At 37.3% G+C, this 72,089-nt stretch overlaps 1 protein-coding gene and 1 non-coding gene across 3 annotated transcripts; both read left to right on the top strand.

Annotated features, from left to right (window-relative positions):
• The first annotated feature begins 16,757 nt into the window (after positions 1 to 16,757).
• Positions 16,758 to 16,864, top strand: LOC141709600 (small nucleolar RNA R71). Its single transcript, XR_012570166.1, has one exon. It is a non-coding gene; the product is annotated as a small nucleolar RNA R71 (small nucleolar RNA).
• A 16,605-nt stretch (positions 16,865 to 33,469) lies between these two features.
• Positions 33,470 to 60,688, top strand: LOC141708616 (signal peptide peptidase-like 3). Of its 2 annotated transcripts, none has more exons than XM_074512325.1 (14): positions 33,470 to 33,749; positions 36,147 to 36,305; positions 37,574 to 37,688; positions 37,831 to 37,953; positions 39,753 to 39,910; positions 40,515 to 40,682; positions 41,897 to 41,931; positions 42,028 to 42,184; positions 53,320 to 53,373; positions 53,456 to 53,548; positions 54,049 to 54,191; positions 55,987 to 56,057; positions 60,088 to 60,171; positions 60,295 to 60,688. In XM_074512325.1, the coding sequence occupies exons 1-14, from the start codon at positions 33,642 to 33,644 to the stop codon at positions 60,462 to 60,464; spliced, it is 1,638 nt and encodes a 545-aa protein (XP_074368426.1). In that variant the 5' UTR covers positions 33,470 to 33,641; the 3' UTR covers positions 60,465 to 60,688. The 2 variants fall into 2 exon arrangements, with proteins under 2 accessions (XP_074368426.1, XP_074368427.1); XM_074512326.1 differs by having other exon boundaries at positions 33,471 to 33,749; positions 37,577 to 37,688.
• The last annotated feature ends 11,401 nt before the right edge of the window (positions 60,689 to 72,089 follow it).

Raw genomic sequence — 72,089 nt, 5'->3', positions numbered from 1 at the left:
AGGGACTCAAGGTGAAAATGTTTTCAAAAACCGGGAGTCGAGGATCCCGAGTAGATTTTATATATATGGATATGGATATTTATTTATATATATATTTATATATATATATGGTTATAGTTTTCCAAACTATTAATCGAATAAGGTTTATTCGATAACTTTAAACTTTATTTATTATTGAATATTATTTTGAATATTATTCGAAGGCGTATGACTCCTTTTATTTATTTATCTGAATATTATTTGAATATTCATTCGAGGGTTATGACTCAGTTTATTTTATTATTTCAATATGATTTGAATATTCATATGAGGATCTATGACTCCGATTATTTGCTGAAATATATTCTTTATTTTATTAAAGAATAAGGTGTTAATAATCAAACTTATTTTCGATTATTCAAATAAAGATAATACTTTCATATAAGTATATCTTTGGTTATTTAATACTCGTTTCAAGTATAAATTTTAATACTTCTACTTCAATTATTTTTATAAAGACTATTCTTTATGGGAATATTATTTAAATAATAATATTCGGTCATTTTCTAAATATTCTGGGGACTGATTTACTTCATTAAATCAGCTTTACTCCAAACACTCTTTAAAGTGCTTTCGAGTCTTCAAAATGATTTTTAAAAGTCAGAGTGGATCCCAAAACTCTTTTTTTATATTTAAGATCTTCCTTTTAAGGGGATTTAAATACTCGCTCAAAACCTGGGGAATCCGGCTCTGTGGTGTATTTTATATTCGCAACGAGGTTGCAGTTTTGGTAAATGAATTGATTACTTGCCCAACGTTCGGGAAGTAAGCCCATCTAATTGAGTCGGCATAAGCGACAGGCCGGGGTACGGTCTATTATTGTGTAAGTGGCTGGGTGGCAGTCCATCAACGCGTGAGGGGCCGGGTAACGGTCTAGCGCGAGGTCCTAATGCGGCCAGGGTGATGACCGGTGAGGAATTCATCCATCTACAGTAGAAAAGGTTACTTATTGGTATCTTTGCCTGATCAGCAAGATATCGGGTTTATGCCAAAATTCTTTTCCTTTCCAAAATTCATTGGATGTTTCGAACTCTGTTCATACTTCACATAACAGAGGTTCCAGGAAATGTTTTCGGGATATATATATATGTGGATATATATATATATATATCGGGACTAAATAAAGTATCTCATAACTTTTTCATTCAATAATATTTCAAAGATTGAATCTATTCAAGTCTTAACTTGTGGTCTCATCTATGGGATGTTTTTCTTAAAACTTATAATACTTTGAACGGTGGCAGTTCAAGTAACTTTATATGATATAAGTGTGGTGAAGTATTGGTAACTTCATTCCTTGTTTTTACTTATATCTAGCAAGTAATTATCTTGCATATGATAGAGATGCTATTAAGTATCCATTTAGATACTTATATTATTGTTATCACTATACATATTATCTTGCGAGCTGTAAGGCTCACTCTTGCTTTATTTCTTCATCACACAACAACAGTTAGGAGAGATGGCCAGACTCCAGCAGACCCAGCGCAAGCGCGTGGGAAGCGTCCCGCGTCTTCCCGCTGATGTTGTAGCTGCTATAGCTGCAGAGGTAGATCCATTGTAGTTTAGACCATCTACTTTTGAGAATCAAATTATGTATAATTATAACTTGTGACAGATAATGGCAATTAACTGTAAATTATCAAGTAATCATTTTGGGTTGTAATAATTTTAAATTGTGGATTCAAAGACTTGTACTTATTTCAATTTCATCTCTGAGACTATGACGGGTTGTGGTGTGTGTTAGTGTGGGGTCACAGTTTGAGGTTATTTATTATTAATTAAGTGAAGTGATATTGTGGAAAGAAAGACCGTGACAACCCGGATCCCCGACCCCGGATCTGGGGGTGTTACATTATTCTTGGGCATAAAGTCTCTATCAAGGGTCTTGAGGTGGACAAAGCCAAGGTGGGAGTCATTGAAAATCTTCCACCACCTATTTCTGTGAAAGGAATCAGTAGTTTTCTTGGTCATGCGGGTTTCTATCGGTGTTTCATCAAGGACTTCTCGAAGATATCTAAACCGTTGTGTTCAAATTTGATGATGAATCCTTGATGGCATTCGAGACTCTCAAGAAGAGTTTGATAACTGCACCAGTTATTACGGCACCTGATTGGATAGAACCTTTTGAGATGATGTGTGATGCGAGTGATTATGTAGTGGGAGCATTTCTTGGGCAGCGCAAGAATAATCTTTTTCATGTGGTCTACTATGCTAGTAAGACTCTAAATGGAGCTCAAATGAACTACACCACTACTGAGAAGGAGCTCTTGGCTATAGTCTTTCGTTTCAAAAAAATTCGATCTTATCTGCTTGGGACAAAGGTGACAGTATTCACTGATCATGATGCCATTCGCTATTTGGTCTCAAAGAAGGATTCAAAGCCTAGACTTATTCGTTGGGTGCTCTTGCTACAGGAATTTGAGTTAGAGATCAAGGATCGAAAAGGTACTGAGAATCAAGTAGCTGACCATCTCTTTATATTGGAGAATCCCGGTTCGACTTCACATGATAAGACATTGATCAACGAATCTTTTCTGGATGAGCAGTTGTTCGCAGTTCAGGAGGAAGAGCCATGGTTCATAGATATTGTGAACTATCTTGTCAGCAATATAATGCCTCCTAATATGAATGCAGCTCAAAAGAAGAAGTTTCTTCATGAGGTGAAGTGGTACATGTGGGATGAACCATATTTGTTTAGGCAGGGAGCTGACCAGATCATCAGGAGATGTATCCCATTCTGTGAGATGGAGGGGATATTACGAGACTGCCATTCCACAGTTTATGGTGGACATTATGGTGGTGAAAAGACGGCAGCTCATATTTTGCAAGCAGGTTTTTTCTGGCCTACATTGTTTAAGGATGCACATCAGTTCATTTTAAGGTGTGATCGTTGCCAAAGAGTGGGGAATCTTACTAGAAAGGATGAGATACCTTTAAATGTAATTCTGGAAGTTGAGGTCTTCGATGTTTGGGGAATCGATTTCATGGGAACATTTATCCCGTCCTGCAATAATCAGTACATCTTGCTGGCAGTCGATTATGTCTTGAAATGGGTAGAAGTCAAGGCTCTACCGACGAATGATGCAAAGGTAGTGTTGAATTTTCTCCATAAGCAGATATTCACAAGGTTTGGAACGCCACGAGTAATCATAAGTGATGGGGGTCACATTTCTGTTATCGTAAGTTCACTTTTATGATGCAGCACTATAATGTTAATCATCGTGTTGCTACTGCCTATCATCCGCAAACTAATGGTCAAGCTGTAGTGTCTAATAGAGAGATCAAGCGCATTCTAGAGAAAGTTGTTTATCCGTCAAGGAAAGATTGGTCTTTAAAGCTGGATGAAGCTATTTGGGCTTATAGAACAGCATACAAGACTCCACTTGGGATGTCCCCATTTCAACTTGTCTATGGGAAGGGATGTCATTTACCTGCGGAGCTTGAGCATAAGGCTTATTGGGCGTTGAAGAAGTTGAACCTTGATCTAGATGCAGCTGGGAAGAAGTGAATGCTTCAGTTAAATAAAATTGATGAATTTTGACTTCAAGCGTACGAGAACAACAAAATGTACAAGGAAAAAGTAAAATGGTGGCACGACAGGAAGCTATCTCCTAAGTCATTCGTGCCGGGGCAACAAGTTCTTTTATTCAACTCTCGTCTCCGACTTTTTTCTGGAAAGTTGAAATCAAGGTGGTCTGGACCTTTTATCGTCAAAACTGTGTTTCCACATGGAGTGGTGGAGATTTTTGAGAATGAGTCAGGCCAAGCATTCAAGGTTAAGGGTCAGAGATTGAAGCATTACTATGGGGACACGGCAAACCGGGAAGTGGTTCGTTCCGTTTTATTGTCAACTTGATCGAACTCCTCTACGTCAAGCTAATGACGTAAAAGAAGCGCTTCTTGGGAGGCAATCCAAGATTTTAACCTTTAGGAACCTTTAGAAGTTAGTACCATATCCAAAAAACCCAAAAAAAATCAGAAAATTGGGCAGAAAAAAAAGTTTTTTCCAGAAACCCCTGGGGCGCCCACATGGAAATCCTGGGAGGCCGCTCGGAGTCTGGGGCGCCCGCCTAGAAATCCTGAGCGGCCGCTCAGGACCCTACTGTCAGAATTTTTTTTGCCTTATTAAAAAAACAAGAAAAATCAGAAAAACCAAAAAAACATAAAGACACACGATTCCTCTCCCACAAACCCATATTTTCTCTCCCACAAACCCCACTCCTACACTAATTCTAACCCTAAATCTTACCCTATATATACACACAACTCCTCCATATACACTCCCATATACTTTCAACTTTAAAACTCTCTCCTACACTCAAAACACAACTCTTAAACACTTTTTCTCAGTTTCAATGGCACCCAAGAGATCCCGAACTATTGATAGCAGCAGCACCTTTCCAACTGCTGATTCTTCGAGGGGAACTGCTGCGAGACCCCGTTTGATGGATAGGGCTGCTGAGGAGGAGTATACTAGGCTTCTGACTAAGCCGATTTTGAAGGAGAGGGGATTTTTACCATCGGGGAGGGATGGTGAGTTGTTACCGATGATTGCGGAGAAAGGGTGGATTTCTTTTTGTGAATCGCCGGAGGCGGTTCCAATGAGTGTGGTTCGCGAGTTTTATGCGAACGCCAAGGCTGAAAAGAATGAGTTTACTGTTGTTCGTGGGCTTACTGTGGATTATCATCCTGAGGCGATTCGCCGTGTTATTGGGCAGCGACAACGGAAGCCCACGGAGGAGAAATGGAATGAGAAGACCCCTAAGGATTTTGATTTGGATTTGATTGTGGCTAACCTCTGTCAGCCGGGCATGGTGTGGAAGTTCAAGACGGGATCTAACGAGTATCGTTCTTTTCCGGCGGTTGCGATGAATAGGTATGCCCGTGCATGGACTGCCTTTATTTGTGCTAATATTTTTCCTACTTCGCATGCACATGAGGTTACAATCGAGAGAGAAAGGTTGTTATAGGGGATCTTGAATGAGGAGTATTATCTGGACCTTGGTGAGTTCATCTACCAAGGGATTTTGAAGTTTTTGAGGGGGGAAACATAGCAACATCCCTTATGCATCTACTGTCACGAAGCTGTGCAGAGCAGTGGGAGTTCATTGGCCTTCTCACGAGCAGTTGCAGATGTCGGCCACTCCTATTGACTTAGCGACTCTGAATGCGATGCAGGAGTGGATGGGTGGAGAGCTCGAGGAGCATGGTTTGGGATATCGTCTTCCAAGAGGACGTCCAGCAGCTGGTGCTACCATGGCTAGGCTCAGTCAGGTTCGTGATGAGGCAGGCTCTTCTAGAGCCCAGGAAGGTGCTGGGATGGCTGATGCCCAGTATAGGAGGTTGTCGAGGAGGATGGATGCGATGTATGAGTCGCAGAGTAGGTTCGCTCAGGAGCTCACACTTGCACTTGGGACTGCTTTCAGAGGCCTTGGAGCTGACATCCAGTGGCCCGTTTTTGGTGAGGACTTTGCTTATCCGCCTCCTGACACTCCACCCTCTGAGGGTGATGATGATGATTTCTCCGAGTAGGTATACCCTGTGTTCCTTTCTACTACCTTCACTGGGGACAGTGAAGATTTTAAGTTTGGGGGTGGTAGTTAAGGAATATTTTTGTGTGTGTGTCATGTAGTTGCATATTCATGATAGTTTAGTTCATATAGTTGCATATACCATGATCCCTTTTGCGTTGTTTTACCGATTGATTTGTGATATTGATGCAAGTGTAGTGATAGCTTTAAAGTGATGATTGAGTCTTGTAGGTTGACATGCATGCTAGAAACACTTGTGATTTCACTAAGTCTTAGAGTATGCTTAAGGACTAGATGGTTGTCATGGTTTGATGGTTTTTGAGGTTAATCTATTGATTATGCTTAGAATTTATGATAGGCCCTTAATGATAAAAGGCATGAAAAGAAAAAAAAATGGAGTAAAAATTAGAATTCATTGCTAATTGTGGCTAGGTGTCAAATGGCTAGTAGCCGGCTCGTATTTTTATGCGAGTAGTCTAGGGTTGAGCAAGATGGAGTGAAACACACTTGCTCAGGAATTTGAAAAAAATAGAAAAAAAAAGAAAAAAAGAAAAAAGGGAAAGAAAATAAAAATAAAGAGTTAATGCATAATTGATCACGAGTGGGCTCTTTGGTATTCGAGTTATTAAGTTCTTAGGGGACTTTGTGCCTAGTGACCTAAGGCTTTTATAGTCTAGGATCCGCTAACCTAACGCTCGCTAAATGGATGCCATTACATAAGTCTTTTCTGGACCTAACTCATTGCACGGTCAAATAAGCATTTGTTGTTGTGTTGAATAAAAGCATGATTCTGTAATAAGCTCCAGTGATCTTGAAGTGTTATAAGGCATTTTGTGCCTAGAATTTATTCTTCGCATAATCATGTGATTGCCTTGAGGATAATCGAGTTATGATAATTAATCTAGTTTTGAAGCATATCTGTTAAGCATCCGCACACACCACGTTTCTAGTTGTATGTTAGTTTGCATGATTTGTTTGATCTTTATTCGCCTAATTGCATTTGTTGAGATGTCATGAGTTGGTTGGTTTAGTCATTGTGAGGGGGATCACTGCATTTCATGTAGATTGCATTCATGCATGTTTTTGTTTTGTTTTTGAGTCTGTGACGCTTGAGGACAAGCATCAATTTAAGTTTGGGGGTGTGATAAGTGGCATTTTATACCACTTAGAACGTCTTATAATGGCTTGAATTGATGTCTTGAAATTAGGTATTTTGTGTATTTGATGCGTTTTTCTAGTGTTTTTACATTTCACGGTATAACTTGCGTATGTAGGAAGAATTCATCAGAAATAAGCCTAGGGAAGTGTGTGGCATTGGTTGTAGAAAGTTGGGGGCAGAACGCAGCAAAATCAGGAGCAGAATTCAGAATTTTCCAGAAGGTGCTTGGGCGCCCGCACAGGATGCCGGGGCTGCCGCCTGGGAGCTTGGGCGCCCGCTCAGGAATCTGGGACGGCCGCTCAGGGACGAAAATTTAAATACTGAATTTTATAATCCTTATTATGATGGACTTCTGAGACGGCTGGTTCTTATGGGCTTCTATATAAGTAGTTCTCAGAGACGTTTCACATAAGTGTGGTATCAAGCAAGGAGCAAGGATAGAAGGAAGAAGACCGTTTTAGCACATCGCAACGAAGAAGAGGAAGCATACGTTTTCTTGTGATTCTTTTATTCGTTGTATCAGTGGATGCTAGTTTTCTTTACTTTGAACCTTATTACTCTTGTGACGTACTCTGGTTTTAATAAGTATTTTTATTAGTTTATATTGTGTGTATTATCATGTTTTCATATGAACCCATGGTGACGATGAGTTCTATCATGGGCTAATCGTGATCATGGGGTCATAATGGATTTACTATGGATTTCTTTAGTTAGTTGTTTAATACCTTAGTGTGTGATGATTGTATGATATCTAGCATAGGTTGTGCTTATTCGTCTTATGTGTGTCGCAAACATATAAGATAGTCTGTTAATCTCCCGTGAAGCGACGGTGGATCTTGAGGTTTAGAACTTGCCATGCTAGCATAGGTTCATGTATGTGTATGCATGATGAGTGGGTAACTCTAACCGTTTTACATGCCATGTGTAATCGTGAAGAACAAATTGTGCTTAAATCATTATGTTGTCAAATTCTGTAGACATATAGGTGTTAGGGCGAAATCACGCACTAATATTCACGCAAGTATACGCGTTCGCAAGTAATATAGAATACTTTCTAGTTCGTTCCCTCAGAGACTCAGACTAATTTATTGTCTAATTAAACTTACTCACCAATGTATGATTACTTCTCAATGTTAAGATAATAACACTTAAAATTGTTGATTAAATATTAACTATAATTAACTACTTAATTAACCACTTAACTAACACTTCAATTTATCAATAATAAAACACTCATGAGATCACAACTTCATTATTACTTCCTTCTATAGCCATTGTTATTACCTTTAGCATGTGACAGTGATGATATTAATCGAATAACACGAAACTGATAAAAGCCAACTTTCATTGTACTAATACCATTCTACCAAACATCCACAATTAAGATAGAAGTTGAATAGTCATCAATTATGTTGAGTTCCTATATGTCTACAGAAATTGACAACACAACGATTTAAGCACAAGTATCCCTTTTTGATTACATAGGGCAAATAAAACTGTTAGAGTTACCCACTAATCATGCACAACGTACATGAACCTATGCTAGCATGGCAAGTTCTAAATCTCAAGATCCACCGTCGCTTCACAAGAGATTAACACCCTATCTTATATGTTCGCGACGCACATAAGACGAATACGCACAACCAATACTAGATATCATGCAATCATCACATACTAAAGTATTAAACAATTAACTAAAGAATTCCATAATAAATCCGTTGCAACCCCATGATCACGATTAGCCCATAATAGAACTTATCGCCATCATGGGTTCATATGAAATCATGATAAACAAATACAAGAAAATAATAACTAAACTGATTATATTAAAACAGAGTACGTCACAAGAGTAAATAAGTCAAAGCAAGAAAACTAGCATCCAACGTTACAACGAAACAAGAATCACAAGAATATATGCTTCCTCTTCGTTGCTGTGTGCTAAATCGGTCTTCTTCCTTATCTCCTTCGCTTCTTGCAAAACACAATCTAAAACATAATCTCCTCTTAATACTCTGTGAAAAACGTCTCAAATCTACCTATATAATAGTCCCATAAAACTCAGATTACATAGAAGTTGGAAGCCAAACAGAAGTAGAAGTCTAAAATAATATATCTTTTTCCCCGACCCTGCGCGGCCGCTCAGCATTTCTGCGCGGGCGCGCAAGGCTGCTGCGCGGCCGCTCAGCATTGCTGCGCGAGCGCGCAGGACCCTACTGGGAAAATTCCAGGTTTGCTCCGTTTCTTCGCCGTAATCTGCCCGTTCTTTTCCTCTCTCAATGGTGAATACATGCCAAGGCTTATTCTTGATGATTCCTCCTCCGAAATGCAACTAATACCCTGAAATGCATAAACACTAGAAAAACGCATCAAATACACAAAATACTTGATTTCAAGACACCAATTTAAGCCATTTTAAGACATTCTAAGTGGTATAAAATGCCACTTATCACACCCCCAAACTTAAATCGATGCTTGTCCTCAAGCGTCACAGACTCAAAATAAATAAAAAATATGCATGAATGCAATCTATATGAAAATGCAACGATCCCCCTTACTACAATTAACCAACCAAATTGTCACGTCTCAACGAATGCAGTTAGACACTAAAGATCAATAAACTCATGCAAACAGACATACAGCCAGAAATGTGGTGTGTGCAAATGCTTAACAGATATGCTTTGGAACTAGACCAATTACTATGACTAGACTATCCTCAAGGCAATCCTACGATTATACAAAGAATAAAAATTCTAGGCACAAAGTGATATACAACACTACAAGAACTCTGGAGCTTACTACGGAATCGTGCTTTTTATTTACAACCCAAATGCTTATTTGACCGTGCAATGAGTGAGGTCCACAAAAGACTTATACAATGGTATCCATGTAACGAGTGTTAGGTTAGCGGATCCCAGACTCTAAAAGCCTTAGGTCACTAGGCACAAAGTCCCCTAAGAACTTAATAACTCGAATACCAAAGAGCCCACTCTTGATCAATTATGCAAAAAAAAAAAAAATTCTTTTTTTCTGAGCAAGTGCGTTTCGCTCCATCTTGCTCAACCCTAGACTACTCGCATAACATGCGAGCCGGCTACTAGCCATTTGACGCCTAGCCACAACTAGCAACAAATTCCATTTTTACTCCATTTTTTTTTCTTTTTCATGCCTTTACCACTAAGAACCTATTATCAAATTCTAAGCATAATAAATAGATTATCCTCGAAAATAATCAGATCATAACAACAATCTAGTCCTTAAGCATTCTCTAAGACTTAGTGAAAATACAAGTGCTTCTAGCATGCATATCAACCTACACGACTTAATATCACTTTAATGCTATCACTACACTCGCATCAATATCACAATTCAGTCGATAAATCATTGCAAAAGGGATCATGGTATATGCATGAGCTATATGATATGACAAACAAATAAAGCTAAAAAAAAACTATATGGCAAAAATTATGCAACTATATGAACTAACTATCATGAATATGCAGCTATATGACACACAGAAAATATTCCTTAACTACCACCCCCAAACTTAAAATCTTCACTGTCCCCAGTGAAGGTAGTAGAAAGGAACACAGGGTATACCTACTCGGAGTCATCGTCATCATCATCATCACCCTCAGTGGGTGGAGTATCAGGCGGCGGGTATGCAGAGTCCTCACCAAAAACTGGCCACTGGATATCAGCTCCAAGGCCTCGAAAAGCAGTCCCTAATGCAAGGGTGAGCTCCTGAGCAAACCTGCTCTGCGTCTCATACATGGCATCCATCCGCCGTGAAAGCCTCCTATACTGGGCATCACCCATCCCAGCACCCTCCTGAGCTCTCGAAGAACTAGCCTCACCACGCCCTGGCCTGGCCATAGTAGCACCTCGTGCTGGACGCCCTCCTGGAAGATGATAACCCAGCCCATGCTCCTCAGGCTCACCACCGGTCCACTCCTGCATCCCATTCAGAGTGCCAGAATCTATCGGAGCTGCTGGCAACTGCAACTGCTCATGAGCCGGCCAGTTCACTCCTACTGCTCGGCATAGCTTTGTAACCGTGGATGCATAAGGGATGTTCATATGCTTTGCTCCCCTCAAAAACTTCAGAATTCCTTGGTAGATAAACTCACCAAGGTCCACATAGTAATCTTCATTCAGAATTCCCCACAACAACTGTGCTCTCTCAACTGTGACCTCGTGTGCATGTGAAGAAGGCAAAATATTAGCACATATAAATGCATTCCATGCACGGGCATACCTGTTCATGGCGATCGCCGGAAAGTGACGATACTCATTATTGGCTGGACTGCGGTTCCAAACTGTGCCCGGTCGACAGAGAGTCGCACAAATCAAATCCAAGTCAAAATCCTCAGCAGTCTTTTCATTCCAGTTCTCCTCCTCGGGCTTCCTCTCTCGCTGTCCAATCACACGGCGAATCGCCGCAGGATGATAATCAATTGTCAGCCCACGAACTACAGAAAACCCATTCTTTTCAGCCTTCGCGTTCGCGTAGAACTCGCGAACAACACTCATCGGTACTGCTTCGGGTGACTCACAAAAAGCTATCCACCCCTTCTCTGCAATCATGGGCAACAACTCACCATCCCTCCCTGATGGTAAAAACCCCCTCTCCTTCAGAATCGGCTTCCCCAACAGCCTAGTGTACTCCTCCTCCGCAGCTCTGTCAGTTAACCGAGGCCTTGCAGCAGTACCCCTTGATGAATCAGCAGTAGGAACTGTGTTGCTGCTGTCAATAGTGCGTGCTCTCTTGGGTGCCATTGATTTGTGAATAAAAGTGTGTAAGAACTGATTTTTGATGTTTATGAGAGGGTTTAAGTGTAGGAAGTTGTGGGAGATATGTAGGATAGGTGTATGTATATATAGGGTGTGAAGTAGGTTAAATTAGATTAGGAGTGGGGTTGAGGGATAAAATCATGGGGTAATGGGAAAAGAATTCGTGGGTTTATGGGCTGTGATGGTTTTTTTTTTTTGTGTTTTTGTTTTTTTTTCCTTTTTTTTTTTTCTGAACTGCAAAAAATTTTCTGGAACTCGACCCCTGCGCGGCCGCTCAGCATTTCTGCGCGGGCGCGCAGAAAGCTGCGCGGCCGCTCAGCATAGCTGCGCGGGTGCGCAGAGGGTCTCTGGAAAAAATTTTTTTCAGCCCCTGTTTTCTGATTTTTTTTGTGTTTTTGGATAGGTTATTAACTTCTAAGGGTTCCTGTAACAACAATTCATGGGTTGCCTCCCACGCAGCGCTTCTTTTTCGTCATTAGCTTGACGTTCCGTACCTTTCTCACGTAGTCAACAAAATGGCACTAACCACCTCTCGGTTTGCCATGTCCCCATAGTAGTGTTTCAACCGCTGACCGTTAACCTTGAATGCTTGGTCCGAATCATTCTCAAAAATTTTCACCGCTCCATGTGGAAACACAGTTTTGACAATAAAAGGTCCAGACCACCTTGATTTCAACTTCCCAGGAAAAAGTCGGAGCCGAGAGTTGAATAACAGAACTTGTTGCCCTGGCACAAATAACTTAGGATGTAGCTTCCTATCGTGCCACCTCTTCACCTTTTCCTTATACATTTTGTTATTCTCGTACGCTTGAAGTCGAAATTCATCAAGTTCATTAAGCTGAAGCATTCTTTTCTTACCAGCTGCATCTAAATCCAGGTTCAATTTCTTCAATGCCCAGTAGGCCTTATGCTCAAGCTCCGCCGGTAGATGGCATCCCTTACCGTACACCAACTGAAACGGTGACATCCCAAGTGGAGTTTTGTATGCTGTTCTGTAAGCCCAAACAGCTTCATCGAGCTTTAAAGACCAATCCTTCCTTGACGGACAAACAACCTTCTCTAGAATGCGCTTTATCTCTCTGTTAGACACTTCTGCTTGACCATTTGTTTGCGGATGATAGGCAGTAGCTACTCGATGATTCACATTATAACGCTGCATCATAGAAGTGAACTTACGGTTGCAAAAATGCGATCCTTCATCACTTATGATTACCCGAGGTGTTCCAAACCTTGTGAAAATTTGCTTATGAAGAAAATTTAGCACTGCCTTTGCATCATTTGTCGGTAAAGCTTTAACTTCGACCCATTTTGAGACATAATCGACTGCCAGCAAGATGTACTGATTATTGCAAGACGAGATAAAAGGCCCCATGAAATCGATTCCCCATACATCAAAGACCTCGACTTCAAGCATCACATTTAATGGCATCTCATCCTTCCTTGACAAATTTCCCACTCTTTGGCAACGATCACACCTTAAAACAAACTGATGAGCATCCTTGAACAAGGTAGGCCAGAAAAAACCTGCTTGCAGAATACGAGTTGCCGTCTTCTCACCTCCATAGTGTCCACCATAAACCGTGGAATGGCAGTCTCGTAATATCCCCTCCGTCTCACAGAACGGGATACATCTCCTGATGATCTGGTCAGCTCCCTGTCTAAACAAATATGGTTCATCCCACATATACCACTTCACCTCATGCAGAAACTTCTTCTTTTGAGCGGATGTCAAAGTAGGAGGCATTATATTGCTGACAAGATAGTTTACAATATCTGCAAACCATGGTTCTTCCTCCTGAATTGCAAACAACTGCTCATCCGGAAAAGATTCATTGATTAACGTCCTATCTTGTGAAGTAGAATCGGGATTCTCCAACCTAGAGAGATGGTCAGCTACTTGATTCTCAGTACCTTTTCTATCTTTGATCTCTAACTCAAATTCTTGAAGTAAAAGCACCCAACGAATGAGTCTCGGCTTCGAATCCTTCTTAGAAACCAGATAGCGAATAGCTGCATGATCAGTGAATACTGTCACTTTCGTACCAAGCAGATAAGATCGAAATTTCTCAAAGCCAAAGACTATAGCCAAAAGCTCCTTCTCAGTAGTGGTGTAGTTCAATTGGGCCCCATTTAAAGTCTTACTCGCATAGTAGACCACATGGAAGAGATTTTTCTTGCGCTGTCCCAGAACTGCACCTACCGCATAATCACTCGCATCACACATCATCTCAAACGGTTCTGTCCAATCTGGTGCTGTAATAACTGGTGCCGTGATCAAACTCTCCTTGAGAGTCTCGAATGCTGCCAAACATTCATCATCAAATTTAAAAGGCACATCTTTCTCAAGTAAATTGCACAACGGCTTCGATATCTTTGAAAAGTCCTTGATGAATCGCCGATAAAAACCCGCATGACCGAGAAAACTACGGATTCCTTTCACCGAATTAGGTGGGGGAAGATTTTCAATGACTCCCACCTTGGCCTTGTCCACCTCCAGACCCTTGCTAGAGACCTTATGCCCAAGGATAATGCCTTCACGCACCATAAAATGACATTTCTCCCAATTAAGCACCAAATTAGTTTCCACGCATCTTTTGAGTACGGCGCGCAGATTATTCAAACATTCATCATATGAGTGTCCAAAGACGGAGAAGTCATCCATGAACACTTCGACGTTATTTCCAATCATGTCAGAGAATATAGCCATCATACATCTCTGAAAGGTGGCCGGGGCGCCACATAACCCAAACGAAACTCTACGAAAAGCAAATGTGCCAAATGGACAAGTGAAGGTAGTCTTTTCCTGATCCTCTGGTGCAATACAAATCTGATTATACCCGGAATAACCATCCAGAAGACAATAATACTCATGTCCTGCCAATCTGTCAAGTATTTGATCAATAAATGGGAGAGGGAAGTGATCCTTCCTTGTGGCTTTGTTCAATTTTCTATAATCCATGCATACTCTCCATCCTGTAACTGTTCGAGTAGGTTTGAGCTCATTCTTTTCATTTGCGACCACAGTGATACCTCCTTTCTTAGGTACACATTGCACGGGGCTCACCCACGAGCTGTCAGAAATAGGATAAATGATGCCTGCATCTAGCCATTTCAGAATTTCTTTCTTCACCACCTCCTTCATGATCGGGTTCAGTCTTTGCTGCTGTTCCACAGTTGGCTTACTTCCTTCCTCTAGCAGAATTTTATGCATACAATATGAAGGACTTATCCCCTTGATGTCTGCTATGGTCCATCCTATAGCCGATTTGAATTCTCTCAAAATCCTTAAGAGCTTGTCTTCCTCACTACCTGAAAGGTCAGCTGAAATAATAACAGGTAACGTAGATGAATCACCTAAAAAAGCATACCTCAAGTGTTCAGGTAATGGTTTAAGCTCCAAGGTAGGTGCTTCCTCTATTGATGGTTTGAGCTTCCCTTCAGCATTCTTAAGGTCAGAAGTACCAAGAGATTCAAATGGTATGTCGAGCTTTCGCTTCCATGGAGAAGCGTTCAGATATTGTAATTGCTCGTTGCTATCTTCATCATCACTGTCAAATTCCCCCACTAAGGCCTTTTCCAATGCATCAGACATTAGCATGTGATTGAGTTCCGAAGTAACCGCAGAATCAATCACATCCACTTTTAAGCACTCCTCATCTTCTCTAGGGAATTTCATTGCCTTGAATACGTTGAAGGTCACATCCTGATCTTGGACCCGCATAGTAAGTTCCCCTTTTTGCACATCTATCAAGGTACGGCCAGTAGCCAAGAAAGGCCTCCCCAAGATTATGGGAATCTTCTTATATTCCTCAAAATCCAGAATAACAAAATCTGCAGGAAAGAAGAGCTTATCCACCTTGACGAGCACATCCTCAACTATGCCCCTTGGGTAAGTAATGGAACGGTCTGCCAATTATAGCGACATGTATGTGGGTTTTGGATCAGGCAGATCCAGCTTTTTAAAGATCGACAAGGGCATCAGATTAATGCTTGCTCCCAAATCACAAAGGCACTTGTCAAAAGTTAGATTGCCAATGGTGCAAGGAATGGTGAAGCTTCCTGGATCTTTCAGTTTTGGTGGTAACTTTTGTTGCAGAACCGCGCTGCATTCTTCCGTGAGAGCAACGGTTTCAAGGTCATCCAGTTTCACCTTCCTTGAAAGAATAGTCTTCATAAACTTCGCATAACTAGGCATTTGTTCCAGAGCCTCAGTAAAAGGTATATTGATGTGAAGTTTCTTAAACACCTCCAAAAACTTCCCGAACTGTCTATCCAGCTTTTGTTGCTGCAATCTCTTAGGAAAAGGTGGTGGAGGATAGAGTTGTTTCTCCCCTGTATTAGCCTCAGGCAGAGTGTGTTCAATAGTAGTCTTCCTTGGTTCCGCCGCTTTCTCCTTTTGCTTAGATTCTTCATCTCTAACTTCAGCTTCGACTTCTTTTGCCTTTTCAGCATCAGCTACTTTTCCAGACCTTAAGGTAATAGCCTTGACTTGCTCTTTAGCTTCCTTCCTGCCTGGTACTTCCGTGTCACTGGGAAGAGTGCCAGGTTGATGATTGAGCACTGTATTGGCTAATTGACCAATTTAATTTTCCAAGGTCTTGATAGAAACCGCCTGAGTCTTGCACAACAGCTTAAGTTCCTCAAAATCAGCACTAGTAGGTGCAGCTGCACTTCCCTGTTGAGGATATGATTGCCTTGTAGCATACTGCTGTGGTTGCTGAAATCCAGGTGGGTTAAACTGTTTACTTACTCCTTGCTGAAATGGTGGCTGAATAGCATTCTGATTATTCCCCCAGCTGAAATTTGGATGATTTCTGTTGTTAGGATGATAGGTCGCTGGCACAGGCTGCTGTTGTCGCTGATAATTATTCACATATTGAACAAATTCGTTGACAAGAGAACACTGATCCGTAGCATGAGAACCTGCACAAAGCTCACAAACCATAGCTATTTGATTAACTCCATACGTAGCTAGAGAATCAAACTTCATTGATAGCGCTTGGAGCTGGGCTGCAATAGCGGTGGCTGCATCAACTTCCAGAATACCTGCTACCTTGCCTGACGTCATCCTCTGAGTTGGGTTTTGATGCTCATTTGCAGCCATCGTCTCGATAAGATTATACGCCTCAGTATAGCTTTTAGCCCATAAGGCGCCTCCAGCTGCTGCATCGAGCATGGGCCGAGATTGGGCCCCCAAACCATTATAGAAACCAGTGATCACCATCCAATCCGGCATTCCATGATGTGGACATTTTCTCAACATTTCCTTGTAGCGTTCCCAAGCCTCGCACATAGATTCTGTAGGTTGCTGCGCAAACTGAGTAAGAGCACTCCTCATAGCAACAGTCTTTGCCATTGGATAAAACTTCACCAGAAACTTTTGCGCAAGATCTTGCCACGTAGTGATGGACCCAGCTGGTTCAGAATGTAACCAGTCTTTAGCCTTATCCCTCAGTGAGAATGGGAAGAGCCTCAACTTGATAGCCTCATCAGTCACGCCATTATACTTAAAAGTGCTGCAGATCTCGACAAAATTCCTTATGTGCATGTTGGGGTCTTCAGTTGCCGCTCCTCCAAAAGAAACAGAATTCTGCACCATCTGAATAGTGCCCGGCTTGATTTCAAAGGTGTTAGCTTGAATAGCCGGATGAAGGATGCTTGACTGAATGTCATCAATTTTAGGCCGAGAAAAATCCATAAGAGCTGGATCAGCTTGAACAATACGATCTCCCATGTTTACTGGTTCTTTCTGCTCAGTTCCTGAATCCGAATCCTCAAAATCTAACTTCTCCGGTGTATCAAGAACTTCGTCTTTCTCCTCAGCTGTATCTAAGGTCCTCTTGCGAGCACGAGAACGAGTTTGCATAAACGCTTGCTAAAGTACCTGAAACACAACCGAAAAGAGTAATTAACTACTACGTCCTAATCACTGAGTCCTAATGACCAATGATGGTAAGTACATAAACTAAACAAATACGCCGAGTCCCCGGCAGCGGCGCCAAAAACTTGTTAGGGCGAAATCACGCACTAATATTCACGCAAGTATACGCGTTCACAAGTAATATAGAATACTTTCTAGTTCGTTCCCTCAGAGACTCAGACTACTTTATTGTCTAATTAAACTTACTCACCAATGTATGATTACTTCTCAATGTTAAGATAATAACACTTAAAATTGTTGATTAAATATTAACTATAATTAACTACTTAATTAACCACTTAACTAACACTTCAATTTATCAATAATAAAACACTCATGAGATCATAACTTCATTATTACTTCCTTCTATAGCCATTGTTATTACCTTTAGCATGTGACAGTGATGATATTAATCGAATAACACGAAACTGATAAAAGCCAACTTTCATTGTACTAATACCATTCTACCAAACATCCACAATTAAGATAGAAGTTGAATAGTCATCAATTATGTTGAGTTCCTATATGTCTACAGAAATTGACAACACAACGATTTAAGCACAAGTTATCCCTTTTTGATTACATAGGGCAAATAAAACTGTTAGAGTTACCCACTAATCATGCACAACGTACATGAACCTATGCTAGCATGGCAAGTTCTAAATCTCAAGATCCACCGTCGCTTCACAAGAGATTAACACCTTATCTTATATGTTCGCGATGCACATAAGACGAATACGCACAACCAATACTAGATATCATGCAATCATCACATACTAAAGTATTAAACAATTAACTAAAGAATTCCATAATAAATCCGTTGCAACCCCATGATCACGATTAGCCCATAATAGAACTTATCGCCATCATGGGTTCATATGAAATCATGATAAACAAACACAAGAAAATAATAACTAAACTGATTATATTAAAACAGAGTACGTCACAAGAGTAAATAAGTCAAAGCAAGAAAACTAGCATCCAACGTTACAACGAAACAAGAATCACAAGAATATATGCTTCCTCTTCGTTGCTGTGTGCTAAATCGGTCTTCTTCCTTATCTCCTTCGCTTCTTACAAAACACAATCTAAAACATAATCTCCTCTTAATACTCTGTGAAAAACGTCTCAAATCTACCTATATAATAGTCCCATAAAACTCAGATTACATAGAAGTTGGAAGCCAAACAGAAGTAGAAGTCTAAAATAATATATCTTTTTCCCCGACCCTGCGCGGCCGCTCAGCATTTCTGCGCAGGCGCGCAAGGCTGCTGCGCGGCCGCTCAGCATTGCTGCGCGGGCGTGCAGGACCCTACTGGAAAAATTCCAGGTTTGCTCCGTTTCTTCGCCGTAATCTGCCCGTTCTTTTCCTCTCTCAATGGTGAACACATGCCAAGGCTTATTCTTGATGATTCCTCCTCCGAAATGCAACTAATACCCTGAAATGCATAAACACTAGAAAAATGCATCAAATACACAAAATACTTGATTTCAAGACACCAATTTAAGCCATTTTAAGACGTTCTAAGTGGTATAAAATGCCACTTATCAATAGGGTCTCAACATAGTTGATGCCTATTCAACTTCTATCTTGATTGTGGATGTTTGGTAGAATGGTATTAGTATAACGAAAGTTGGATTTTATTAGTTTCGTGTTGTTCGATTAATATCATCATCGTTACATGCTAAGGGTAATAACGATAATTATTGAATGAAGTAGTAATGAAGTTATGATCTCATGTGTGTTTAATATTGTTAATTCAAGTGTTAATTAAGTGTTTAATTCTCGTAGTTAATAATTAGTTAATCAAATTTAAGTGTTATTGTCTTGACATTGAGAAGTAATCATACATTGGTGAGTAAGTGTTAATTGAACATAATTAGTCTGAGTCTCTGTGGGAATGAACTAGAATTTATTCTATATTACTTGCGAACGCGTATATTTGCGTGAATTATTAGCACGTGTTTTCGCCCTAACACATGCCGAAAGTTGGAATAATGCAATTCTTGAAGTTAGAAGTCTCCCTATTAGTTCATTGGTTAGATTCGTATTTATGAAGACCTTGGAGTATTTTGATGAAAGGCGGGTTGAGATTGCAACCCAATCATCTAAAGGCTAAGTGTTCATAAAATATGCACACATAATGTTGAGTCGGTCGAATAAACGTGCTATCGGACATAATAAAACGGTATTTAACCGAAATTCTATGTTGTTTTAAGTAGTTACTAGGAGGGTTGGTGTTAGATATATTTGAGATGTAATGTCTAATCTGATTTGTGTTTAGTTTTCAGAACTTAACAAAAGGACTTATCAGGACTTACTGGAAATCAGAACTTACTGAAGTCAGAACTTAATATCATAACTTAAGCCGTCAGAAGAAATATCAGGACTTAAGTGTGGGAAGACTTCAGATAAGGAATGCGGATGATTTACAGGAGAAGATTTGGACTAAAACAAAAGAAGATATGCATGAAGAGTTAGAGGACTAGAAGACTTATAGATGATATCTGATTAATATATTTTAGGAGACGGAATTATATTCCATATCAATTAGAATATATATTGTAACTGTGTACTATATAAACACAGCTTAGGGTTTACACTATAGGTGTTATCATTATCGAGAAACATTATTCATTGTAACCTAGCAGCTCTTAGTGATATTGTTCATCACTGAGAGCGAACAGTAGTTCTATTGTAACATAGTTTATTTGAATATACTTGATCTTTGTTACATACTTGTGCTGAAATAGATTTGATTGTATAAACACTATATTCAACCCCCTTCTATAGTGTTGTGTGACCTAACAAGTGGTATAAGAGCTTTTCTGTTAACACACATACAGTAAAGATCCAAACAAACAATCATGTCTGAAGAAACACAAACCCCAACTAAGCCCACCAAAACTCAAAAAACTCAAAACACTCAAACCCACAGTCGATATGAGACTATTAGGGTTCCCATACTGAGACCTGCTGAGTATCCCATATGGAAAGTGAAGATGGCTATGTTTCTGAAAGCTACAGATCCAGAATTAATGAAGGACCATATAAGCCTACCAAGCTCTCTGTTACAGTTGCTGATCAACCAGCAAAGACCATACCAAAGGAGAGAGGTGAATACACACCTGAAGATATCTTATATATTGCCAAGGATGCAAGGGTAAGGCATTTGCTGCATAATTCCATTGATAATGTCATGTCAAACAGGTTAATTGGATGTAAGACTGTAAAGGAGATATGGGATGCTTTAGAGACAAGATGCCAGGGAACTGATGGAATCAAAAAGAACAGGAGGACTATACTCACTCAAGAGTATGAGCACTTTGACTCAAAAGCTGATGAGTCATTAACTGATTTATATGACAGGTTTGTCAAACTCTTGAATGATCTGTCACTGGTGGACAAGGAATATGATCTTGAAGATTTAAATCTAAAATTCCTTTTAGCTCTTCCTGAAAATTGGGATTTGAAGTCTACTACCATAAGAGACAACTATGACCTTACTGAAACTACTCTTGATGAAATTTATGGTATGCTCAAGACTTATGAACTTGAGATGGATCAAAGGAGCAAGAGGCATGGAAGAAAGTCAAGGACATTTGCTCTTAAAGCTGAGGAGGAGACTCTTAAAGTTGTTGTCTCAAAGATGGGCAAAGGAAAGGCTCTCATCATAAAGTCTGATTTAGAGTCATCATATTCTGATGATGATGATTCAGAAACTGAAAGTTTATCTGAAGTTGATGTTGATGCAGAGATGATGCAACTGTGTGCTCTTATGGTGAAAGGTATGACAAAGATAGCCTACAAGAAATTCAGAAAGAGCAAGAAGTTTTCCAGGAAAGGTGGAAGTTCTGATAAGAAAGGGTTTAGAAAGTCTGAAGGCAAAGGAGGAAAGTCTGACAGAGGAGATAACTCAAATGTAAAATGCTACAATTATGGTGAAAGAGGCCACATTTCTCCTGACTGCATGAAAGGAAAAAGTGATAAAGGCAAGGCACTTGTCACAAAGAAGAAAAGCTGGATAGACACTTCAGATTCTGAAGATGAGGTGAACTATGCCTTGATGGCAAATGCTGATAGCAGTACTGAAAATACTGAATTAAAGGTACCTCTAACAACCTTTGTTTTTCATACTGTTGATATTATTGAGTTGAGATTATACCTTAAAACCATGTTCATTAGTTTTAGAGATCAGACTTTAACATGTGAAAGATTAACATCTGAAAGTTTTGCTCTTAAAAACAGAAATGACTATTTAGAAAATGAGTTAGTTTTTCTTCATCAAACTAAGAAAGAAAGAGATGAGGCTTTGTATGTTAGAGATGAAGTACTAAAATTGAATGAATCTCTAAAAATTGATTTAGAAAAGGAAAGAGAGATCATCAGAACTTGGACTAACTCTGGCAGAACAACTCAGAATTTACTAAGTAGTGGAAACTGGAAAGAGGGCTTAGGTTATGGAGATGATAAAAGTTAGAAAGGAACTGTGCAAATTGAGCCAATTATTGTTAAACAGACTGCTAAGCCAAAGGTAAATCCTGTTAAATTTGTAGCAAAAATTGTTATGTCTGATTTTAAAAAAATGAAATATTCTAAGACAGAAGTAAAAGAAAAGTCAACTTCTGACAAATTAAAACAGGATAAACCAGCTGAAGTAAACATAGGCTTAATGACAAAGAAGCAGCTTAAGCATAAGCTGAAAGAGATTAGAAATATGAACAAGGTAAATGAAGCTAGGAAAAATAGGAATGGAAAAGAAGGTGTGAATAAAAGCAATAATTATATGCCTGTTCCTAATGCTACTAGAAAGAAATGTTATAACTGTGGAAACTCTAACCATCTTGCTTCTTTTTGCAGGAAAAATAAAGATATAAATTCTTTACCTCCTAAATCAGGAGTTAAGAGTCAGTATATTAGGTTTAAACCACAAAATCCTTGTTTTTATTGTGGTAGTTTATGGCATTCTATTTATACTTGTAAGGAATATCATAGTTTGTACTATGATTATTATCAAATAAAACATTTTTTGAAAAAGTTAGTGTAATTCCTTCTAGTGTAAATTCTGATGCAAAGTCTGATATAAAGTCTGATAAACAGCATGTTAGCATAAACTCTGAAATTAAATCCGCTGCAAATGCTAACAAACTTAAAAAGGCCAAAGGATCCAAGCAAGTCTGGGTCATTAAAACTAACCAATAGTGGTCTTTATGATTGCAGGGCAACAGGAAAAATATCCTAGTTCTGGATAATGGATGTTCAGGACATATGAATGGAAATAAAGTCCTGCTATCAGACTTTGTGGAGAAAGTTGGCCCAGGAGTTTCTTATGGAGATGGCAACATGGGAAAAACTATGGGATATGGCAATATCAATCTTGGGAATGTTATCATTGAATCAGTAGCTCTTGTCACAGGACTTAAATATAATATGCTAAGTGTGAGTCAAATTTGTGACAGAGGTTATCATATGGATTTCTTTGAAGAACACTGTGAAGTTGTAAGTAATTATACAGGCAAAGTAGTTCTGAAAGGTTACAGGCATGATAACATCTATGAAGCCAGACTTTCAACAAACTCTGATGGTTCTGCAATCTGTCTATTGAGTAGAGCATCAATTGAAGAAAGCTGAATTGGCACAAGAGACTCTCTCATTTAAATTTCAACAACATTAATGAGCTAGTAAAGAAAGATCTTGTGAGAGGACTGCCAAAATCAGTATTTGCTCCTGATGGCCTTTGTGATTCATGTCAAAAGGCAAAACAAAGAAAATCTTCATTCAAGAGCAAAACCGAGTCCTCAATTCTTGAGCCTTATCACTTACTGCATGTTGATCTATTTTGTCCAGTCAATGTCATGTCTATTGCAAAGAAGAAATATGCTATGGTTATAGTGGATGAGTTCACAAGATACACTTGAGTGTATTTCTTGCATAAGAAGAATGAAACTGGATCTACTCTAACTGATCATGTCAGACACTTGGATAAGTTGGTCAAATATTCTGTTAAAATTATAAGAAGTGATAATGGCACTGAGTTCAAGAATTCAATCATGGAAGAGTTCTGCAAAGAGCATGGAATAAAGCAGGAATTTTCTGCACCTGGAACTCCACAGCAAAATGGAGTTGTAGAAAGTAAGAACAGGACTCTCATTGAAGCTGCATGAACTATGATTGATGAAGCAAAGCTGCCAACCTACTTTTGGGCTAAAGCTGTGCAGACAGCTTGTTTCACACAGAATGCTACACTCATAAACAAACATGGAAAAACACCATATGAGATGGTGAAGAAAAAGAAGCTAAATCTGAAATACTTTCATGTATTTGAATGTAAGTGTTTTGTTCTTAAGACTCATCCTGAACAACTGTCAAAATTTGATCTAAAAGCTGATGAAAGAATTTTTGTTGGATATCCACTTTCCACAAAAGCCTTCAGAGTCTACAATTTAAGAACAAGGGTTGTCATGGAATCTATCAGTGTATCTTTTGATGATAAAAAGATTACTGGACTTGAAGATTTCAATGATCATGATCAGCTGAGATTTGAAAATGAATATTTAAATTCTGAAACTGTAAATTCTAATGGCTTAAATCCTGATCCTGTAAGTTCTGACGGGTTAAATTCTGATGTCATTGAAACTGTGGTAACTACTCCAAGGGAAAATGCACTTTTTCAGGGGGAGCAAGCTGAAGATCCTACCACAACTCAAAACTCTCAAGAAGCATTAGAACCTGTCATTGGCTCTTCAAGTTCTAATTCATCAAGTTCTGATGAGCTAAATTCTGATAATTCTGGAAACTCTGATTCTTCAAATCCTGAAGGATCCAACTCAAATTCTGAAGTCTCGGAGAGCATAACTACAGGGGGAGCATCAGAAAATGCTGATGGAGATAGAATGGATCATTGGGGAGGATCCAGTTCTAGAGAACAACTTCCATCTGCAAGGAAGTGGACTAAAGCACATACACCTGACTTAATAATTGGAGATCCTGAAGCACGTGTCAGAACTAGAACTGCAACATCAAATGAATGTCTCTATCATTCCTTTCTATCTCAGACTGAACCAAAGAAAGTGGAAGAAGCTCTTCAAGATGCTGATTGGGTGCAAGCAATGCAGGAAGAGTTAAATGAATTTAAAAGAAATAATGTCTGGACCCTAGTACCAAGACCAAAGAACAGATCAATTGTTGTCACAAAATGGGTGTTCAGAAATAAAACTGACAGTGATGATATAATTACAAGAAACAAAGCAAGGTTGGTTGCTAAAGGTTACTCTCAACAGGTGGGTATTGATTATGATGAAACATTTGCACTAGTTGCTAGATTGGAAGCCATAAGAATCTTTTTGGCTTATGCTACTTACAAGAAGTTTAAAGTCTTTCAAATGGATGTGAAAAGTGCTTTTCTCAGTGGAGAATTGGAAGAAGAAGTATATGTTGAACAACCTCCAGGATTTGTAGATCCAAAATTTCCAAATCATGTCTACAAACTTGATAAAGCACTTTATGGCCTTAAGCAAGCTCCAAGAGCATGGTATGAGACTCTAGCTCAATTCTTTATGGAAAGTGGATTTCATAGAGGCACAATTGATAAAACACTGTTCTACCTCAACCATGGAAAGGACTTACTTTTGGTACAGATATATGTTGATGATATCATCTTTGGTTCTACAAATGCCAAACTCTGTGAAAGGTTTTCAAAGCTAATACAGTCAAGATATCAAATGAGTATGATGGGAGAACTTAGCTATTTTCTGGGACTTCAAGTCAAGCAAAATGAAGAAGGTGCTTTCATAAATCAATCTAAATACACCATAAATTTACTCAAGAAATTTGGAATGCAAGACTGTTCAACTGTATCCACTCCCATGGCCACTGCAACCAAGTTAGATAAAGATACTGGAGCATCAGTAGATATTACTAACTATAGAGGTATGATTGGCTCTTTACTCTATTTAACTGCAAGTAGACCTGATATCATGTATGTTACCTGTCTTTGTGCAAGATTTCAGGCTGATCTAAGAGAACCTCATCTAATAGCTGTGAAAAGAATTTTCAAGTACCTCAAGGGTACAGCTGATCTAGGATTGTGGTATCCTAGAGAATTAGATTTTAAGCTAATAGGTTACTTAGATGCAGATTTTGCAGGATGCAAAATAGACAGGAAAAACACTAGTGGAAGCTGCCAATTTCTTAGAGATAGATTGGTTTCTTAGTTTAGCAAGAAATAGAAATCAATTTCCACATCAACTGCAGAAGCAGAATATATTGTTACAGGAAGCTGTTGTGCACAGATTCTTTAGATGAAGAATCAGTTACTGGACTATGGGTTAGAATTTTCTAAAATACCCATTTACTGTGATAATCAAAGTGCTATTGCTATGACAGGTAATCCAGTTCAACACTCAATGACAAAGCACATCAGCATTAGGTACCATTTCATAAGGGAACATGTGATGGACGGTACAGTGGAATTGCATTTTGTTCCAACAGATCAACAACTAGCAGATATCTTCACCAAACCACTATGTGAAGCTACTTTTACAAGAATGGTAAATGAACTTGGAATGGTTTCAGGTTCTTTCTCAAAATCTGCTTAGTTTTTGTTCTCATGCATCAGACTTTATGATCAGTGTTTACAGATTGTCTTATTTCCATGTAATCTGTGCTTAAACTATAATATATTAAATACTGATTGTTATCTGATATGATTCTATATACTCTGATAGTGTTTTGAATGTTCTGTGACTATTCAATCCAATGAGGATTACTGTGCTAGATGCTGACCTAGTAGTCTTTAACATACTAGAAATCCCATGTTATAATTAGTTATTTATGTGGAAATCAATTATACAAGCAAATTCTGATTTTGAGCTTAGTTAAATTTACTTTGTGTATCTTATTACTAAGTCACAAACTAGACTTTTGCTTCTTATCTATCAAATTCTGATGTCAGTAAATCTTAAGGATGAACTACATGCTAGATAAGCCTCACTTATCTGAAGAAAAGAAGAGAAGAAAATCAAAATAAGGTACTCCTTTGAGATCTAGAGTAAATATGTGAAAGGGAAGACCCAAGTGCATTGCTGGTATTAAATAATATGCATTAGAAAAGCAAATAAATTTTTCTTGGTTACTTTTCACATTCTCTGATTACTGGAGAAATACTCTGATAATAGCATAAATTCTGATAGCAGTTGTGACTCACTTACACTGAGAAGCCACTGTAAAAAGAATGTCAAAAGATGCATAAAATGAGAACAAATAGTTGAGGTGGACTCTTGCATAAATTTGTTCTATAGTAGACTTCAAAATTAAAGACAGATTTTAAACACTTTTCTTAGTTATGCCTTATTTCTAAAATATACTGAAGTTTATCAGACTTTAATCTTTATCTGATCATTTGCAAATGCACACACTCTCACTCCATATGAATGATGAAAATTACTGTGGTGATTAAGTTGTTTTTGACAAACAGTTAAGTATTATTTTCATAAATTCTGAGGACAAGTTCTGATGAAAGTTCTGATGATTAAACTCTGAAGAAACCAGTCAGTATTTGTATGAAGAATCACAGAATCAGACATTCACTTTTTGAGTACAGAAGCCATATTCTGATAACCGTTAAATTCTGATAATAGTCAAGTTCGGATGCAAATCCCGATGGAAGCTCTGATGCTTACGTGGCATTATTTAATTACTTGGCTTAGTTTTAATATTTACAGGAACGGTCATATTTTATCAGAATATATTTAAGTGAGATAAAAATAGTCATAATCATTTGGTTAGTGGGAAACATGTTTGCCTTGAAAACTGCATGTGCACAATAATTAATGCTTATTTCTCGTGCCCATTAACCACTGCTTTAACTATTCACTGACTGACAGGTGTAAAGTGTCTGTTTTACTTCCAAAAAGAACTGTTGAGTGGAAAGAGTATATATATGGGAGTTAAAAGATTTTACAATCTTTTACTTACTTTCTAATTCATTTCTTATCTCTATTATTCTATCTCTCTTTCTAATATTCTCTGACGCTCTATTTTTCACAGGCATTTTATCAAACACTTTGTAAACACACATTTTCTCACTTATTTCTCTACAAAAATGGCACCAAAAGATATCATTTTCAATGGAGCCAAGTTTGTTCCCAACAACTACATGGCTATTCTTAGCAAGGATGAAGCTCCATCAGATCTTCACTTTGTTCAGGACTTTCTTGCTAACAGTGAGATTGGGTATGCTTTGACCCAACCAGAAGCACTCTCAGGAACTCAAGTGCTGGAGTTTTGGAGGAGTGGTGTATATGATGATGGTGGTGCAAATGGGTCCCCAAGCATCATATTTACAACAGGGGAGGATGAACATGTGGTGACTTTGGCTACTATTTGACAAGCTTTACATCTTCCAGAAAATTGTGTTTACAGTTCACTAGTTGGAGAACCAGCTCTTCAATAGATGATGGCCAACCTGGGTTATGAAAAGTCTTTGGCAAAGCTGGGACAATTGAAGAGACCTCAGATCAGAAGGGAATAAAGTTTCTTCTTTGACTGTATTACAAAAGCTTTCGCCAACAAGTGCTCCAACTTTGATGCAATCCCAATCCTGAGTCAGCAAATCGAGTATGCTCTCATTAATCAAACTCATTTTGATTATGCTAGTGCTATACTAGGATTTATTGGGGATAGGATGCAAGAGGACAGAAACACTGTATATTTTGCTAGATTTTGCCAACTTATTTACAGTTTCTGTAGTTTTGATAAGGCCCAACTAGCTAGTAAGTTGATTGAACCCTTTAAACTTGCTAAAAGGGCTTTCACTAACTTATTATCTACTGATAATAAGAAGGCTGTACTAAGACTCCTCCAAATTCCACTGTCAGTCAAACAAGTCTTAGTAAATTCTGATCCAGCCACCTATGCTGCTATATATCCTGATGTACAACCATCTCAGCCTCCATCAACACCTACAACCAATCAACCACCTACCACTTCTCAACCTCATTCATCAGCACAACCACAACCCACCATCAGAACATATTTCCAGCCAGCTCAATCATCTCAACCTCAACCATCAGTACCTACCATCAAAACTTCATCCTCTAGGCCTAAAAGAGCAAAATCTGTTCCTAAATCTCCATCAAGGAGAAGAAGGATGATTCTTAGGGATGAATCTGATGATGAAGATGAGCACGTCCAGGTTCAAGCATCAGAACCTGTGACAGTAGCAGCTCAAAGGAAACTTCTCAGAAAGAAAATGAAGCTGAAAATTCTGATATTTTGAAGAGAAAAAGAACTTCAAGTTCTGATGCTACTCAAGCAACTCCTACACCATCCAGGAGATCAAAGAAATATAGAGCAGGAAGGCATTTGGCACAACCTCACTCTGAGGATACTGAAGAAGTTGAGGAAGGGGATCAGGAATCTCTGATCTCACAAGAACCAGTTATCATTGAAGCCCTTCCAGAACCTAAAGACACTGTTCCAGATACAGTGCTTACACCTCCTGTATCTCCAATCAAAGCTACAGATAATGTTGAAGAACAAGACACAAGTTCTGATATAGATATTCACAATCTGAATATACCTTATGTTCTCTATTTGGAAGCTCCTACTGCAGCTCAACCAACTATTACTACTTCTCCTATCTTACAGGATGAGATACCAACAACTCTAATTCTGGAGATAAATTCTGATGCTCAGAATTTAGATGAAGTTACTGCAGAATCACCTTCAGTGACACATACTTTAGTACTGTCTGAAGATGATGAGTTTTCTGCAAGTTCTGGAGAGTCAGCTCCAGTTAATACTCCAACTCCCATTCTTGGAAAGGAGGCACTGATTGAAAAATTTGTTGAACAAGATGCTCCTATTCCTTGGGAAGACACTCACAGAGGAGTTGAGTGGACCGAGAAGTGGAATGAAACTGATTTCATTCCAAGCTCCAAAGTTCTGTCAGATCATATTGGAAAGGATGATGAGCTGATGACAATTCTGATTTCAAGCACCAACTCAAAGTCACAGCTCTAAGTACTAAAAATCTTCAAGGTCCGTACTCCACAACTTATGCCAAGGTTGATAAACTTTTGAAATCAGCTGAAAAGCTGGATATGACTTTCAAATTAGACAAATCAAGAATTATCAGACCTATACATGAGAAAGTTGAAGCAATTGAGAAGGTTCAAGAAAAGCAGCAGGCCCAGATTACTGAGGTCCTGAAGAATCAAGCCTCTCAAAAAACTCAACTAAATAAAATTCAATCTTCAGTAGAACTTCTTCTCTATCTCCTACTACCAGATGATGCCAAAAAGGGGGAGAAGGTAGTTAAGTCCAAATGCTCTAATACTCAAGTATTGAAGAAAAAGGATGATAAAGGTGATGACCAGGGAAACCCAAGTAAGGGTCAAGGTCAAGGGCAAAATAGCAAAGTTTCTTCAAGGAAACTAATTACTGATGTTAGCAAATCTTCTACTTCTACTCAAAAGAAGACAAATTCTGATGCTGTAAATGATCAAGCTCTGATAGCAAGTTCTGATAATCAAAATCTGATATCAAGTTCTGATGTTTTGATTCAAGGAGGAAGTAAAGACTCTCAGAAGTTTTTGCAAACTCTGAAGCTCAAGGGAAAGCAGACTACTGTCTACTACAAAGACCCTAAAATTCAGACACTTGATGAAGAGATTGCTAGAAGACTATTTCTCAAGCATAATCCTGGAATGGATTTAGAGAATTTCAAGGAGGAAGAAGCTAGATTTGCAGCTGAGAAGACAAATCTAAAGTCTAAAGCTTCTGATCCTAAGAAACCTCCAAGGCCTAAGGTAAAAGGCATTGTGATCAAGGAAAAGTCAAATTCTGAGGCTTCAAAGCCCAAGACAAGATCACATGTTGAGATTGATCCCAAAGATAAAGGGAAAGGAAAAGTTGATGAACCAACAAAGCCACATGAGATAAAGACTCCTCAAATCCTGATGAAACCAGTGTGCGAAATGGTTCAAGATTATGATGACACAACTGCAGAAGATGAAGATGTTCAAACTCTGAAAAGAAGGAAGATAGCTGAAGAATCCAAGACAACCACTGACATAGCTCAAATTGTTCAGAGTGAAGAATAACATGGTACTAAAGAAACATCAAATTCTGATCAAGTCATCAAGAAATCAACCTCTGACAGTGCTCAAGTTGATTTAGACAAGATGAAAGTTGCTGATAAAAAGAAATTCCTATGGAAGAATGTCAAACCATCAGATCCAAAGAAAAGCCAATTGTTGGATGACTGTTGGATTGAAAGCCAGAGAAGCAAGAAACAGAGCTGGACTAGGTTCTGATGAAGCCAAGATCAAGACATGAGTTGAAGTGCTTCCAAGAGATCTATTCTTATTGACTGACAAACCTCTTGAAGAAGTTACACAGAAACACCTTGATAAGATTATATCTGTTCAAGTGGTACTGGATGCTCATGATAAGCATAATGTCAAAGAAAATCCGATTCTATTTTTTGAAGATGGAAGAACATATCAAATGTCAGAATCAGATGTGCTGAACAAATCTCTGAAAGAACTTTAATTCTTTCATTATCTTTTAGAGATAAAGTCTGAGATTACCAGGAGATGGTCAAATTTCATTATAAAGACCATAAGAGATAAAGCAAGAATTTCTGGTTCAAGGGTTACATAATTCATTCCAAACATAGTTGAAGATGATGGAAGTGAAATTCCAATGAAGAAGGATTCTGCTAAACTTGAAGTGATTCTGAAAGAGAAATATCTGTGCTACAATGAAGATTCTTCTCATCCAAGGGTGATCAGACTTGTTGATGGTTTGGAAAGAAACCATATCTCAGCACTTAGGACTGCAATCTACCATATTGGAAGTCAGAATGAAGAATTGAAGCAAGTCAAAGCTACACTATCTCAAGTCCTGATGAATAAAGAAGAAAAGCTGATATCAAACTTTGTCAAGAATCACTTTGGATTTAGATTGACTCAGTGAGATTGGTAAAAGCTAAAAGGATTGTAAGTTGTAGTTAATTATCTATTTAAACTCTCATTGCATTTGTACTTGAATATTTTTGACATCATCAAATCTATTAACTTGTATATTTTGCATAATTTACAAGTTGGGAGAGATTGTTAGATATATTTGAGATGTCGTGTCTAATCTGATTTGTGTTTAGTTTTCAGAACTTAACAAAAGGACTTATCAGGACTTACTGGAAATCAGAACTTACTGAAGTCAGAACTTAATATCAGAACTTAAGGCGTCAGAAGATATATCAGGACTTAAGTGCGGGAAAACTTCAGATAAGGAATGCAACTGATTTACAGGAGAAGATCTGGACTAAAACAAAAGAAGATATGCATGAAGAGTTAGAAGACTAGAAGACTTGTAAAAGATATCTGATTGATATATTTTAGGAGACAGAATTATATTCCATATCAATTAGAATATATCTTGTAACTGTGTACTATATAAACATAACTTAGGGTTTACACTATAGGTGTTATCATTATCGAGAAACATTATTCATTGTAACCTAGCAGCTCTTAGTGATATTGTTCATCACTGAGAGCGAACAAAAGTTCTATTGTAACAAAATTTATTTGAATATACTTGATCTTTGTTACATACTTGTGTTGAAATCGATTTGCTTGTATAAACACTATATTCAACCCCCTTCTATAGTGTTGTGTGACCTAACAGTTGGCCAAAAAGGAGGAAATATGCATACCGTCCAGTTACAAGAGGGTATGTGTTCTTGTGGAAAATGGCAAAACTATCGCATCCCATGTTCTCATTTGGTTGCGTGTTGCGCCTATTTGAATATGAGTCACGAAAGGTTTTTAGGTGTTTTTTATAGGTTGGAGAATGTTTCCAATGTCTATGACTGTGTATTTGAACCAGTACCAACCAAAAGGGATCCTCGTTGGCCTTCGGATATTGAATTTCCAAAGTTGATACATGACAAAGAAGTTGAGAAGAAGAAAGACCACACAGTTTAAGAATGCAATGAATTTTCAAGCATTGCACCGAAAGAATTGAAGCAATTTGACTATTGTTGTTATTTATTTTGAGATAATTAATTAGATATTTGAGACTTTGTTTAAAATTCTTGTTAACTTCAGAGACTTGTATTGATTGTTTTTTTTATAATTTCTGTTTTGTTACTAATTTGATACTTAATTAGTAGGGTATTTTTGTTTAAAATCGTATTTTGAAGATTTTTTGGAAAAAAAGTAAATTCCAGTAACTTCTGCTGGAGAAATGAGTGTTTCAGCATCCTGATAAAAACCAAACCTGGAACAACGTTTTCCCCTAAATACACGAACTCGTGTTGCGTTTTAACGTCAAAACATGATTTCGTGTTCCGTTTATCCCTTCAATACAATTTTTGAAATTGCGTTTTTATATATTGAAATTTAATAAATAAACTCAAAACTTCAGATTCCGTTTTTATACGTTTTTTTCATTTTATGAAATTCAATATATAAATGCAAAACATGAACTCGTGTTGCGTTTTAAAATCAAAAAAATATTTTGAATACTGTTTTATACCTTCAATACATTTTATAAAAAAACGTTTTTATATTTTAAATTTCAGTGAATAAACTCAAAATTTCAGATTCCGTTTTAATCCACTTAATACACATTTAGAAACTGCGTTTTCGTCCCCTTGATTTATTTTTTAAAACTACGTTTTAAGTATGCAAAAAACATTTATACCCCGATAAACAAGACCTCAGTCAGCGTTTCGATCACCCAAAACGAAAGACGCAAGAGCGTTTTTACTTTTAAAATTTGTAGTGTAAGGTTAAATGTAACACACATTTGTGTTTTTGATTTAAGTACCAAAACTGTAACAGTCTCCGTTTTGGATTGACTCAATCTACCTTTGATCATCGAAGGATAAAGGGCGTTTTTTACTTTTAAAATTTGTAGTGTAAAATTAAACTCGCGCATTTACATTTTTAATTTAAGTACTAAAACTGCTCCAACTTCGTTTTAGAATAACATTGAGATATGTGTCCCAAAATGACATTGAGGGCTGTTTCCCCAAAACAGATGCCCTTGAAATTAGGACCCAAGGAGCCCTACAGCGAGAGAATCAGGTGTTAGAAAAGTGTACACAGTACCCGCACATACAAAAGGCGGTGGTGGTAATATCCAAACAAAACAGATACGGAGATATTGAGGGATCTAAGCGGAATGGCGGCATCTCACTGGGCATACACCATTCTCTTCTTCTTCTCTTCTCTCTCTCTTGCTGCTTCGAATTCTTCTTCTCCTTTTATTTGCCGCACCACTCCACAACAGGTTTCATTTAGTTTTGAGTTGTTCATTTATACTTATTATATTATAGATTGTAATTTCAAATTGTGATACAGGATTCAACCAAGTATGTGCTTAATTTTTAAACTATATGACTTGTTTAGGTTTATTTTGATTGTCGTTTTTTTAATTAAGTTCCAACTATTCTTCTTGTCAAAAGACTAAATTAGTATATTGATTATTGAGATCATTGGACCTGCCACTGCATTGTAGGAGTAGAAAGAGACGACCTTTGATGCATCTCTTATACTTCTTACATTTCGAAAACTGAACTAGTACGGAGTTTGCTTTTTACTCATCCAACACTAAGATCCATGGCCTCATTTCTTAATTCTTGTTTTGTAATACTTTTCCTTTGACTTGGCTTGATTACAGAATTTCACAACTACACTTCCTTTGCATTTATGCTATAGCTATTGGTTTACGTCTTCCACAAATCCATCTCTCGCGTTGAGTATAATCGAGTAATACCTGACTTTCTATCAACTTAATAAACAAAAAAAATACATCTACAAAATAATTTGGAACTCTTATAATTCTAACTTTCCTCTTGTATTGTAGTGAACTTCTGGGAATAACACTTGCAATTGTTACACTTCTTATGAAGAATAGTTTGTTACACCTCTTTCTGCTAAACTTGTGAGCTGCGATAATCCTGCAATCCAGCTCTGTTCAAGTATACAGTAATTATTTAAATTTATCTTAATCAATTTTCTTTTCAACATCTCAATGTCATATAACATATTTATTTTGAAAAAGATGGTTTTGAAGAAACCAAAATTACCTATCTATTTTATTTATTTATTTCAAAGAAGTGTAGAAATGTCGCAACAACTTTTTTTCTAATAAAAAATGTCGACTTGTATTTTGTTTTCTAGTCTCAAGGAGAATTCTAAATTTATTGTATTGGTAAGAGAATAGTGCAATATAATACGCTGGGTAAAAGTCCATTGTAGACATCGGCCAGAATTAGATGTAAATCTTTATTACTTCTTTGAGAGTATATTGAGTTTTATAGTAACAATAATAATTAGAGTTATTTAATTAATTGCATGTCTTTTTTAAAACTAGTAATAATGTGAATTCTAACTTATAATGATGTTGTTAGGAGGGTTCGATCCTTGGCCTTTGGTAGAATAGCTTAAATAAATAATATTTTTAATGTTGTAGTTAGGAGGATTCGAACCTTAGATTTTGGTAAAATAGCATAAAAGAAAATATTTTTTAGTACAGATCTAACGACTCTAATTTATTCACTAAAGATCCGACGACTATTATTTCTTATATGGTTGAAACAAATTACCAACAATTATACAATGTTTTGTTTATTATAGTATAGTATAGATATGCAGAAATGTCAAATTACATAAGTAGTTAAAGATTTGTCTGATAAAATAATAGTGAATACTTGTGACCTCTATTTTTTTTTAAAGGAAGTGCCTTTTTATTGACTAAATTTTAAATTGACATAGCTAGTTCAGTGGCTACATCATATGTCCTTAAATTTGACATAATCAACGAAAACTTCAACACAACAGATAATGTTAATAATCAATTCATATTTTAGGAGTTATATTGAACATGTTTATAACTCAGGAGTGATAGTATAAATATAATAGCATTGCCATTTCTCATTAAAAATAGGAAAATTTAGTAAAGATCAACATAAGGAAAATGAAATTGTAATATGAAGAGAAGAAATTTTAGTCAAAATGCTAATGAGAGCTCACAAATTAGTTAAACTGGGAGATATTTTTTTTTTTTTTTTTTAAATTTTAAATTGTTTTTGCAGAAAACATGATTAAAACGATTGTCTTGTAATGTGCCTAGTCTAAGAAAGCTGATTGCCTAACTAAAATTGCCTTGCCTGTAGCTACAATGCCACGCCTCTCGATTAATTGAAGATTAGTTTCGCCTTTAATAACACGTAGATGTGTTGTTGAACATTTGCACCTCTCACGGACTTGTGGATGGCCTTGTGGCAAGGCTTCCCCGTGAAGATCAAGGATAAAATCTTCACTTCCCCTCTCGATATACTTAAAAATCTATTATATCAGTATTTGATATACCAAACACGTAACACTGTGCTTTTAACTCTTTAAGTTTGATCTTGTACTCCGTACAATGTACACACATACAATTAGTGTTGGCCGTTCATCATTGTTTATTGTGGGACGGATTGATTTTTATGTGTATAAACATAATCAGTTTTGTGTTATTACTATATTTTTGCCCTTTTGACATGTTCCTTTGTTTTGCAACATGTGGTTATAACTGTGCTATTGTTATATATTGAAGGTTAGCCCTCTAACTCGGCTAGTGACACATCAGACCTCTTTCTTTTTAGAAAGACCTTCTGAAAAATCTTTCTTTTTTTTGCAGGTCATAATTAAGATATGGGTTAATGGAATTGAAGGTAAGAATATTGAAGGCTTAGGTGCATTATTCGGTGGAATATTACCTATACATGAGAAAGAAGGGATAAGACTACCGGCAGTGATTCCACAACCTGTAGAATGTTGTTCCAATCTATCTTCAAAGGTTTTTGCCTATAATATATTAAAATATGCAGAACATGTAAACACATAATAGAAAGTTATTAGTCTTATTTTCTTTGTGCATCATTTGAGGCCAAAGTCCAATTTGGGCCCACAGTAGTGGAAGGAATCAGCGTAAGCCACCTATACTTTTTTCATTCACTTTAGAAGAGGTAAAAAGGGAAAAAACTATTATGGTAACTAAGGAAGTTAGCTAGGGTAAATTGGATACTGGCTAGGAAATTTGTTAGACGTCAAGTGTATGAAAAGAATATAAAGAGAGGGTCTCTAGAGATCAAGGCATTGAGAATTGTGAGGATTGTAGTATAGTTGTGGGAGAGCCAAACTCGCAAAGTTGGCTAAACTGTATTGAGCGCTTCTTATCGTCAATTCCAGTTTTATTTTTATTGATTGTTTAGATTGGACTATTCATTTCTTGTGTTAATGAACGCATATATTGTTCTGTAGTTTGTGTGATTAATTCCCTAATAAATTTAAAATCTTATATTTCAAAATTGTGAGAGTTGATTATACATATATTTAGAGACTTAAAAACTAGGAAACACCGACACTCCAAAAAGGTTGCTGTATGCGTGTCGGACACGGCCGACACAACGACTCGGCACCGACACGGCTGAGTACGTGTCCGACACGCCATGTGGCTTGTCGACAGAAAAAGGCGACCGACACAGGTTCGACACGCGAATGACACGGCCCACCGACTCGGCCCATATAAAAAAAGCCCGGAATCATCATAAGAAAACCCTAGACCATCTTATATTAACCCTAATTTTTCACGTCTCTCTGTCTTTTATAACATCCCTATTCATCTTTCATCTGATAAAATACCGAACCCTATATATACAATCAAATATATACATACATCTATATATATAAAACACATATATGTCTGAAGTATTTTATGATTTTTAACATAAAAATCATAAAGTTTGATGTAAAATATGTGTAGATTGAGCTTATCAAGATATATATTACAATTTGTTTTTTGTATTCTACTTGAACCTAATACAAATTCCCTAATCCTGATTCTCTTGATCATAAAATGCTTCAGAGGTTTCACGTAGTTTGATGTTATATATCTCAGATAGCTGTTCATGGATAGATGCAGTTAGGAAAGTGTTTTGCAAATGGACTCTCTATAGACCTAAAAGTTCGAAGATGATACAATTCACATGAAGAGCTTCATGTATAATAACAAATACACACTTCCAAATTCCAATTGGTTCTAATGGACTTCTCTTGATATATTAGCAGTTATCTGGATCTATTGCAATATGTCAACGCGGGGACTGTGATTTCTCAACAAAGGCTGAAGTGGCACAATCAGGAGGTGCATCTGGAATGTTGGTGATAGATAATGAAGGAGGTAGCTTTAGAATCCCTGAATGTATATTTTACTTTTTTAACTTAATGCTTTATCGTAATTATATAAGAAGTGCCGGTTCAACTCTCATTCATCATATGTAATAGCGTACTGACATATATAGTATCTTTACCATGCTTCTCAGACGGGCTACCTGTAATGGATTGTCCTCACACTAAAACCCTTAATATCAGTATTCCATCTGTGGTTGTCACAAAGTCAGATGGAGAGGTTCTAAGCAAGGCTTTGGCATGTGAAAAAAGCAGTGGTGAGCTTTGTATTTTAGGATAAATTATTTTTGTTGCTGTTGGTCATTGTCTACGGTCATGAAAGTAGAGATAAATATCTATATGAATATCTCAATAGCGCTCCTTAATCTGGAAACTGTTTTAGACTTTTTGAGTTGCATTAGACATGCACTAGCTTTAAGTTTAGGGAGAACAAGTTTTATTATCAATCAACTATTTTTCCTTTTAGAAACCTACAACTGAACAAATAGTTTATTTTTTTCAGTCACCAACTTCACATTTGTATTGGATTACATCCATTCAGTTAATTTTGACTCTTTGAAGTTAGGGTTCATGTATCTCTACGAATCAATAGTTTCTCTCATGTCCACTTTCATGCCCAGAAATTAGGGTTTTTACTCTCAGTTGACTCCTAAGCTCACTATCTACACATCTATGCAAATAAAAACATCAAAATCGATGAATCAAAAATCTAAATGAAGCAAGATTTTACGGGTGTTTGGGACTTGGGAGGTAGAGGATTTAGAGGAGAAATTTGGTTACCTGAACTTGAACTTACGATTTAGACTCCAAAATTATATAAAACAAAGCTTTAATTTGGTGCGGAGATGATGAACAAGAGCGAGAAAAGAAAGATGGGAGAGACACGTCATCAACATAACGACAACTTAACAGAAACTAATATAATGAAATTCAAATGTAATGCTGGTGATCATAAAAATATTTTTTATAGTTCAATGGTAGACTTCTAAAAATGTAAATAGTTGAGTGAGAGCAAGTCCAATGCTAAATCTAAAATGACTATAGCTATTGCTATAATTTGAGACTAAAAAGTACATTTTGGTGCCAAAATAGGTTTCAACTCCAATGCTAGTTCTATTTTCCAACCAAATATTTCCAACCAAATATTTCCAAATTTAGTGAAGTTTTTTTTCTCTCTCTCTCTCTCTCCAATTTCATTTAATGCAACCAATATATATTTCATTTATAGTTATTTAATGATGTGGCCAGGATATCTATAACTATCTTTAGCCTAATTATAGGACCAACTATATGCTTTTATAAGACCAAATACAACTATGTATTGGAGTGGATTTTTTTTTCCATTTTAGTCCTATACTATAGCTATAAGACCAACTATAGCTATGCATTGGACTTGCTCTGACAATAAAATTCACTTTACCTTAAGTTTATAGTCGTTCTTCCAGTAGTAATGTTTCCGTAAAAAAAAGTGAACTTCTATGGACTTCAATTTCCTTTGTCAAGTTCAATTTCCTTTGTTAGTTTGCTGAAGTTTTATGCGGCAAATGTTGTATTCTTAGTCACATTACATCATCAGCTGTAAGTTTGTTATAGGAGTTCTGGCAGTGTGAAATATATATATATATATATATATGTGTGTGTGTGTGTTTGTGTATGTGTCTCTGTGTGTGTATATATATACACTTATTGTTTTTTCAAGTTGGTAGTGACCTTGTAATTAGCACAAGCATGTAGCTTGTGATTGCTTGTTGGTTGTATTCGAGCATTGACAGAATAAGAGAGCATGGATACATACATGTTTCATCTTAATTGCAGTTAACTTCAATACATGCTTAGTGACTGCCTTTTGAATTCTTAGCAGTAACTGTAAAGATAATTATTGGGATTTAGAATTGTCACTTGTATAACATAACCATTCTCATTTCGTGCAGACGTAGTTGAGAAAGACTCCTCTATTTTTACATTTTTGTTCTCTGGTCTTGGTACTTAAGCTACCTTTATATTGTTCTTATATTCAATGTCTATGATACTGATACTGTGTTCATTTAATTTGTAGTGGAATTACTACTTTATGCACCACTCCGTCCAGTGCTGGATATGTCAGTGCTATTTTTATGGTTTATGGCTGTTGGGACTGTAACTTGTGCTTCAGTATGGAAAGGCTTAATCGTTTGTGACAAAAGTGAGGGAAGCTATAGTCAACTTTTGCGAAAGGTTTTAAATTTGTTTTCTTAGTTTTGTCTTTTATTTTTAAGGATATTGCCCAGAGCAGAAGAACAAAAAAGTGATCACTACGTAGATAGCGATTTAAAAGAATTTGAAGAAAAATAATAGAGGATCAGATAGAGAGGACATGTGTACAGACTAGTATTTGTGGAGATCACAATGCATATTACATAGGCCCCATTGGGGTTAAACTACACCACAGAAGTATTCAACTGTTAAGAAAGGATTCTTAGGTTTTGATCAGGACAGGAGAATATCTTTTGGTTTTCTTTTGAAAGCCGAAAACTGTATTTCCTACCACATTAATGGCCCTCTTTACCATTTCGGAAAATGTTAGTTTTTAAATTCTCTATCAGGGGTTAGAAATAATTTGTGATGAATACCCAATTAGACCCCCTTCATTTGATTAAAAAGAGGAACAAGCCCATGAATAGTTGAACAAGTGGGAACTTTTGTTGAGAGGGAGATTGACTATGAGTTACTTTTGGTCCTGTGTTTGTTTTAATCGTAACTGATATATATCTCAATCACTAATTACATTAAACAGTAAATGTAGGTATCTGGCTTACATTTTTCTTTCTTCCTTTGGCAGGAATCCTTAGAGACTGATGAAGATGATGAAGAAATTGTTGAAATTAATATGATGAGTGCCGTTGTTTTTGTAATAACAGCATCAGCATTTCTGCTTCTGCTGTATTATTTCATGTCATCGTGGTTTGTGTGGTTGCTGATTGTACTTTTCTGCATTGGTGGTATCCAGGTACCGTAGGTCATAAAGGTTATACTTTAGGCATTTATTTTGTTGCTATGTGCATTTGTGAAGTGTTTTTAGCGTTAGTGAATTTAACAAGTTGCAATCTGAAATTCTAGATGAGCAAGTTTCCTATTACTTTTGAACCTTCAAAGACTAAACCCAATGAACTCTGCATACATGCACTCAATTGCTGGAACAAGTACACACCCATTGTTGAAGTTCTATATAGTTGAGAATATGTGACTTGTGAGGTGGCAATCTTATAGTTCTTTGGAGAAAGCATAGGTCAAGTTTTGGGTAGTTCTTTTTCTGTTATTCTTTAATCCTAGGTACAATGCTCTACTTAGTAGTTTTCACTTTACCATAACAGTGTACTGTTTATGTCCTTCCACCAAAACAGTTTTCTGTTTTAGATGATTCCCTTTAAATGAAAATGTCAATTATAAACTAAATGTTACATAAATCCTAACTACAAAACCTAAAGGGTAATACCATTTTGACAACCAAATTTTCCACGAAAGTACAAATTAGCCCTCAAAGTACAAACACGTTCCTCATCACCCTTAAAGTTTGGCACTTTTACATCCTGAGCCTTTTTCGTATTTTTCATATTTTTCTTCTGATTCTACCCTCATACTTTCAGTTTACAACTATTATTGTAATAATCAAGTTAAGAAAAAAGATAATATCTTGTTGGATATGTGTCCTTGTGCTTAACTGTATATCGATGTGCATCCAGGTCTAACCAGTATCCTGCGCAGTGATGAAGTTTATATTGAAGAAGTACGTATGCGTGCCATGTTTGGATTGAAATATATGAACTAATTCTCTTTTCATAGATATACAATAACACATATTAACACGCGTTATGTATTTTTTGTGTGTACTGTGTTTAATGTATCATATGCGAATACTTACTATAGAATTGATTTTGCTTTGAAATATGCGATCAACATGGGCAACTTAAGAGGAAGTACACCCTATAATATATTGCCTCGCAGATCTAGAAATTTCACTTAATCAAAATAGATCAGCATAGAGAATTTGTTATAGGCATAGCTATATTTTTCCTTGAAATGAGGAGATAGAAAGCACATCATATGGTCTTATATATGTAAAACCATCCAGATTTTTGCATAAACCATTTACCTGCTTTAGTTTAAAATATAACCTAAAGTCTCTGTAAAATTTTGAGATAATGTATTTTCTTTTGTTATCAGGGAATTCATAGTTGCGTAATATCCCTTCTGTTAAGGTATACATAAATTCTGCTGGTTTCGTGTATTATTAAACACCTTGTTAACTGCTTATTGACTTGTGATTTCTTCTTGTTCTATTGCTTTCTGATTAGTAAATGGAGAAACTTGGGGAAGAGAAAAGTGAATATTCCGTTATTCGGAAGTGTCTCCATTTTCTCTTTAGTTGTCTTCGTATCCTGCTTTGTGTTTACGGTTTTCTGGGCTGCATATCGGAAGGCATCATATTCTTGGATTGGGCAAGACATTCTTGTAAGCCTAATCATTACTGCTATTCTGTTCTAGATTGGTTTACTACATCCTCTGTGAACCCTATTACAGTTTCTTATTGAACTAGTAGTTTAGTACATTTAACATGCCTAAATGACAGGAGCTACTTACACTGTTTTTTCATAGTGGATTGTTATTTTTGGTGTATTTTACATGTGTATGATCGCCACATTTTAAATGCATTGCATTTTTTACATATAATTAATTTAATGTTCGACTTGGAGATGGTTTTTGTTCGGTGGAAATCTTTTCTCTTATATTGTGTCAAATTATTTCTATATACAAGGGTTTGAATACCACAAAATTGTTCTAATATTTGAGCTTATTTAGGAAATCGGGATAAGTGTGATGCTAGATTGAGCAGTTTTATTTTTAAAGGGGTCATTGTTATCAGTGGCCTTTTCCGGTTTATTCTGTTGTCAAAAGAAAAATGAGTATTGAGGCTTTATAAATCCCGACCTTTATGTTTTTTTTGAAAAAACATCTACTCATTTTAATCGGCAAAAGAAGTATCAGTTGTAGCTGTTTTTGAAGGTGTAGTATGGCTCATTTGTTGAAATTTGTGCAAACTTTATGAAGGTTCTAGAATAGTTGGGAAGTCAATTATGGATCCATTGGTTCATGTATTAGAAAGTTCTTGAAGACTCTGCATTTAGTATCTATACATGGAATTTGAGTAGGCTCATGATAATTTAGAATTTTCTGTAGCTACTATAAGTTGTACACTGCAGATTTGTATTAGAACTCAGAAATCAGATTATATTTAGAAATAATTCCATTGTTCTGTCCTGTGTTAAACAACAGTGTGTGTGTTTTTGTGCATTTTCTCAGATTATATTTAGAAATAATTCCCTTGTTCTCTCCTGTGTTAAACAACAGTGTGTGTGTGTGTTTTTGTGCATTTTCTGTGTAGTTCGTTAAGTCTGATCTTGGGCCTGTAGTTAGTGGTTCTAGTTACAGTTAGGAGAGTGTTCAATAATTCTCTCAACCTAGTATCAGAGCTGTGTATCAGCTGTTGTGCTCAGTTAAGGCTGCTCGCGAAAAGGAAGGCAGAATATTGTTCTCTTTTTTTTGGCAAAAATCTGCTGTTGTTGTTGCTGGAATTGTATTTCAGGAAATGGATATGAATGGTGGAACACTGAATCAGTTTGGCATGGAGAAACTAACTAACAACAATTATCAGTACTGGAGGATGTGCATGAAGGCATATCTCCACGGACAAGATCTTTGGGATATTGTCGATGGAGGTGATACAGGATACCCCTGAAAATTTTTGCAGTGCGAGGTTCGATTCACAAAGATCTAATTGATCACATCTGAGATAAGGAGTCACCGAAGGACGTTTGGGATACATTGGAGAAGTTTTTCACTAGGAAGAACACGACAAGACTTCAGTTTTTGGAGAATGAATTGGCAAATACAAACCAAGGGAACATGACAATTGCTCAGTACTTTCAGAAAGTAAAAGAGCTTGTGTGCTGAAATTTCAGAATTAGATCCGGATGAGCCTATCAAAGAGGCACAGATGCGAAGATATCTTATTCGTGGGATAAAGGAGTACACCCCGTTCTTGACTTAAATTCAAAGATGGGAAAATCAGCCTAGTATTGTTGAATTGGAGAATCTGCTTACTAATCAAGAAGCTGTAGCTATGCAGATGGCAAAAGCTTCAATTTCAGAAAACGACGATGCATTGTTTATTGGAAGAAGGTGCTACATCAACTACAAGAATTGAATTGGAGGGGAAACAATCCAAAAGGAGTAGCTGATTGGAAAAGGAGTTCTAGCAGCGAGGAACAATGGAGACTCAAGGATTCAAATGAACGTAAAAGCTGGTCGGGAAAGAATTTTAGACAGAAGGAGATGAATACGAAAACTCACAATATGAGGGAAGGAAGAAGATGCTATATAACAGGTGTGGCAAACCTGGTCACATAAAGAGATTTTGCAGATCAAGATTTATAGAAGGAAATGCAAGCATTTCTCAGAATAAGGAGGAAAATTCTGCTGGATGGGAAACTTGCCTTTCAACCGAGACTAAAATTTGGAGAACTTTGTACAAGAATCTGCACTAACTTCTATTGATTGAGATACTCTTGAAGAAGGTTTAGCAACTATTGATTATTCAAAAGATTGTATCATTGATTCCGGATGTTCTCATCATTTAGCTGGTAACTTAACTGGTAAAGCACCATGGGGGAATGAAAAAGTGTTATCAAACCAAGAGATCACAGCCTCATTACAATTGCAAAAAAAACACCGTACTTTTATGGAGACTCGGTTGAAGATCACTGATTCTAGAGATGGTACCAAGACATTCCATAATATGAGTAATCGATCTAACATCCCCGCGAGAGAAAAGCAAAATATCATCAGCAAAAAACAAATGCGTAAGCTTCAAGTCTTTGCATTTCCAATGAAATTTAAATCCCTCAGATACGTCCCCAAGTAAACTCGATAGAATATTCATACCAATAGCGAACAAATATGGAGATATAGGGTCCCCTTGACGGAGTCCCTTAGCACCACGAAAAAAATCATGTAGGGCTCCATTGATTTACATAGAGAAGTGTGTGGTGGTAACACAAGCTTCAACCCATGAAATAAATTGAGGAGGAAAATATAATTTTCTAAGAGCAGCCAAAATAAAATCCCATCGAATTGAGTCAAAAGTTTTGTGAAGATCGATCTTAGGAGCACACTTTGGGGTCCCTGTCTCTCGAGAGTAGCTTCTAAATAATTCTTGCGCCAAGAAAATATTATCTGAAATGCTCCTTCCCGGAATAAAAGAAGATTGAGATTTTTCGATGATTGAATGCATGATTGCTTTTATTCTATGAGCCATGATCTTTGCTATGCATTTATAAGCAACAGAACATAACGAAATAGGCCTAAAATCCTTCATATTTGTTGGATTAATACTCATTAGAATTAACACTATAGACGTAGTGTTGATAGTTGATAGTTGTTATCAGTGGCCTTTTCCGGTTTATTCTGTTGTCAAAAGAAAAATGAGTATTGAGGCTTTATAAATCCCGACCATTATGTTTTTTTTGAAAAAACATCTACTCATTTTAATCGGCAAAAGAAGTATCAGTTGTAGCTGTTTTTGAAGGTGTAGTATGGCCCATTTGTTGAAATTTGTGCAAACTTTATGAAGGTTCTAGAATAGTTGGGAAGTCAATTATGCATCCATTGGTTCATGTATTAGAAAGTTCTTGAAGACTCTGCATTTAATATCTATACATGGAATTTGAGTAGGCTCATGATAATTTAGAATTTTCTGTAGCTACTATAAGTTGTACACTGCAGATTTGTATTAGAACTCAAAAATCAGATTATATTTAGAAATAATTCCATTGTTCTGTCCTGTGTTAAACAACAGTGTGTGTGTTTTTGTGCATTTTCTCAGATTATATTTAGAAATAATTCCCTTGTTCTCTCCTGTGTTAAACAACAGTGTGTGTGTGTGTTTTTGTGCATTTTCTGTGTAGTTCATTAAGTCTGATCTTGGGCCTGTAGTTAGTGGTTCTAGTTGCAGTTAGGAGAGTGTTCAATAATTCTCTCAACCTAGTATCAGAGCTGTGTATCAGCTGTTGTGCTCAGTTAAGGCTGCTCGCGAAAAGGAAGGCAGAATATTGTTCTCTTTTTTTTGGCAAAAATCTGCTGTTGTTGTTGCTGGAATTGTATTTCAGGAAATGGATATGAATGGTGGAACACTGAATCAGTTTGGCATGGAGAAACTAACTAACAACAATTATCAGTACTGGAGGATGTGCATGAAGGCATATCTCCACGGACAAGATCTTTGGGATATTGTCGATGGAGGTGATACAGGATACCCCTGAAAATTTTTGCAGTGCGAGGTTCGATTCACAAAGATCTAATTGATCACATCTGAGATAAGGAGTCACCGAAGGACGTTTGGGATACATTGGAGAAGTTTTTCACTAGGAAGAACACGACAAGACTTCAGTTTTTGGAGAATGAATTGGCAAATACAAACCAAGGGAACATGACAATTGCTCAGTACTTTCAGAAAGTAAAAGAGCTTGTGTGCTGAAATTTCAGAATTAGATCCGGATGAGCCTATCAAAGAGGCACAGATGCGAAGATATCTTATTCGTGGGATAAAGGAGTACACCCCGTTCTTGACTTAAATTCAAAGATGGGAAAATCAGCCTAGTATTGTTGAATTGGAGAATCTGCTTACTAATCAAGAAGCTGTAGCTATGCAGATGGCAAAAGCTTCAATTTCAGAAAACGACGATGCATTGTTTATTGGAAGAAGGTGCTACATCAACTACAAGAATTGAATTGGAGGGGAAACAATCCAAAAGGAGTAGCTGATTGGAAAAGGAGTTCTAGCAGCGAGGAACAATGGAGACTCAAGGATTCAAATGAACGTAAAAGCTGGTCGGGAAAGAATTTTAGACAGAAGGAGATGAATACGAAAACTCACAATATGAGGGAAGGAAGAAGATGCTATATAACAGGTGTGGCAAACCTGGTCACATAAAGAGATTTTGCAGATCAAGATTTATAGAAGGAAATGCAAGCATTTCTCAGAATAAGGAGGAAAATTCTGCTGGATGGGAAACTTGCCTTTCAACCGAGACTAAAATTTGGAGAACTTTGTACAAGAATCTGCACTAACTTCTATTGATTGAGATACTCTTGAAGAAGGTTTAGCAACTATTGATTATTCAAAAGATTGTATCATTGATTCCGGATGTTCTCATCATTTAGCTGGTAACTTAACTGGTAAAGCACCATGGGGGAATGAAAAAGTGTTATCAAACCAAGAGATCACAGCCTCATTACAATTGCAAAAAAAACACCGTACTTTTATGGAGACTCGGTTGAAGATCACTGATTCTAGAGATGGTACCAAGACATTCCATAATATGAGTAATCGATCTAACATCCCCGCGAGAGAAAAGCAAAATATCATCAGCAAAAAACAAATGCGTAAGCTTCAAGTCTTTGCATTTCCAATGAAATTTAAATCCCTCAGATACGTCCCCAAGTAAACTCGATAGAATATTCATACCAATAGCGAACAAATATGGAGATATAGGGTCCCCTTGACGGCGTCCCTTAGCACCACGAAAAAAATCATGTAGGGCTCCATTGATTTACATAGAGAAGTGTGTGGTGGTAACACAAGCTTCAACCCATGAAATAAATTGAGGAGGAAAATATAATTTTCTAAGAGCAGCCAAAATAAAATCCCATCGAATTGAGTCAAAAGTTTTGTGAAGATCGATCTTAGGAGCACACTTTGGGGTCCCTGTCTCTCGAGAGTAGCTTCTAAATAATTCTTGCGCCAAGAAAATATTATCTGAAATGCTCCTTCCCGGAATAAAAGAAGATTGAGATTTTTCGATGATTGAATGCATGATTGCTTTTATTCTATGAGCCATGATCTTTGCTATGCATTTATAAGCAACAGAACATAACGAAATAGGCCTAAAATCCTTCATATTTGTTGGATTAATACTCATTAGAATTAACACTATAGACGTAGTGTTGATAGTTGATAGTTGTTATCAGTGGCCTTTTCCGGTTTATTCTGTTGTCAAAAGAAAAATGAGTATTGAGGCTTTATAAATCCCGACCATTATGTTTTTTTTGAAAAAACATCTACTCATTTTAATCGGCAAAAGAAGTATCAGTTGTAGCTGTTTTTGAAGGTGTAGTATGGCCCATTTGTTGAAATTTGTGCAAACTTTATGAAGGTTCTAGAATAGTTGGGAAGTCAATTATGCATCCATTGGTTCATGTATTAGAAAGTTCTTGAAGACTCTGCATTTAATATCTATACATGGAATTTGAGTAGGCTCATGATAATTTAGAATTTTCTGTAGCTACTATAAGTTGTACACTGCAGATTTGTATTAGAACTCAGAAATCAGATTATATTTAGAAATAATTCCATTGTTCTGTCCTGTGTTAAACAACAGTGTGTGTGTTTTTGTGCATTTTCTCAGATTATATTTAGAAATAATTCCCTTGTGCTCTCCTGTGTTAAACAACAGTGTGTGTGTGTGTTTTTGTGCATTTTCTGTGTAGTTCATTAAGTCTGATCTTGGGCCTGTAGTTAGTGGTTCTAGTTGCAGTTAGGAGAGTGTTCAATAATTCTCTCAACCTAGTATCAGAGCTGTGTATCAGCTGTTGTGCTCAGTTAAGGCTGCTCGCGAAAAGGAAGGCAGAATATTGTTCTCTTTTTTTTGGCAAAAATCTGCTGTTGTTGTTGCTGGAATTGTATTTCAGGAAATGGATATGAATGGTGGAACACTGAATCAGTTTGGCATGGAGAAGCTAACTAACAACAATTATCAGTACTGGAGGATGTGCATGAAGGCATATCTCCACGGACAAGATCTTTGGGATATTGTCGATGGAGGTGATACAGGATACCCCTGAAAATTTTTGCAGTGCGAGGTTCGATTCACAAAGATCTAATTGATCACATCTGAGATAAGGAGTCACCGAAGGACGTTTGGGATACATTGGAGAAGTTTTTCACTAGGAAGAACACGACAAGACTTCAGTTTTTGGAGAATGAATTGGCAAATACAAACCAAGGGAACATGACAATTGCTCATTACTTTCAGAAAGTAAAAGAGCTTGTGTGCTGAAATTTCAGAATTAGTTCCGGATGAGCCTATCAAAGAGGCACAGATGCGAAGATATCTTATTCGTGGGATAAAGGAGTACACCCCGTTCTTGACTTAAATTCAAAGATGGGAAAATCAGCCTAGTATTGTTGAATTGGAGAATCTGCTTACTAATCAAGAAGCTTTAGCTATGCAGATGGCAAAAGCTTCAATTTCAGAAAACGACGATGCATTGTTTATTGGAAGAAGGTGCTACAACTACAAGAATTGAATTGGAGGGGAAACAATCCAAAAGGAGTAGCTGATTGGAAAAGGAGTTCTAGCAGCGAGGAACAATGGAGACTCAAGGATTCAAATGAACGTAAAAGCTGGTCGGGAAAGAATTTTAGACAGAAGGAGATGAATACGAAAACTCACAATATGAGGGAAGGAAGAAGATGCTATATAACAGGTGTGGCAAACCTGGTCACATAAAGAGATTTTGCAGATCAAGATTTATAGAAGGAAATGCAAGCATTTCTCAGAATAAGGAGGAAAATTCTGCTGGATGGGAAACTTGCCTTTCAACCGAGACTAAAATTTGGAGAACTTTGTACAAGAATCTGCACTAACTTCTATTGATTGAGATACTCTTGAAGAAGGTTTAGCAACTATTGATTATTCAAAAGATTGTATCATTGATTCCGGATGTTCTCATCATTTAGCTGGAGATGGTTCTCTACTTTCATCACAGAAGGAATACATGGGAGATAAAGCAATCATGACAGCTGATAACTCTATTCATCCTGTCAGAACTGAAGGAAATGTGAAGGTGAAATCTGACCAGTGTATACCATGTTCCCGGTATGACTAAGAATTTGAATTCTGTTTCTCAACTTACATATTCTGTTCGATATGTGTTATTTGGTCCAAATGATTTCAAAATTCTGGAAAATATAAAAAACATTGATGCTGACACAGTGCTAAAAAGGGAAGAGAGTCAAATTTCTGTACGTTTTGTCGGCAAATGAAGTTTTTGTGGAGAAAACAAGCCGACAAGATAAAGCATCGTTATGGCATGCTCGTTTGACACATGTAAGCTATGAGAAGCTGAAAAATATTTCAGCCAATAACATTGTCAATGGGTTGCTTAATTTGGGAAGTTTTAATCGTGAAGTTGTTTGTGAAGGATGCCAATATGGCAAAGCATGTCGTCTTCCGTTCGAAAAATCTTCAATAAGAAGTATAAAACCTTTACAGCCGATTCATTCTGATTTATTAACAAGCAATGCAGCTAGTTATAGTGGACTTTACTATATGCTTTTAATTGGTGATAACTAGACGAGATTTTCATGAGTCTTCTTCATGAAGGAGAAGTCTGAAACTTTCTCAATCTTCAAGCAATTCAAGAGGAAGGTTGAGGGGGAGCTTCGAAGAAGGATCAGGTGCTTGCTGACTGATAATGGAGGGGAATTTACATCAAACGAGTTTGCTGATTTCTGTGACAGACCTGGAATAAGAAGACAATTTACATGTCCACGAACATCGCATCAAAATGGAGTTGTTCAACGGAAGTTAAGGCATTTACAAGAGGTGTGTAGAAGTTGGATACATGCAAAAAAGTCTTCCTCAAGAATTATGGGCAGAAGCCATACGGTGTGCTTGTCATGTGATAAATCGTTTACCCTCAAATGTTATCAACATGAAAACTTCTTACGAACTTCTCTACAAGGAGAAGCCCTCGGTTTCATATTTCAGAATTTTTGGCTCTACAAGCTATGTTCATGTTTCTGATCAGCTGCGCGCCTGCGCGCCAAAATGGATCCTAAGGAAAATAAATGCATATTTGTGAGCTATGATATCAATAGAAAAGGATGGAGATGTATGGATCTTGAAACACTCAAGGTTGTGACATCAAGAGATGTTGTATATGATGAAACGTCGTCTTATTATGTACAACCTATCTTAACGAAACTTGCAGATCCGTTAAACTATGAAAATGAATATGTACAAGAAAAAACAAATGCTCCAAGTCCAACCATACCTCTCGATGATTATGCAAGTGAAAGTGAGGAACATTATGAAGAAGATAATGAAGATCAAGGGGGTGATCAGCTGTCACGAAGACCGCAAAGAACACGAAGGAGGAATGAAAGGTACAAGGACTACATTATTGGAGCCGAATGTTTCTTTGCCTGCCCTTTTGATGAATCTGAACTATCAACATATGAAGATGCAAAAGGTAATCAAAACTGGGAAGCTGCTGTGGTGGAAGAAATATCAGCACTTTATAAGAATGAGACATGGGATCTAGTTCCCAAACCTGAAGGGGTTAAACCAATTTCTTGCAAATAGGTTTACAAAGTCAAACGTTAATCCGATTGGGCAGGAGACGTAACAGATAGAAGAACTACATCGGGATATTGTTCCTATGTTTGGGGTAATCTAGTAACATGGAGAAGTAAAAAGCAATCAGTAGTCTCCAGAAGTTCAGCTGAAGCAGAACTTAGAGCTCTTGCTCTTGGCATTTGTGAAGGAATTTGGCTGAATAGATTGCTCGATGAACTAAGATTTTTTGCAGTAAAGCCTATAGAAATGGTTCGTCACAATCAAGGCGCCATTAGTATTGCTAAAAATTCAGTTCATCACAATAGAACAAAACATATCGAGATAGACAGGAGAAAATCGAAAATGCAACTATCCAAACTATTTATACTTCGTCAAGGCTTCAAATAGCTGATGTTCTTACCAAAGCCCTGCCAAAGACTGTTTTTGATGAGTTAATATGCAAGCTAGGAATGTTTGATATATATAACCCATCCTGAGCGGGAGTGTAGATTTATGGTGTATATATTAGGTGTGAAGTAGAGAGAAATGTTAATATCCTTGACTTATGTATATCTCTGATTCTTAGGTCTTTAGTACTGTATCCCTGATTTAAGGTGGTGTGTGTTGTAATCTGCCTATTTATAGGTAATTCATATGACAGAATGAAATATCAATTTCTCTGCAAATTTACGCCTTTGTTCTTCTAATTTACGCCCAAATCAAATCGGAGATGGAGTCGAAGAAGAATCGATTCACGAAAAAAGGGGAAATGAGGTCTAATGAAATTCCGGCGATGAAGATGGAGGAGGAGATTCATGGTGAGATTCTGGCAAGGGAGCTGTAGTGGAGTGGGATGACGTAGAAGAGAGTGATATAGATGCTAGGAAGCACCGACACTCCATAAAGGTTGCTGTATGCGTGTCGGACATGGCCGACACGGCGACGGCGACTCGGCACCGACACGGCTGTCTGACACGGCGACGGCGACTCGGCACCGACACGGCTGAGTACGTGTCCGACACGCCATGTAGCATGTCGAAAGAAAAAGGCGACCAACACGCGACCGACACGCGACTGACACGGGTTCGGCACGCGATCGACACGGCCCACCGACTCGGCCCATATGAAAAAGCCCAAAATCATCTTAAAAAAAGCCCAAACCATCTTATATTAACCCCAATTTCATGTCTCTCTGTCTTTTATAACCTCCCTCTTCATCTTTCATCCGATAAAATACAAAACCCTATATATGTACAATTAAATATATACATACATCTCTCTTTATATATATAACACATATATCTCTATAGATCTCTCTTGTTGTTTTAAGGACACATACAATGAGTCACGAGATGATAATTTAAATGAAAATGTAGAATAGATCTTACAGTAGTTTATCACTAATTATGAAGGAAACTCGATTATTTTTATGAATGAAGTTGTTCAATATTTGACTTATACAAATCTTAAATTTTTTATTTTTTTATTACTTTTTTTTGCTGTGTCCTGTATCCACGACACTTTGATAATTGACGAATCCCTATGTCCCGTGTCGCCGTATTAGTGTCGGTGCTTCCTAGTATAGATGAATGTATCAACGTATATTCTTCACCGTGGAAGATAGATTTGAAAATGATGAAAGAAAACGAAATTTGCAAAGTCAGTTATATATATATATATATATCTCACTTCTTATTAACTATTTGAACGAGCAAAAGCGATCATACTATGGAACACTAATACATTGTTATTGAGTCGACGACTAGTCGACGACAAGTCGCCCAGTCGCTCCAATTAATAAGTCGACAAGCGACTTGATGATTTTGGCGTCCATGGGCCTTTACCCGATCCGATCTGGTATGTATATTTATATATATATATAAACGACTTGTCGACTTTTTTCGACTTGTCGACTTTTTTCGACTAGTCGGGCGACTTGTCGACTAGTCGATTCCAAGGTACCCGGGCGCCGAGGCTCGACTTGGCGACTTAATAACCTTGCACTAATATATTATAAATTTTCTTTATGTATTGTATAACTATTGAACTTCAATTGTGTGTTAATTTTATTAAAAATCTGATTATTGATACTGATGCACTTGTTCAAATATTTTTAACCTCATTTCGCTTTTCTCTCCGATATCCATCCTTCTCTGCATTAATTAATCCGATTTAATCTGTTGTCAGGGTATCTTTCTGATCATAACGGTTCTGCAACTGGCTCAGTTGCCCAATATAAAGGTTAGCATAAGCATAATAAATGAAGATTTATGCCATCCACATAGTTTCACATTATTCTTCAATTATTATATTTTTTTTTCAGGTTGCTACTGTGCTTCTTTGCTGTGCTTTCCTATATGACATCTTTTGGGTTTTTCTATCACCTGAAATATTCGGCAACAGTGTTATGATCGCAGTAAGTTTTGCTTTCCTCTACCCTTTTTAATTTATAACTATGCAAGCTATAAATATTCATGCTACCCATGTTCTGTTACCTAATGTATTAATGTACTTGTGATGTTCTTAGTCACTTATAATGTTCTTTGTCTACATATTAGGATGTGAATACCATATAAAAAATAAGCAAATGTATAAATTTTAAATGTTCTACATTAGTATAGGATATAGATATACATAAGTGAAAATTAATCTGCTCACAAAGTTGAGTTTCAGGCATTGAGTTTTGGAATATATATATTCTTTTTGAAAATGAACTTTGCATAAGCGGAGGAGTGTAAAAGCTGCCAAAAACATTAGCATAGAATCAGATCGTTTGTGTGAAATTATGGATTTTTATTTTGAAATTTGTAACTAACATATAATTTTAAGAAACCTGTAATTACTTCGTTATTTATCCATCAAAGACCACCAATGTAAGAAAATATCTTCTCAATCTTTTTCATTCTTTGTTTGTAGGTTGCTGAAGGTGATAATAGTGGTGGCGAATCCATTCCGATGCTCTTGAGAGTCCCTCGGTTTTTCGATCCTTTTGGTGGATATAACATGATTGGATTTGGGGACCTTGTATTCCCGGGTTTGCTTGTTGCATTTTCACTGAGGTAAACCCTAAACTATAGTACCTTATACCTTTCATTGGTATAAGATCTAATTCATTTATCAGTATTTTTTCATATGTCATTGATGGCCATTAACATTGTCTGAATGTGTGGAAATTGGATTTAAAAGAGATTTATATCTGAGGGTTCAGGGGCCTCTCGATAAATTTTTTATTTTCTGGTACTGCATTTCACTATATGTTTATCCTCCCTTGCGAATCAGGTTTTTAGCTTTGTCTAAATGTCCTCGTATCCTTAGCCCATTTGTGCGATCTTTTTTATTTCCCTTCCTTTTTCAAGATGAAACAAGTAAACCACCATATGATACCCCGTGGCTAACTTGTTATACACTCTTTCAAGGTTTCTCATGTTATGCGGGATCTTAAACTCTTTTGTTATTTTTGTTTTTTCTTCTTTCGATTACTACAGTTTCTAGATATAATATAGTATATGTTTCTTCTAGCAATAAAAAAAATCTGTGCTCGCATTCATGAGCTGTGAATATGTGTATCAAACGTGCATCTGACTATCTGGCAATCAAGTTATATTAATTTTGTGAGATTATGTACTCTTACGTATCTATATATAAATTCTACAAAGTTTATGTTTATAAGTTTTTAGCATCCACAGTATTACCCTATCCTCTGTTTTACATATATTCTTATTTTGGATTTGTCGAACTTGTAACTGTTACTCCCTCTGTCCCAACCATTTCTTTACGCTTTCCTTTTTGGGATGTACCTTCCAATTCCTTACATTTCAAATTTTTTCAAAACTAGTAAAGTTTTTATAATATTAAAAACAACCACATCCATTACTTACCTCCACTCTACCCACTTTATACATAAAATATTGATCGGTCCCACCACTTCACTCACTTTTTTAACTTTGCTCCACTACATTATCATTTTTCTTAACCTCCGAACCCAACCCAAATGTAAACAAATGGGAGGGTCAGAGGGAGTATCATATAGGTAGACGCAAGTAATCTGTATATCTACAAATGAAAATACGTATGGAGTTGGACAAAATGTTTATTTACTCAAAGAAAAGAAGTTCGACAGTTTAATTATTGAACCTCATCGTTAGTTTTAGTGGGATTTACATACTTAACAGTTAGCTCACAATATGAATTTCATGCTATCATTCAAGCCACATATACTTGAATTATCGGAGTCATAATTTTTGAATTTTGCATAGAGGCTAAAGCTAATATGGGTCCGAGGTAATATGTAGTCCAATCCACTTGTGGTCTATTATCTTGAAGCCAAGTTTTCCCTGCTCTACGAAGAAACAATATTTAGTTTTTTTTATTGCCGTTGTATATCCTTATCTTAAACAACAAAGCTTGAAAAACCACCTAACTGATAATCTGGATACGTGCACACTGCACATTGTGTGAACTCCACTTGGATCAGAAACTCAAGTCATAGAATTTGTGTACAACCAGATAATGCAATAGATTTGAGGTTTCTTAAATCTATTTAGCAATAAAATAAAATGCAAAGTTACTTATTTTGTTTGGTATGTTTCTTATCTTTTGTTGTTTTGGTGTTTGTGCCGGTGAATACGAATAATCTGGTATTTTATTATTCTTACATAAAATGCTCCTCATTGGTATGTGCAGGATAAAGGTCGAGCATTTTATTTACTTTTTCATGTTCTCCATGTTATATGATTTAGTTAGTGGATATCGCCTCTCACATTTTAATTGTATATTTGTGTATTCATTTAGTAGAATTTGAAGCTTCTTTTTTCCTCATTTTTTGACATTACTCTTTTGGATGTGGTTGTGCAGATATGACAAACAAAAGAAAAAGGGTCTGGCAAATGGGTATTTTCTTTGGTTGACAGTTGGCTACGGACTAGGTGTGTATTCTCGCACTATCCTGTACTCCTTCCTTGTTAAGCACATCAGCACATCATTTCTTTGCTTGTTTTCTTGGTCAAATATGAAGTAAAAGAAGGTAAATCTACTTCTCACGTTATTCTTATAATAAATCACTAGTTGGCTATTATGAAAGATGACATCAGTGAATCATCAAAGACATTTGAACACTCTACCAAAGTTAATGTATTCATATTTTCCATGAAGCAGGAGCATTAATTAACTAGTGATAGACTATTGTTACCTGGACTTGGGTGCAAGTGTTGGAAAAACTGAACAGCGTTGCAGGAATGGCGTCTAGTAGTCTACTGTCATTAAACTTAACTATATATGTCAAATTCATTAGTCATGAGGATAAGATAAAAGAAAGTCTTCCAAGGACCTTTCTTTATATAAACAACTTTTTAGGATGCCGTGAATTTCATCTTGAACCTGATTTGCGCAAGGTGAACCTGTTCAAACATGACGGATCCGACTCAAAACCCATACCCATACCATACCCATGTCTAATCGACTTAGATACGAGGACCAAAACAAAGAGTCTGGGTAACAGAGGGGATTGGGAATGAGTGAAATATGCCGTAGTTTTGTGAGAATTTTTTTTTAAAACTAAGATTACATTGACTGTATTATTGCCCTATTTGAGTGGAATTTGCCGAAGTTGCGTAAGAAAAAATTTTAAACCAAGATTTTAGAGACTCTATTTTTCTCCTAGTTGAATATGTTGGGTTTGGTCTTGGGCCAGTCCATAAGTCTGGTACTGTGCTATCTCTATAGTCGTGTCATCATTGATATGGAACACTGACGCCATGTACTCAGCTAAAACATGTTAGATGCTATTCATGAAATTTGAATAAACAGCATAGTTCAGGTGACAAAATAGAAGAGAACATATGAATGTTTTTATTTTTATCTGATTTTAATAAAGTTTTGAAGTGGAACATAAAAGATAAATTAGAACCACCACCACCAACATATTAAAGGGTAATTATGTAGAGGAATTGATTGATAAGCTCCATATATTACTAATTAAGCTCCAGATGTAATGACATTATTATTCATGATAAAATGAAAATTAATCAACTTCATCATAAATAAATTAATCAACTTCATCATAACTCCATCACATTTGAATTTCTGTTAGTAACATTTTCCAGTCCCTGATTTTTCCAGCACTGTTATCTTTCCCATCTCAGTTTGATATTCACCCACAATCCTATCTACTTCCTGAAATCTCGCCTGAGTATCCTCACGTCTTTTGTCATCCGAAAACTCTGTTTGACTGGTGTTTCCCGTCCCTTGTGACCCTGAGCCCCCACCATTACCTTTTGTCGGCCACCTTGCTCCAGTATTATTTTTGACAGCTCTGCCGGTGCTCTCAGCCACGTTCCATACGCTTTCTCTATTACCTTGCCTGCGTTAGCGTATACAACATTACAATCTCGTTCTCCATATCCCAATATCCCACAAACAAAACAAAACGTGGAGAACTCTCGTATTTGAAATTGATCCAACTCATTCTCCTCCAGGCCTCTTGATTTTCATCCTACATTTTAATGGTTTACTGACGTTCATTTGAACTCGAATTCGGACATGCTTTCCTGATACCATCGTAATTTGAAGGGTCAGATTTGACATAGGCGCCAATATAGTTACCAATACTTTGGAGTAAAGTTTCTGAGATGAAACCATTTGGTAGGTCATAGACTTGCACCCAGATTTCTGTATCATCCAATTTTACCTCCCTTGGATCATCATTTTCCTTCACTTTACTGTAAATTAATAAGCTTTGTTCAAACGGCCACGGGCCTCCATCAAGAACCTTCTGTGAATCCATTGGATGGTAAAAACAAATGTATACCTCATTTCTTCTAAATCATGAATCTCAACACTCTTTCGGACGCTATAAGGATGCTAACATGTTCTGCATTGCCATAAAATTAATATTCTTCTCAGTCAAGAAGCGTCCTACCAATACAAATGCTTCCTTCTTTTTCACGATCTCTTCAGAGGCAATAATAGCCCCTCCTTCCTCCTCTTCATCTATTGACAGTTTAGCATATAATTCATCCAACGTTTGTTTCGAGTACTCCATGATCAAATATAAATGTATACTAATGATAAAAATGTTTGACCGATAACAGGATAATTAACTTAATAAGAATAAAAACTTGTTACTTGAACAAGACTGAAAAACTCTCAACATTGGAGAGACGTGTATTGTTTTTTATTTAACTTTTTTTGTTAAGTTACTGAAAAGTGCACAAACAAGTTTGTGACGAATGAATTTGGTGGTTATTATTGTTGGCACAAATGTGTAATCTACTCCAAGTCAGCAGTAGCTAAGTTACATCAAGCCACGTCAGGATCATGACATTTTCCGTTAGGTTAACTGATCAAACTAACGGGTGTGTCATTATCGACTTTTAAAATGGCGCATTAGAGACTCAAAGAAGTATCATCAATCAATTTTTTTTGATATCTAGGGCACACTTCGGTGACCAAATTTTCATTTAACCCTGTTACAATATATTTTGACATGTTATCTTTTCATTATAATTACAAATATATAAAACTTATCTCTAAGATATGTGTATAGAATTTATTTTTTTTATTTAAATTTTAAAATAAAATATAACTTTAATGGAAAGAATATAACACTTTATTAATGTAATATATATATACACTATATAATATATTATCTAGACCTTCTCTTTGTGAGGGCAAGATACATGCTTGGTATTTTGTGAAGAGCAGGTCCTTGGATCATTAAATAACTTATGCTTTAGTCAATTGGGCTATGGCCCAAAATGCCCCATCCCCAATTTTCATGTCCATCCCTACCCCATTCAAAATTTTGGCCCAAAATACCCCACATATACTGCGTTCGGGCTCCGCAACAGCCTATTGTGCTAATTCGTGTGACACATCACCTCTGTTGCGCCTTTTGGTGTGCCGTATATAATGCCTAATACGGCATTTCTTGTAGCGTATCACGCCTGATGCGCATCAGGCGTTCTTAAAAAAAAAGAAGAGATGCGGCAGACGATTTGCAGTTTCCTTAGGGAGGGCCAAACATCTTGAAAATGGGGTATTTTGGTGATTATCTCTAGTCAATTGGATGTTTCAAGATTGCATCATATTATCAGAATACTTCTCGTATGCATCACAATACCGGATAAAATGCAGATCTGAATTAGTTTACTTTTCTGAAACCACCGTGGGATAGGCCTATTATTGGACCGGAGACCCGATCCGATCCAGGATCTTTTTAATGGATATGGATCCGATCCACGGCGTGGGACTATTGTGATGTTACTAGTGGTTAAATATGATTTGTAAGAAGTCAATTGTGTATATTTCCTTGTTTGTCGAAATGTCTCAGAATCCGAAATGGGGAATGTCTACAGCTTGTCCTGTGTCCAATTTTCGGAGTTTAGATGTGTTCCTTGTGTCACTGACAGATAGGCCTGCGCAAATTATGTGCTTGAAATGTTCTGATGTAAACGGTCTGTGGCTCAGTGCATTGGGTTATCTTGTCAGAATATATAGTATACTAATAAAATTGTCAAAAAATGTTGGGAAGTTCAGATGTCCTCATCTTACAGTGAACCTCGATTAAGTAATAATCGATAAGATAATAACCTTGCTAAGATAATATTTTTCTCCGATCCCAACATAATGGAGACATTGTATTTTTTCAATCCCGATAAAGTAATAAACTCGCTAAATTAATTTTTTTTCATGGTCCCGTGCATATTTACTTTAAAGAGGTTCAACTGTAATTAGTGGTGTAGTTATTCTGTATTTTTTTTAATCCAAAAAAACCTACCATCTGAGGCAAATTGTATCTAATTATTCTTTTTGGTCTCGTTATTTGATATGAAGCTGAGGTTTATTTCATATCATGAACTGGTGTGCATGTGTGTATTTAAATGGATCGGTAGCTCCTGTGTCAAATTATTATTACAGCACTAAGCATTTGTTACTAATAACGGTTTCCTACTGCAGGCCTTCTTTTCACTTACCTAGCATTGTATCTAATGAACGGCCAGGGCCAACCTGCTCTTCTTTATCTTGTTCCATGTACTCTTGGTATGATCCATATACTGCTATGACAGCTGAAGCTATCTTTTCCACTTCAGTGGATGTTTATGGTGGATTTCTTGTTTCTTAATATCTAACTTTCTTCCATTTTGATGTTTGTGTGTGGCTTAGGGACATTTGTGATGTTGGGTTTGGTGAGAGGCGAACTAAAAGACCTGTGGAATTACAGCCTAGAAGATCATTCACCATCTACCAGCAGTTCTAGACAGAGCTTCACAGATAGGGTTGATTGTGCCTCTGAGACGAATAATATTGAGGTGCGGGGTCCTTTATCTGTGTAATTGTGCCGGTCCTGGGCATATATAGCCAAAAAAACACAATTCACAGCTTGAACTATCGTTGTTGTAGCGTATACTTGTGTGTATTAAGCAACCTATATATATATCTGTGTGTTGTTGGGGGCGGGTTGACGTTTGAGTGTCAATGTGTACTCCCTCCGTTCCAAAAAATGTTTCTCGTTTTGACTTTTTACACTATTCATGGTAAGCGATTGATTACTCATTTACGTCTAATCTATAAAATCAAATATAGTCATGAGTGATCTTGTTGGATTCGTATTTATGAGTAAATTAAAAATATTAACAATCAAAAGTGTGTATTGACAAATATGTCCAACACAAACGGTAGGGAGGGAGGGAGGGAGTATTACGTATAGTTGGGGAAGAGACCGAACCTGCTCATCAAATTAAAAGCTAATTACTTGATTTTGGTATTTGCTTAAAAAAGACTCTGAAAATCAAAGTCGGCACTCAAAATTAGAGTACGTAAGGTATTTCTAGAGGTACCGGTAATTAGGGTAGCTCTTGGGGCCAATTTGTACTTCCTTCCCTTTAGGGTCTCAACCTATCCCTTTTATGGTACAGAGGAATGAGAAGTTCTTGTTTTTGGTATACATGTTCAAAAAATTCCAAAAAATGGTACAGAACGCCGGTACTTTTGGGGATTCTCAATTGACACCCAAAATGACACCCAAAATGCCACTTCTGGGGTTATTTATATTTTTTTTTCTGCGAGGAATGATGACTTGTGTTTGTTTTGTTTTGAACGGAATTAAATTAGATGAAGGGCTATTTTTGGACCCCATATTAAAAAAATGGAAAATGTTTTTAGTTAATTTTTTTTGTTAGCATGTAATGTAAACCTATTTTATGTGTGTATTTTTTAATTTAAATAAAAAACCGTATAAATAAGACTTTTCTAACTCCGAAAAGGGTGTCGTGCAATGTGAGATCAAAATTTTTAGGTGATGGCATGTTTTGACACGGGCGTATGTAAATAACCATAGATTTATTGGGTTCCAAATTTTTTTGTTGTGTTGTAATGTAAACCTATATTTTGGGAAAAATTTAATTTGAATTAAAAATTTATATGACCAACACTTTTGTAGTTTCGAAAATGGTATCTTTAGCGGCGAGTGCGTAATTGTCATGCGTTGGCAAAGCTTTGCACAGACATATTTAAATAACCGAAAATTTGTTTAGGTCCATTTTTCTATTGTTTGGTAGGTATGTAAATTTTTTTTGAGTCTGTATGATTAAATAATAAATTTTATTTATTCGAGAGAAGGTGTCATAACGTTAAATGTAAAAACGTTAACTGTTAGACGTAGACATAAAATGAATGTGCAATGAGTATTGGAAACCAAAATATTATGATAGAACAAGTAAATAATGAAATGGAAAATAAGGAAACGGAACCATATTACAAGTAGACTGCTTGTAATAGCAGTAGTACATATGTTTGACAACAGGATCACGTGTTTTAGTGTGGGCGTCCTGGGCATTTCTTACTACGCTTGGTGTGACCTTCTTGGTTACATAAACTACATTTCTTTCCAGACCGCGGACCATCAATCTCCGTTCGGATTCGCGTCGATTGTCCCTTATCCCCGCGTTTTTTCTTTAGTTTTTTCAAGGACTCTTTCGGCACTAACTTTCCATACCCCTGCCAAGGTACGGGTAAGTCGTAGTTCCAGTATTCAGTTGGTTCCAACGGATGAATTATTGGCCTGTACAAGTCCTGCATTATTTGGTTCTTATGGAAATGTTCGATGAAGTGCACCCAACTCAATCCATGTGTTATACAACCTGCCATTGCATGGGAGCACAACATGTGATGGGTCGCCCATTTTCCACAGGTGCACGTACGGTTATTGAGGTTGACAACCTGGGTTTTACCTCCCTTTACCGTCCCCTTAGCAGTTGTGTACTGATGTGTTAGTATTTTCATAATCCCGCGGAGACGATGGAAAGTAATAACCGTATGTCCTGTTGTCTTCCTTCGAATTTTTGCTAACATAGCGGCAGAACGTGCACATAACTGTTGCCCCTCTTGTAGACCGTCATCCACTATGTTTCGATGTTTATCTATAATTGTGACCACCTTGTAGAAGAGGTACTCCATCATTGCTGTTACTGGAAGAAAACGAGCCCTCCTTATTTTGCCGTTGAAGTCCTCAAGCATGTTTGTGGTTGTTTGACCGTAGCGAACACCACTATCATGGGAAAGTGTCCCCCTCTGCACGGGTATTGTAGCAAGATATTGTAGGGCGGTGGGGGAAATTTCACCAATCCTTGACATATATGCGTCGTGCTTTGAGACTTGTGTGGTTCTTCCAGCTTTCCACATTAATATTTTTAGTTCACCACCTGGGTGATGACTGCAAAAGTTACTTCTTACATTGAGGAGACATAACCTATGGATGCCGAGTGGCTCAGCAAAATCGTTTTGAGGGTCTCATAGGGCGGAGATAATGCTGGCAGCACGGTCAGAAATGATGCAGACGTCGGTCCGTTGCCGACAGACATGTCTTCGAAGACGCTGCAAAAACCAAGACCAGTTCTCCTACGTCTCCTCATCAACCAAGCCATAACAGAGAGGGAACAGGTGGTTGTTCGAATCAACACACATAGCAATAAGCAGCTTGCCCCTATATCTTCCTTTCAAGAATGTCCCATCTATTGAAATCACAAGACGTGTATGTTGCCACCCGTCCATCATTGCCTTTAAAGACCAAAAAATCCGCTTGCAGACGGACGTGCCCCGCTCCTTAGCATGAGGGACAACATCGATCTCAGCAATGATTTCAGGATTTGTCTTCATAATGGCTTCCAGGAACATGGGTAGAGCTTGGTATGTTGTAGCCCAACTGCCATACACTTCCTCAATTGCTATTTGCTTCCCTCTCCACGCTTTCTTGTACCCCACTATGTGGTTTTACTCGTTGTTGATCAGCGGGATAATGGTTTTAATGGGAATTTATGGTGTATCTATTACCTGTTTCACATAAAATAGTAAATGTCAAAAAAATTTCGGCCTTAATAAGTGGCGTTTGCTAAAGATTTACTTACAAGTGGTTTTATAATCTGCACAATCATCCTTGCAGATAACTTCTTGTGATCTTCTAACGGCTGATCGACCATGCATTTGTGTTCCACTCTATTAACATTAATCCGCCAGTACCCGGAATCATGCATGAAAGCAGCCCTCATCCTCCAGTTACACCCCTCAGCCCGACACTGTACAATGAGCTGTTCTTTGTTACTCCTTGTAGTTTTATATGTACGATCAGTGTTAATATGTGCACGCCTCACTGCTCCCAAAAGCGTTACTTTGTCACGGTAACATATTCCCTCACCCAGTTCCCCCTTGTCGAGGTCTTCATCAGAATATATATCATTAGGGTTATCTATGATTGGTGGAGTGTATTGCTCTGTGCGAAACCATGGAACCCTTGGAACATGATGTTCTTCTCGAACTACCAGAAATGTATTGGAAATTTCTTCATTTCTCTCTGAATGTCCTTCACCATCTTCGGTGGCAGAAGATTCCTCGTCGTCATCATCGTGAAGGTAAAAATTCTCCTCACTTGATGAATTGGCTACAACTCCATCTGCCAGCAGGGCTAACCGCTGACCTGAACCTCTTCCCACCACATCACTTTCATAACTAACCCCCCCTTGAAACCCGCCACTGTATTGACTGCTTTACCTCCATACCCTCTACCATGTTTAGTAGTCCCCCCTCTATACCCTCCACCATATTGACTACTCCACCCTACATTACCTCCACCATGTTCAATAGTCCCCCCTCCATACCCCTCACCATATTGACTACTCCCCCCTTCATACCCTGCACCATATTGAATACTCCCCCCTCTATAGCCTCCATCATATTGTATACTCCCCCTCCATACCCTCCAACATATTGACTACTACCCCCTTCATACCGTCCACCATGTTCACTAGCCCCCTACCAGACCCTCCAGCATGTTGAGTAGTCCTCCCTCCATACCCTACACCTTGATCAAAAAGTACATTTGACCACAGTGGCTGTACATCACCACCGTATGTTGTTGCTGTTGGTTGTGACCCGGAATTATGCTGGAATGAGTACGGGTCATCAACAACAATTTCTTCTGTTTCGATGAACAAAGAAACATCTCCTTGAATGTTTAGCAACATGACAGGAACATTTAACATGCGTGTAACATCATCATCACATAAAATTTCCATTTGATAAAAACCTTCAACTAGGTTGTACTGACCAAGATATGGATACTTTAAACTCAATTTTAAATTCCACTGATACGAACTAATGTTCATTAAATTATACACGACACTTTTAAGCTCATTATAAGTGGTACCAAACCTAATAAACATCATTTTTTTTGGATCAATAGAGTAATTGATATCACTACCACATCGAATAACTACTCCACCCCAAAAAATTTTGACGTTCACGTGGCCTTCCATCTCCCTGCGTTGAAGACAACATTAACAGTTAGGAAACCAAAGTCAAGATTGTGCATGTAAACAAACATACATGTAATGCTGACATACCTTTTTCGACAGAGGAGTGTTCTACAAGTATGAACGATATTATTTTCCTAAAGATTTAGGAACTTAGACTTGCAGTATGTTTTGAATACATGCAATGTAGGAGGACACATATAAATAGGAATAAAAGCTGTAGGCTAGAGATAGCTAAACATTTTGAGAACTCGGATAGGAATGCATTATTGATAGAATCCAATGGAGATTTTCGATAGGATTTTTGTTAAAGAGAAATCTACTATTTTTGTCCCATTTGGAAGATATGAAAGAGAAGATAATATTCTTGAAATTTACAACAAAAACAAATGCTGTATTATGTTTTTTTTGTTTAATTTTATTTGAGTCCGTGATTAATAATTATGTCTTACAAAATTACTTGGCATAAGTAATTCTCTTACTCATCGTCAGACAAAAAACAATCAGAAACATTATCAGGACCTAAAGCGAAATGATGATACATCATTGCAGTGTGGAGATCGCCGTCTTCAGCATACTCCTTACTTCTTCTTTGTAGGTCTTTACGGTTTAAGCGCATCCTCATTCGATTCTTTTCCTCTCTAGCACGAAATAATGCTAATTCCAGCTCATGAGGCGTGTCTCGCTGCATGTGTATGGCACGTTATTTTGGTATTCGCACTCCTTCCTGGACACATTGGCCCATACAACTGTTGAGACACCCAACACGCCATTCCCATTCCCTCTGCATCGTGATTATTGAACTTCCTGCATAACGTTCATTCGGATCCATTGAGTACCTAAAATTGTCATCACAAAACCATTTCCTACCAATTGCTCGGTTAATATCACCAGGGGTATAACTCATTATGTTTTTGTTACTATATCATGGAATTTAAATATCACAAGGGGTATAACACACTCTATTTATAACATAAAAGTAGGTGCAAATATACAGCTCTTTATGCTTCCCAGTAATGAGATGCAGTGTTGCATAACTTTATGTCATGTCAAATACTGTTTCACTATTTTTTTGCAGGCTATCCACCATACCTTATCTTCTTGCTACATTAAATGTCACTGATGAAAGTAATGCAGCCAAACATTTCTATTCATGACACTTTCAAATTGCTAATAATTCATCATTCACGTGCTGCAGTGTATTTCATATAGTGACTAGTCACTTCTAAATAATTGATGCTAAATGCATGTTACTTTTGATAGGAATACGGAATGAAAATGAATGACTAGAAAATCTGGATTTTTCTATATAACCTATTAATCAAGATGTGAAACAAATTATAACTATCACTAGCACGTCTTCTAACACAAATCACAACTGGTTGCTCATAGAAAGAGATGATGATTACCGTAGTCTTAGAGTTATTGATGCTAAAGAGTACTTTGCTGGTGTACGTCGCGAATGGGCTTATCGACATGAAGAATCTGACCGGTTGAGAGATGCCCTGCTTTCGATGGGTCTAAGAGTTCCAACTCGACATTCTATTGGCATCTCAAGCGGGGGATAGTCCAACTTGGGCAGGATTTAGGAAAAAAGTTACTAGGGTCGTGACAAGTATTAGAAAGGAAAATAACCGAATGTTGTTGCGTAGGAGTCGTCAATACATGTATGAACTGGCGCGAGATTCTGTCTGCGGTATTGGGAGAGAGCTTACAGAAGATGAGCAACACAGACTATTCCAAAATGAGAACTACCTTTCCGACGATTATATGTCTGATGATTGACTTTGAATTATGTGCTATCTTATTTTCTCCCTTTTTATATATTAAATTTTGTTTACTTACGGGAATTAAAAAATGTATTTTACGAATCCTGCAATTATAAATACATTTATGAAGTCATAATTACTTTACGTGAACTGTCATTCACAGTAGCTTATGTCTTCTTAACCAATTCACTTATAAATACAAGGTCACAAACTCATAAAGTCACACTCCTATAAAGTAATTATGTCTTCACTCCCAAACTTGGATTTATATTTTTGCGGAAAAATAGCTGTTGTAGTGCACTACTGGAAGGGTATTGACGCGGGAAGGCGGTTTATCAAATGTCCCGACCGTGCTTGCATTTACGAACGTTGGATCGAAGAACCACTTGAACCCCGTGCAGTAGTTCTCATTGAAATCCTTAGGGAAGAAATTACCAGAGAGAATGTAGCCCACTCTGTAGAAATTTGTGAGCTGCAGCGCAAAATTGAGGAGTCAAAAATGGAATTGCATAGAATGAAGAATTGCATAGAATGAAGGCGTTCATCGAGTCCCATACCTGGAACCTCAATGAGGATGATGATGACTCCGACGATACAGATGAATGATTCAGTTCATATATTTTCTGCTCCTAATATTTGTATTTCTGCATCGTATCCTTTCTATTCCTGTATCGTGTTATTATTATGTATCGAACCAGGCACAGTTTTTCAACTGTGTTTTATTATGTACCTTATGTTATGTGATGGAATTATGTTTCAAGTTAAGTATTCATTTTCAGCAAATTATATTTTTATCAATTTCATATTAAGGCTCAAAATAGCCCTCTACCATATTTCACACTTCGAATATTACCTTATTAGTTCCAACTAATTTAATATATTTTTTAAATGAAATATAGATTTTAATAACTATATTATTAATAAAAAAAATAAAATATATATTACTAAGTAAAATATTTTACTAAGTAATATTACATAATTTTTTTAACTTAGTAATAATATAAATACAAAGTAGTATAAGATTAGTTCCATCTAATTTAATTACTATTTTTGGAACAAAGTAATAGAAACGTAATTTGAGAAAAATTGACACCAAGTTATATTTTTATCAGTTTCATATTAAGGCTCAAAATAGCTCTCTACCACATTTTCAAACTTCGAATATTACCTTATTAGTTCCAACTAATTTAATATATTTTTTAAATGAAATATAGATTTTAATAACTATATTATTAATAAAAAATTAAAATATATATTACTAAGTAAATTATGTGCAATAAGTAATATTACATAATTTTTTTAACTTAGTAATAATATATATACAAAGTATTAGAAGAAGAATGTTTTTTATTAGGCAATTTAAAGAAAAATAGGAAGAAGAGGAAAATATGAGCGGATAAGAAACAAGAAGGAAAAAAGAAAGAGAAGAAGCGAAAGAGAGAGAAAGTCGCCGGAGAAGGAAGCGGAAGAAGCCCAGGCCAACCGACGTTCTTGGAGGAGGGAAGAAAGCAGAAAAATAAGGAGAAATTACAGTGCATTCTCCGAATTTTGTTCTATTTATTTCAATAATTGCTACGATTTTTTGTGATTATTTCAATAATTGCAACGAAATTCTGCCTTAGAATTAGTTCGTAAATTTCGAAATTATGCCTTATAGCAATCCAAATTAAGCCTTATAATTAGGTCGTAAATTTAGAAATTTAATTATGTTATAATTATGCCTACATATGGTTTGTTAATTAAAAACGCATGATTGGTTAGATCGATTTTTAAAAATTTTATTCCTTATAGTCTGTACAATTATGTTAATTTTTAGAAATTGTTGTAATTTAAGATTGAAATTTAATTACCTGTTTACAAATAATTAAGAATTATTTGCTTATATTTATGACTACCGTTAAATTTAATAAATTGCTAAAATGTAGTTAATCAGTTATATATAAAATGCTTAAATGTAATTAATAATTATTTGCTTATATTAATTGCTATCACCAAAATAATTAGTTCGTACATTCATTGGATGACATGCTTGTTATACTGAGTTTGTTGGTTGGCTTTTTGGATTGGAAATGTGATAATATAGCGGAAATGCAGCCCGTTTTTTTTAGATTTTACAATGCCTTATAGCAAGATCCTTTCTTTTACATGATTAAATGGCTGGACGACAACTTATCAACCCGGGACCAATTGAAGGGGATTTACTTAATCAACAGAACATACATCGTTCACAGTTTGTGTGGGATGGCACGGTACACATTCTTTTCCCAATATCCGTTATAATTTACATAAGTCTTGATGCGTATTTTAAATGCATAATTAGACATTTACTTGCAGGGTAATGATGATCATTTACGGCTAAGTTCGAATTTCAAAACATACTGGGATTATATTGAGGCGAACCCCCTACCACAACGTATCCACGATGCCGTAAGAGAAGCTGGTTTCATGGGTGTTCTGCTAACCGGGAGTATGAGACATGATGTTGGGCTCATATCCGCTTTTCTTGATCGCTGGCGCCCGGAGACTCATACTTTCCATCTCCATTTTGGCGAGGCCACTATGACATTGGAGGATGTTTACTACATATTGGGCCTACGCAGTGTCGGACGTCCAGTGTTACCTATTGGAGGGGATGTAGGTGCATCTTTACTCCATGAGCTTCTTGGTGTTGCCCTAGATCCAGAGCAAGATATGGATGTCATAAAGAAGGGTGAAATTAAGATCAGTTAGTTGGTTCGTCAATTTGGTGATTGTTCACGTTTACACTCTTCTGCTGGTCATGACTACGAGCGTGAGCTCCTATACCACACACATGCGCACTTGATTCTGCTCATTGGCTCTACTGTGCCGAATTACAGTGGTTACCGCATGCCTTTGATCCTCCTCCCATTTGTTCGGCACGTGGAACACATCAGTACTTAGAGCTGGGGCAGTGCATGTCTGGCTTATCTTTACCGACGCTTGTGCTCCGCCAGTATTGGATATAAGACAGAGCTTTGTGGGTCCATGACTTTATTACAGGTACATATCCAAACTACAACCTTCATACATACTATTATATACATGATCCATGATCCATGCTTCATACTTAATATTATATGCGTACAAGTTTGGATCTATGAGCATTGTACAACCTTAGCTCCGATGCAGCGAAATGTTTATTTGATGCAGCATCCCCGTGCTCTTAGGTATGCTACATTCTGACTAATTTTTTTGATCTTCACAAATATTGCAACCATGTCATTGACACAATACATTTTGCTCTAGGTGGATGGTCCCATTGAATGCTACGACTGTGCAGACACATTCGTTGCGCGGGATTCGCTATGACCTAGATACCATGTCCGAGGATTCCTTCAGGTGGAGGCCCTACGAGGATTGCGCGGATGAGGCACGAGACATCCTTGCGCTTGAGCTATCACTTATGAGTGCACCTTCTCCCCTTTTTTACTTGACATGGGTGGAGTGGTGCTATACTGATAGGGTCACTAGACAATTTGGCTACTTACAGCAGGTCCCTACCGACTCTCCGCTCGGAGACCATGATTCTTTCCATAGGGGTTAGAGAGGATGGCCTTTACAGTTCGATAGGGTGCATGAGCTGTGTGACTCACGCCACAGTGCAGTGCTTCAGCCACCAGCTTACAGGCGCACTCGGAGACCTATGTGCACAGTTCAGTATCCTCAGTGGTTCGATAGAGTCACAAGGCGTTTCATGATCAACCCTAGGATGTGGAGGGGCCAACAAGGCTTTCAGGGGTTGCAGGGATACCTACCCGTGGCTTTAAGATTTATATTCTTAAGTAAACTACCTCCGTTTTTTCCTTATATGAGTTTATGTTCACACTTTTACATGTTGTCAATGCAGGCTGAGGGCTTGTCCGCTGCCTACCACCAGATTCGGGGTTCGGGCGTAGCTGAGGATGATGCTACTGTGGATGAGGCACTTCAGGGTTTACATGGCATATTAGATTCCATAGGATTCACTTCTCTTTCACAAAGGCCCCCACATCCACCTCCTGCTACCCCACGTACTAGCGGTGCTCATGCACGTAGGCCACGTACCGCTTCTCTTCATGTTCCGGTAGCTCCTTTGGATGGTTGGGAGCCTTGGCCTCGCCCATCAGTTGGTGAGGGTTCTTTTCTATACACCTCGTCTGCATCAGGTTGGGAGCAAAGTTCCCCGGGGCATGGACATACTGAGCCTTCCTGGGACCACAACATTCAGGGAGAGGGATCCTCTCATATGTCTACTTGGGGTCGTAGTTCCCAAGTCCATGATGCTGCGGGCTCCTCGTGGGGGCAGATATCTCAGAGCCATGCTGCTGCTACATCTACTTTTGGCCACAGTACTCAGAGCCCTTATTTCGGCACATCTACTATGGGCCACAGTTTAGAGAGCCCTTATGCTGTTCCTAGTGCTTGGGCTGCTGGATCCACTTGGGGCCATTCTACTCATAGTGATTATGGTCATGTGGTTCAGGCTTTTCCACAGCCTACCTACCGTTTTCCACCCGAGACTAGTGGTTCCGGATTTTCTTTTCAGACCCCGACTAGGGGGTTCGACCCTTGGTTGGTACATGACACCTCTGCACAGAGCTTCGAGCAGGGGCGTCAGATGCATACACCCCATCAGATGCAGAAGGAAGATATGGGGGATGACAGTGATGAGCAGGATGACGCTAGTGAGGAAGCTGATACTCCTGTGCATGTGAGGCAGCAGCCCCGTAGAGCAGTAAAAGGGAAAGGGAGGCTATGCCACACCGGCGGGAGAATCTGTGGCTGATCAGTACTGTTGCTCATGTTCCCAGCCTTCTCGTCTTTATTGTGCCATATTTTCAGTTTGTATGCAGTTTAGACTTTACTTTATTAGTTATGGTCACTTTCGGACTTGTTGTATTTTATTATGCCACGATCAACTTACTTCCGTTACCGGTATTAGTATTCAAAATGCTTTCTAAACTAGCTCCAAATGGTTCAGACTTAAAAAATTTAAAACTTGATCTAAATGAAAATAATGTTACAAGGGAACCATTGGAAAACTAAAACGATACATCAATGATAACGGGAAAAATGATATTGCAACATATTGACAACATGAGACACTAAACTCCATACTTATCTACTCGCATTTTCATTTGTTCTAACAACTGTAAAGCTACTTTGAATGACAGTAATAGACTATACAACCCACTGATAAAAGTAATTCAAACACGCAATGGACTATTAATGACAATCTCATTTTGCTTTCAATCTTTATTCACGCTGTACAGTTGTTACACAATGACATTTTATTTTTCTTAGTTTCACTACAACAAGTAGTCATTTCAAAATAATTGAAGATAATTGCATGTGAAAATATGATAACTCAAAGTCTTTATTAAAG

Source organism: Apium graveolens, chromosome 2 (assembly GCF_009905375.1).
Source record: "Apium graveolens cultivar Ventura chromosome 2, ASM990537v1, whole genome shotgun sequence".
Classification (NCBI taxonomy): domain Eukaryota; kingdom Viridiplantae; phylum Streptophyta; class Magnoliopsida; order Apiales; family Apiaceae; genus Apium; species Apium graveolens.
The sequence above is the reverse complement of the archived record's forward strand: the minus strand, read 5'-3'. Positions and strand labels throughout refer to the sequence as shown.

Bases quoted from the DNA above. Each gene is read 5' to 3' on its own strand.
- LOC141708616 (XM_074512325.1), top strand. From the start codon at position 33,642: ATGGCGGCATCTCACTGGGCATACACCATTCTCTTCTTCTTCTCTTCT. The intron at 53,549-54,048 runs GTAAGTTTTGCT...CTTTGTTTGTAG, and splicing joins GCAACAGTGTTATGATCGCA to GTTGCTGAAGGTGATAATAG. The intron at 54,192-55,986 runs GTAAACCCTAAA...GTGGTTGTGCAG, and splicing joins CTTGTTGCATTTTCACTGAG to ATATGACAAACAAAAGAAAA.